General features: G+C 46.1%; 3 protein-coding genes across 4 annotated transcripts in view; 1 reads left to right on the top strand and 2 right to left on the bottom strand.

The window, feature by feature from the left end:
- LOC134530628 (DALR anticodon-binding domain-containing protein 3) overlaps positions 1–186 on the bottom strand; it is an 11,562-nt gene extending 11,376 nt beyond the window's left edge. The window contains exon 1 of the mRNA XM_063365633.1: positions 1–186. This exon is cut by the window's left edge and continues 174 nt beyond it. Coding sequence (XP_063221703.1) covers positions 1–129 — 129 coding nt within the window. The 5' untranslated portion in view covers positions 130–186.
- A 19,186-nt stretch (positions 187–19,372) lies between these two features.
- Positions 19,373–30,795, top strand: LOC134530627 (aprataxin and PNK-like factor). Its single transcript, XM_063365632.1, has 4 exons — positions 19,373–19,620; positions 23,731–24,206; positions 25,964–26,130; positions 27,163–30,795. The coding sequence occupies exons 1-4, from the start codon at positions 19,480–19,482 to the stop codon at positions 27,390–27,392; spliced, it is 1,014 nt and encodes a 337-aa protein (XP_063221702.1). The 5' UTR covers positions 19,373–19,479; the 3' UTR covers positions 27,393–30,795.
- Positions 30,796–31,701: 906 nt separating this feature from the next.
- Positions 31,702–53,408, bottom strand: LOC134530626 (BTB/POZ domain-containing protein KCTD3). 2 transcript variants are annotated; one of them, XM_063365630.1, is made up of 12 exons: positions 53,263–53,408; positions 52,854–53,164; positions 51,578–52,015; positions 51,334–51,427; positions 45,617–45,810; positions 45,299–45,502; positions 44,677–44,793; positions 38,320–38,459; positions 37,265–37,451; positions 34,138–34,234; positions 33,409–33,590; positions 31,702–32,746 (listed from the first exon to the last, which is right to left on the bottom strand). In XM_063365630.1, exons 1-12 carry the CDS (start codon positions 53,322–53,324, stop codon positions 32,544–32,546), a joined length of 2,229 nt encoding a protein of 742 aa, XP_063221700.1. In that variant the 5' UTR covers positions 53,325–53,408; the 3' UTR covers positions 31,702–32,543. The 2 variants fall into 2 exon arrangements, with proteins under 2 accessions (XP_063221700.1, XP_063221701.1); XM_063365631.1 differs by having other exon boundaries at positions 31,702–32,743.
- Between the last annotated feature and the right edge of the window lie 18,681 nt (positions 53,409–72,089).

The raw sequence follows: 72,089 nt of genomic DNA, 5'->3' as shown, positions 1-72,089 counted from the left end.
CACGTCAGGTGAACCAGTTCCTTTACGTAACTCATTTTGGACGGTATTTATAACTTCATTTAAAGGCAACTTAATAAGATCATACACTGCATCATTCACACACACTTGCAACAAATTGCTATTATCCATAACAAAACATTTCGTTCTAAAAAAACAATAACAGAAAAAAAAAGCAACAAGTGAAAGTGATACAGATAACCATATGAAGATAAGTAAACACCATAGAAACATTTTCAATAATTTAAAACAAAACCACGTGGTATAGATTTATATCGAAACACAAGCAGAGAAATGTTCATGTTTAAAAAAATTTTTGATGCAAAATGGTTTTAAACATTACCAATCAATGTTTTTCACAGGAACAGACTCGAATCAAAAAATAACAAATTTTTTCTTGGTCCGACTAGGCTGAGGACATGGCTTGCAGTATCCTTTTAAACAACAGCATGCATTAACGGGAAACCGGGATGGGGTAACGTGCGAAAGCCACAGCTTCGGCCAGTTCATCACTACCCTTTAAACAGACCAGGCACGTACCGCCCCGTGGGGCGTAAGTTTCCGAATACTTCTGCTTCAGGTCTGCAGATAGTCTGCACGGCTGGATTGAACTCAATGACAGTGTAACTTAAATCGATGGTCCAGGTAGACCTTGTTAAAAAACTTAATTGTGTTATGAACAATTGTTATTAATTTATTTATGTCTATAAGTAAGCAAAAAATGTTTTATATCAGTTTGGTTGTTAATCAAGTATAGCAAAAATACATATCCTAATCGACACTTTCATGAGTGACTATCAAACAGCTGTTGGTAATGTTCGTTTGTGGCAACACTGACGCCGCCGTCAGTGCTCCCTCTGAGAGCACAGGCCGTTATGTGTCCTCAACACCTGATCAGTGCCGTGCCTCGAACGCGCCCGTGCGTGCAACGTAGTGCAGTGCCCCGAACGGCGTGACGTCAGTCACAGCCTCCTACGTGTGCAAAGCGCCTGGCCGGGTGTAGCACTGCGCAACTAATAATCTGTTCATGCATTCGATAAAACAAACAAAAACTAATACTTGTAAAATAACTAGTAATTAATGTTAATTAAATAATCATTTGGTAAACCAATATCGTTCACAAAACTGGCCGGAATCATCTTCCCGCGCTCCACAGTTTCCCGCGGAATTTCCCCCCCCCTGCCGCCCGGCCAAGGTGGCCAGGGTGGTTAGTCAGTCGTCATCGAGGACTCGCCAGGGCCGGCAGCCCCGCGCACGGGAAGCACTCACCTTTCGCGCCAATTCATCATTAACTACAATAGGTAATTATAGTCAAACCATTTCAACAGCTTCCCGGTCGGCCCTAACCGGCGGTATGAGAGTTTGTACGGTCTTTAAATATAATGTGTGGCTCGCCATCGAGTCTTTCTTGTGCTACGTAAGTTAAATAGGCGACCCGCCGTGGCGCCTGCGCCTCACGCTATCCAAACCTCCCAAGGGGAATTAGTTCATCGCCCACGCGGGGCGGCACTGCGCTAAATGCGAGACTAAGTTTACGGACGATTCATCAACTGGGACGTGCGATGGTCACGGACGTGATATCCCGCCGGATTCCGCCGTGCCCGTACCCAGCATAACGTGGCCCTCGCCACCACGCGGAGTAGCCGCCATTGTGTGACCACCTGAGTGGGACACTTGAACTTGGTCCGAACCCGGGACTAGCCCTAGTGACTATAATAGTGTATTGTTTCTGTGTTTAGTAACTTTGTGTAACCCGCCGTAAGCGTACTTCATATCACGCCCCGCACAAACTTTCTCGTGCGCAGAACCAGGCTTGCCGCTCACCTGAGCATTCATCTCGCAACTCGCCGGGTAACCACCCCTCTTAATGTACTAGCCGACGGGTTACTGAGCGACCGTAACGAGTACCGCCAATTGAGGGTGGTGTAGGCTGAGCATAGGTCGACGATGAAGTGGCCAGTAGCGTGAGAGTGTCATATGTGACGTAGTGAAGTGTAATGTGTGCGACATAATAAATCTGTTAAACGTACGTGTGTGTTTTCTCTAATACGGCGTCCAGGGAGGCCATAACAGCCCGGGGAGCCCTTTGCCGACGCGTCCCTGCCTGCAGCCACGAGGCCAGGAACCCCGCCCTTGAGATCAAAATTAATCAAAACCTTTCTAATTAGCGTAAATTCAAAACAGGCAGCAGGGACGGCGTCAACACTAAACTGCACGGCACTACACTACATTCATTCGTACCACAAACCCAGTCGAGCACACTCCTCTGTGAAGCAGCAATGCGGCATAATGGCCTGTGCTTTTGTCAGACTACAGCTATACTATCTCACTGCCGTGGGGTGAAATCACGATCCAAAACCGCCAAGAGTTCTTAAACTCCACTCCCCACGACCATAGTAATTTAAAGCCCGTCTGCACCCAGCACTTTTCCCCACTTTTCCACAACCTTCATCCTGCAGGCCACTTTCACCCCTCCGGTTGCCAAGCAACTACCCCTCCAGAACTTCTACTAGAGTCGGAGATCATTAGAGAAGGTCGAATAGGCCGACAGTCGTTCACATTATGTGGGTACAAGATATCAAAGGAAGATAAAAAAAATCTTGATTGTGAATCACTATGAGTACCAGCTGGAAGCACTCGGAAACCCAAAAAATGTTTATGTGAGTCCCTTGCCAACATTTAAAGCTACTGCAAACACTGTGTCGTCGCCTGGCCGACTAGCCCCTGAATGATAGTATTTTGCCGGCTACTCAGTGTTAAGTAGAGAGAGGTTCGGGCCGCGTGGCCAAGGGACTTAGTCACCAGGATAATAGCAATTGACACTGCCGTCGTCCGCGGTCTCGTGTTCGAGTCCTGGCGCGAGTTCTAGCGGGATGGCTGGTCTGACTAACGTCTTATGTTCCGGGAGGGCGCCAGGCTAGCTCGGTGTCTAACCAATGAGGGTTCGTGGTTCGTTGCCCCAGCGTGGTCCGCTAGAACCGTCGGCGGTCTTGCCTGGGAATTTACGTTAAAGAAGAATGCGTGGGATTGCTGTAGTAGCGACGTGCCTTTATTCAAGGGATTGACGTCACACCATACAATTACTGAGTACAGACATGCCCCTGAGGGCTACTTGTCCGTTGCGGGGTGCAGGCCGGTACATGTTCAATGTTTCGTGGCACTGGTTTCTCGGGTAACAGTATGCAGGCCAAGTACACTTGATGCAAGAGAGGCGCGCACAGATGACGTGGCGCAAAGTTACGTTGACAAAGTACACTTAATGAAAATTAGGCGCGCACAAATGACGTGGCGCAAAGTTACGTTAACAAAGTACACTTAATGAAAATTAGGCGCGCACAGATGACGTGGCGCAAAGTTACATTGACAAAGTACACTTAATGAAAATTAGGCGCACACAAATGACGTGGCGCAAAGTTACGTTAACAAAGTACACTTAATGAAAATTAGGCGCGCACAAATGACGTGGCGCAAAGTTACGTTAACAAAGTACACTTAATGAAAATTAGGCGCGCACAATTGACGTGGCACACAGAGTTTGTGGGTGACTGGAGTCGGCCAGTCCCGTAAGCGATTGTTTCTACGCGGGTGCCGTGCCCACTGGGTGGTACACGCACCGCCACTAAACTTGGCGAAGTTTCCCTTGCGGGTTTGTGGTCCGCGCGAAGGCGCGTGGCCTTAAGAAAGTTCTGTGGTTTGCGGGAGACGGCCCGTGCCGTATGCTGAAGAACGACCCTGCGCACCAGGTGTGGTGCGGGGCGTCTTTACGTTTACGCGGTCGGATTAGGTCCTGAACCGTAAAAAACGGACCGGGCATGCATGGAGAGGTGAATAGAAAAAGGTTTGGTTTATGCTAAATGACTATATTTACCGGACGTTACTTGCGATGAAGACAATGGTTGTGGTCTCTCCGTGGGACGTAGGTCCGTCCCGGTCCGCGAGTCGAGTAGAACTGCGGAACTGGCATGGCGTCCGGTGGCGCGTCGGCCCCTGCCGCGCCAAGCTTGACCTCATTACGTTAAAAACTAAATGACTGCGTCTGGAAGAGACTTTAAGGTCGCAAAATTCGTAATTAATTGTTTGAGGGGGAATGGGTGTGGTTCGTCTCTAGTCCACTCGGATTTAGTGTGCTTTATAATAATAATGTCTGGTTTGGCCGTTCGGCTCGGTGGCTCGCTCGACTTGGGTGGGCCACGACCAGGGGTGCGTTCCGTTAGCGGGAGAGTATACTGGCGGGTGCAGGTCGGGCTTAGGGATGGTCGTCGGTCGGACGACGTCAAACGCCCCCCCCTTGAGAAGGCCGACCTTGCGCCGCTTATGGTCCCGCCACGTGGTAGCACCCCTAGCTCCGGCAGCCCTGTCCAGTTGCGGTTCGCGGCTCTGCAGCTGATAGGCCCCGCGTTCTGGAGCAGGTGTGCGCGCCCGTGGGTCGGCAGCTGGTAGGGTCGGCGGTCTTGACCTGCTGTGCACGCCACCCCGGCTGCCGCGGTGGTGGACCGGCCGGGGGCGGCGTCGTGGCGCCTGTGGTGGCCAGCGGCTGATAGGGTCAGCGCCCTGGATCTGATGTGCTCGCCACCCCGGCTGCTGCTGTGGCAGGCGGGCCGAGGGGCGGCGTCGTGGTGCCTGTGGGGGCAGCGGCTGATAGGGCCAGCGTCCTGGTCCCAGGTTGTCCCACGTCGATTGTCCGGGTGCTGGCCTGTTGACGTAGTCCCTCGGCACCTGGTACGGCGTGGATGGGTACAGCCTCCTCTCCCGTTCCGGTGTGCCGGGCGGGTTTGGAGTAGAGGCCTCCTCGTCCTCGTCGTCCAGTTCCGTCACCATGGGGTGGTGTCGGCGTGGTCTTCTGCGGTTGTGCCCTAAGCACCTCCCCGGACTCGTTCTCGGGGGGTGACAGTGGTTCCGAGTGTGGCTGCGGTGTCTCGCAGCGAGCGGCGGTGCGGTGGTGGCCAGGGTGCCGGCCGGCAGGGGCGGCGGCGACCAAGGTCAGGCGGTTCTCGGCAGGCGGGCAGTAAGCGCAGGCGGCGCTCGGCACGGCCCGGCTCAGCCTTGCCGACATGCGGGCGTTTCGCGGCCCGTCGTGCCAGACCGATGACAGGTGTCATCGGCCGAGTGGCGGTCACGTGCGGTGGTGGGGCGGTCGGGCGTCCAGGTGCCGTGGCGTCGACCTGCATTGCGTCAGGCAGATGCAGGGAGCTCAGGCGACCCGGTAGCCGCGGTGATGTCACGGTGTTGTGGCGCGGCGCCTGTGGCGACTTGAGCGCGCGTCGTCTCGGCGGCTGCTGTGGCAGGCTGACCGAGGGGTGGCGTCGTGGCGCCTGTGGCGGCTTGAGCGCGCGTCGCCTCGGCGGCTGCTGTGGCAGGCTGACCGAGGGGCGGCGTCGTGGCGCCTCTGGCGGCTTGAGCGCGCGTCGCCTCGGCTGCTGCTGTGGCAGGCTGACCGAGGGGCGGCGTCGTGGCGCCTGTGGCGGCTTGAGCGCGCGTCGCCTCGGCAGCTGCTGTGGCAGGCTGACCGAGGGGCGGCATCGTGGCGCCTCTGGCGGCTTGAGCGCGCGTCGCCTCGGCGGCTGCTGTGGCAGGCTGACCGAGGGGCGGCGTCGTGGCGCCTGTGGCGGCTTGAGCGCGCGTCGCCTCGGCTGCTGCTGTGGCAGGCTGACCGAGGGGCGGCATCGTGGCGCCTCTGGCGGCTTGAGCGCGCGTCGCCTCGGCGGCTGCTGTGGCAGGCTGACCGAGGGGCGGCGTCGTGGCGCCTGTGGCGGCTTGAGCGCGCGTCGCCTCGGCGGCTGCTGTGGCAGGCTGACCGAGGGGCGGCGTCGTGGCGCCTCTGGAGCACAGAGTGCGCGTCGCTTCGGCAGCTGCTGTGGCAGACTGTCCGAGGAGCGGCGTCGTGGCGCCTCTGGAGCACAGAGTGCGCGTCGCCTCGGCGGCTGCTGTGGCGGGCCGGCCGAGGGTTGGTGTCGTGGCACCTCTGGAGCACAGAGTGCGCGTCGCCTCGGCGGCTGCTGTGGCAGGCCGGCCGAGGGGTGGTGTCGTGGCGACTGAGCCTCGAAGCCAGGCAGGCACCGCGGGGCGAATCCAGGCGGCGGGGACTCGCACAGGCGTCTCGGCGTCGTGGCCCTGGGCGTTGCCTTGTCCAGCGTCCCTTTTGAGGCCGCGTACTCATGTGGCAGTGAGGACGGCTGCATGACGTTGAAGCTAGGCGGTGGCGACGGTGTGGCGCGACGTGTCGTTGTCGAGCCTGGTGGCGTCCCGGATGAGGCAGGTGTCGGAGACGATGCGGGTTGCGTCGGAATGGTCCTTCGCGGCACGGTGACGGTGGTCAGGTGCGGTGGCGAGGTCATCCCGGCGTCGTGAGATGTCTCCGACACGAGGCGGGTTCGGGACATCGTGACAGACTGCGGTGGGACGGTCGGCGTCATGCGTCGTTCGGTCGGCTTCGGCGGGTCAAGCGTCGTCACCGTCATGTTGAGTGGCGTCTGGTCTGCGAGGGGTGTTGAGGCTGGTGGCTTTGGGCCCGGGGGTGGAGGGAGCAGGATTGGCGGCGAGAGGTTGACGAGCGTCGGCGTCGGGACGGAAGGCGTCCTTGGTGAGGCGTAGTGCGTCGGCGTGAGTGGTGTCAGGTTGAAGGTCGTCGGCGTCGGGACGGTTGTACGTGACGGTGCGGATGCCGTCGGGGCGTGCGTTTGTGATATGTCATGCGTCTGCGTGAGTGGCGTCTCGATGTCGTGAATCGTCGCGGCGTATCGTAGGGGAGGAATTATTGGCGTTGCTTCCGGATACTGCACTTGGGTGGCTCGTTCTGCGGTACATCGCGCGCACGTGGACGTGAAGGACTCGCGCCTCAAAGTCCCTTCACGCTCGTTGGTGCAGTCACGATGCCATAGGCTGGCACACTCGTCGCAGTGGTAGCCCCTGCTACTTCCTCCGGGACACGACAGGTTTCCACACATCGTCATCCCTAATGTGCGATACTCTTGACAATAGCCACACTCGTACCCCGCGGCGATCCTGCCGTTTAAGTACCATCTCGGGTAGAGGTGGTAACACCCGCTGCATTCATCTGCATACATCTCTTGTTATCGTGCGTGTTCAGCTGTGTCGATTCGTGTTTTTCACTCGTGGCTCTGTGCGCGCTGTGCAAGTCTGCGCGCGGGGTCGCGCTCGCCGGCTGGGCAGGTGCCCGGACAGCCGCACAAAACAGAGGCCGAGAATGGCCGCGGCGCGGGCGGGGTTGCGGATGGGTGTGCGAGGCGATGGCCGAGAGCGCCCGGACAGCCGCACAAAGCGGACGGGTGGAGGATTGTAGCGGAGGGGGGGGGGGGAGGGTGTTCGGTCCTTCACGCGAAAGAGAAAGCGGGATGGTGCGGAAGTGGAGAGGGGTTGGGGGTGGCCGCTGGGCTGTGATGTTCGCCTGCGTCGCACGCTCTGCTGGAATGTCAGAGCTGGGGGTGGGGGTTGATGGATCCTTTGTCCGCCGCTCTTGGTGCGTCCAAGATGGCCGTTTTCTTGCCGTTTGCTCAATTTTCACGTTTTTTTGCTTAAAATATTGCCACACGCAGGGGCGCCATTTGCCGTCGTCCGCGGTCTCGTGTTCGAGTCCGGGCGCGAGTTCTAGCGGGATGGCTGGTCTGACTAACGTCTTATGTTCCGGGAGGGCGCCAGGCTAGCTCGGTGTCTAACCAATGAGGGTTCGTGGTTCGTTGCCCCAGCGTGGTCCGCTAGAACCGTCGGCGGTCTTGCCTGGGAATTTACGTTAAAGAAGAATGCGTGGGATTGCTGTAGTAGCGACGTGCCTTTATTCAAGGGATTGACGTCACACCATACAATTACTGAGTACAGACATGCCCCTGAGGGCTACTTGTCCGTTGCGGGGTGCAGGCCGGTACATGTTCAATGTTTCGTGGCACTGGTTTCTCGGGTAACAGTATGCAGGCCAAGTACACTTGATGCAAGAGAGGCGCGCACAGATGACGTGGCGCAAAGTTACGTTGACAAAGTACACTTAATGAAAATTAGGCGCGCACAAATGACGTGGCGCAAAGTTACGTTAACAAAGTACACTTAATGAAAATTAGGCGCGCACAGATGACGTGGCGCAAAGTTACGTTGACAAAGTACACTTAATGAAAATTAGGCGCACACAAATGACGTGGCGCAAAGTTACGTTAACAAAGTACACTTAATGAAAATTAGGCGCGCACAATTGACGTGGCACACAGAGTTTGTGGGTGACTGGAGTCGGCCAGTCCCGTAAGCGATTGTTTCTACGCGGGTGCCGTGCCCACTGGGTGGTACACGCACCGCCACTAAACTTGGCGAAGTTTCCCTTGCGGGTTTGTGGTCCGCGCGAAGGCGCGTGGCCTTAAGAAAGTTCTGTGGTTTGCGGGAGACGGCCCGTGCCGTATGCTGAAGAACGACCCTGCGCACCAGGTGTGGTGCGGGGCGTCTTTACGTTTACGCGGTCGGATTAGGTCCTGAACCGTAAAAAACGGACCGGGCATGCATGGAGAGGTGAATAGAAAAAGGTTTGGTTTATGCTAAATGACTATATTTACCGGACGTTACTTGCGATGAAGACAATGGTTGTGGTCTCTCCGTGGGACGTAGGTCCGTCCCGGTCCGCGAGTCGAGTAGAACTGCGGAACTGGCATGGCGTCCGGTGGCGCGTCGGCCCCTGCCGCGCCAAGCTTGACCTCATTACGTTAAAAACTAAATGACTGCGTCTGGAAGAGACTTTAAGGTCGCAAAATTCGTAATTAATTGTTTGAGGGGGAATGGGTGTGGTTCGTCTCTAGTCCACTCGGATTTAGTGTGCTTTATAATAATAATGTCTGGTTTGGCCGTTCGGCTCGGTGGCTCGCTCGACTTGGGTGGGCCACGACCAGGGGTGCGTTCCGTTAGCGGGAGAGTATACTGGCGGGTGCAGGTCGGGCTTAGGGATGGTCGTCGGTCGGACGACGTCAACACACTCAAAGACAGTTTCCAGGTTCTTTATATATGGTAAATCAAACCCTTTACAAGGGGCTGCCGCGTTCCCGCCTGTGACTGATTCTGTAGGGTGAAACCCGGTTCCGCGCACTGTTACTGTATGGGAAAAATATGTGACGTCCCGTTCGTGACGAGCAATACCCGCGTCGCTAAGACTTCAACTCTATATGACTCGCCCCCTAAGCTGAACGACTGACCAGACAACACGGTGCCCGGACAGGGGCCCGTAAATTACCGTGCAAACGATGGCGAAAATCCAGTCCGCAAACAGAACTCCGCGACTCGTAAACCACCAGAGAAAACACGCACGCGAGAGAAGTGACTGACTGCCCGCCACGACTAAATGACTCGGTGACACACTCGCCTAAATGACAACACGACTGAAAGGTAGGAATTACTTCCTCTCGGCAAGGCCTGAACTCCAGCGTGACACCGCGCCCGTTCTCACCGTCTTGGAGCGATGCCGCAGACACATCCGCTGTCTCCAGCGCCCAGCTGCCGACTGCCTCCCTCCCCGCCTCGCGCGACCCAGCGCCCGCGTCCCACCCCTCCTTGCGAGCCCGCGGAACACGCTGATTGGTCACAGTCGGAAGCCACGGCTTTGGCGCCCGGTGAACACGTGAGAACTTATTCTACATAACATTTCATACAATATAATAAACTATTTACAATAAAGAAAACACGACCCTTCAAATAATAAAATACACAAGTTACAATAAGTAATGTTAAAAAATATATACAACTATTCGTCCCGTCCGGTTATTAATTATTTACATTAATTTTCACTGGTGCGTGAACCTCTTCCCCCCCCCCCCCCCTCCTGCCGAGCCGCACAACACTGTCGTCGCACACGCAACACAGGGCAGGAGAAGGTGTTGGCGCGGCATAACGGGCTGTGAGAGCTGGGTCGACACCTGGGTCGACGTCAACTGTACCTCCTAACAGATAATTTCATGTGGCCTAACATTTGTGTATGTGTGCAGATATGTTGGGTCATAAAGAGGATGGGCAAATTTTGGCACTCGAAGAGAATTAATTTCAAGACCCATGGTTGGAGTTATGTCACAGTGTGCCATAATCCAACCTATGATTAAGGCCCGGGAGGTACCTTACGGGCGTTATGGGCGTCGTGGTGCTTCTGATGTCCGGGGGGCGCCAGGCTAGTGCGAAACTAGGCCATTGATGGTGGGTCGTGGGTACTCTGCCCCGCGTGCCCCGTCAGGTACGCAGCTTGAAACCTATCCTGAGTTTCGGCGCTCGGCCGTGTGTAGGACGGAAGGGTGCAGAATGACAGTAGACCACACACGTACTTTACGGTGGTACGCGTGGGTACCAGGTACACCCTACACGTACACAACGCGGTACAAAGTCGCTACACAAACCGTGCTAATGTGCTGTGTGGCATCTATGACGTATTACATTTACACTTTAAAACAAAACACAACACTACAAAAACCCTTGGATTTTACCGCGGCAGTCACGCAGAAACATGAATAATGTTTGCTGGAAAATGCCAGCACAGAGAGTTAACAAGTCTGGGAGGGCTCGACGATCGTGACCCTAAATTAACTGTAACATTTACGTGACGTTGGAGCCGGCAGGCGTATGCGCGGCGAATTAACTAAAAACACTGGCTGGAGGCGGCCAGTACCTTAAGTGGCGTGATCTGCGACGCGGTGCGGAATCACTAAAAAGATGGTCGCGATAGGCTCGGTTCCGCGGAGTACATGCCGAGTCGACGTGAGCAGCAGCGAATTAGAAGGTTATGTGATTACATTACTTACAGAAGGAGCAATTGGTGAGCACAAAGCTGAAGACTGCTCACGGACGAACACGTCTTGACCCGGCACGGAGTGGTTCGAGACTGCCGAACATGGCCACCTCGCAAGGGGGGGGGGGAAACTCCTTCTTCCCTTGTGAGATGGCGCCAAAAACTTATATTAATTGGTTGAATTATAACAAAAAACACATTCCAGGAGCTGACGTCGTACCGACCGAAGGCCATTAGCCCTACCTCAGCCCGCAGTACTAGCTCCGGCTGGCAGAACGCACCCCTCGCCAAGACTCCACCCAGATGAGACGAGCGGTGTAACCTTGGCGCATGGAGGGAGTGTCCCCCCCTCCACACGCCAACCCCTGAGACAGTTCTGATCAGCTCGCGACCCGGAGCGGACGTGCACGTACCATGGGGAGCCTTAAAGTTTTGTCTCTCTGATTCCTCACGACTGGTAACTATAGTCATCACCAAATACCTTTTTCAACGCAACTCACCACGCGACTCCGGGTCAGGTCTTTTTTCTATGGTGCAGGGATTAACTCGGCCGTCGCTACTTTCCAAGTAAAGCTACCGAGTCTAGAGGACACGCTGGGGCCGATCGACCCACTCACGGTTAGACGACAGAGCTAGCCTGTCGCCCTCCCGGAAAACACCCCAATTTTCATGTACAGCTCCTTAGACTCGCCGCGGGAATCGCACCCGAAACCCCGGCTGATGGCAAATGCCGCCCCTGCTCATGGAAAATAGTGCAAAATAAATCAGGAAGAAAAACACCCGTCAAGCAAAACCGGACAGAAAAAAAAAACAGGAAAAATCTCAAAACAGAATTCTTCAAGCCATTCCCAACTCGGACGACAAAGTGGGCATGAAACGGCCATTTTGCGGGCGAGAACAGATGAGGTTCAGACAGATGGCGCGTAAAGGCGAGAGGACATAGGTGCTTCTCCCCACCCTCCGCAGCCACCCGCTTCACGACCTTCGCGAGGGAGCGCGACGCCACAGCCCGACATCCCCTCCCCTCAGCAACAGTTTTTCACCTCCACTTTGTGCGGCTGTCCGGGCGCTCTCGGTCGTCGCTTTGCACGCCCATCCGCATCCCCTCCTCCGCTGTGTCCATCCTTGACCTCTGCTTTGTGCGGCTGTCCGGGCGCTCTCGGCTGCCTCTGCGCACGGCTATCCGCCCACCCCTCCTCCAACACGCCCGTTCGGTCCTCTGCTTTTTGGGGCAGTCCGGGCACACTTGGCCCCTACCTTCACACGGGTGTCCGCACCACCCCCTTTGTCCGAGCCACTGCACCAGCGTGTGCAACCAACCCGCCCTCCCAATCGCGATCTCCGCTTTGTGTGGCTGTCCGGGCACCCAGCCCGCAGACCCGCTAAGGTGCGCGCAGCACATCAACAATAACAACTGTACAAAGCACCAAGAGTCGCAACACAACTATGTTTCACCAAACGTCCAACAGGACATGCGCACACTGCAAGCAACCGAGAACCACCGACTTGCTGACAGGCCCACTGCCTTGGCAAAGAATGTGCCAATGCACAGCGCAAACCAATACCACGTCACCAACCAACCAAGCGAACCACGAACAGTGGAACATACACTGGGAGAAGATTTGGAAGGAAAAAGTAGAGACAGGGTATACAATACCACCACATCCCACAATGACAGTGCCAGTCACCGGGAACAAGCCAAACACATGTTTCGGCATGCCCCCACACCAAACCACAGCACAACCGATTGGGCACGACATTGCAACGCGACCCACCAACACGCTCATGGAGTCGGTGCGAACCGCCCTATACTCATCGAGGGTACCCGAATTCAGTGGTGCACCTCACAAGGACCCTCGCGCATACCTCCACCAGTGTGAAATACGACTCACGCGAAGCGGAACCTCAATCGACGAGTGGCCCGAGCAGACAAGCGAATAGCTGCGGGGAAGGGCCCTGACCTGGTGTCGCCTATCGAGCCGCTTCGATATGGAGTGGCAGGAGTTCACGGAGGCCTTCAGCCAATGGTTCGATGCAGGCGCGACGATGGTGCAATGCACTGCGCAATTCTATGGGAACTCACAGCGAGACTGCGAACCCTTTGAGAACTTCGTGGCACACAAGCTACAGCTCTTCAAGCGCATAGCACCACTCGCAGAGCCCACCAGAGCACTCCCCATCATCACCCTACTGTTGAGGGACGAGTTCCAGCCGTTCATGTGCGTTACCCACGTAAAAACCGTCATGGAATAGGTGCAACTCGCGGTGGCGATGGATCAAAATCTTCAGAGGATGTGGGGAAGGAGCGCACGTGGCCCCGAGCGAGAACGGAGCAGCCCACACAACCATTGACACCTGCTAGCAATCCAGGCACCACCACCCCAACCCCAACAGAGGGGCCCCAACCTCAGGGAGCAAGGAACGCTACGCACCGACGGCCTGACGCGGCCGGAAGCCAGCGCGAGTTATCAACCGCCGCAGTACCACTGGCACAGCGACTGTCCTAGGGGGAAAATGCCCGCGCACGTCACAACCCGCCTACCGACCACCCACTACCTCGCACGACCAAGAGCCGACGGGAAACGAGTAAGGGGGGACGCAAATGGAGCCTTCGGCCCTCAATACCGACAAGTGAACCAGGTGATGCCATGACCATGTAAAACCCACCCGCGACAAGGGCAGCACGACGTGAACCACACACCACGACACTCACGACAGGACGCGATGAACCCAGTGCCGCACCACGCTCAACCGCCGAGTGCATCCAGCGGTCTGACATATGCCACATGAGCGCTGGTGACAACCACGACGAGCCACGACAAGCGCCGCCCACCACAACACCTCGCTACCGAAGACCACCAGGTATGCCAACCCTGATAAAAACCAACCACGACACTCACGATAGGACCCGGCGACCCCAGCACCACACCATGCTTAACTGCCGAGCGCACCCACCGCGCCGACATACACCACGCCCAACAGCCTGGCCAGGGCGGACCAATCCAGTTACAAAAACCCCCCAGGATGTACAACTGGCCCAACCCAGCGACCACCTGCTCCGCGTGCCCGGCGAGGTGAATGGACGCCCGACCCTCGCCCTCATCGTCTCTAGGGCGAGCCAGGTGTTCATCCACCCCTCGCTGGTACCTCCCGGCACCTTCTGCCCACACCAGGGCGAGCTCCGGCTGGCAAACACTACCTACGCCGACCGGATGATGGGACACGTGGGAGCTAACTACACCAGTGACTGCTGTTGTTGTGGGGGACTTGGGGGAAGTACTTGTGTTAGGGCAACCCTGGCTGGCAGAACACGATGCTGTGTTGGAGATGGGGGCCAGCTAAAATCAATGTGGGGCGAACTGAGAGGTTCGCCGTGTATGTGGTCAGTCAAACACCTAGACCATCAGGCCCGACCGTAACCCTAGACGAACTCCACCACAATGTACCACCGGAGTTTCGTATTGTCATCAACAAAGTCCTGCACGAACGACGAGGCGTGTTCGCGACCGCCGAGCCCTTACGACGCACCACTGTAGCCGAGCACTTCATCCCGACCACCACCGACCAACCCATCTTTGAATCACCGCGGGGTTATGGGTACAAGGAGCAGAGGATCATACGGGAGAAGGTCAATGAAATGCTGCACAGTGGGGTGATCGAACCCTCCAACAGCCCTACAACACGTGTATCATTCTGGCCCCCAAAAGGGACGGTACCCTGCATTTTTGTACTGATTTTCGCTACCACTGGCGCAGCAACGCGCGTTTGAGGAGGTGATGAATGCGTTCATTTGCTGCCACACCCTTGCGCGTATTGACATAGAATGCCCACTCATCCTGCAGACAGCTGCCTAAGCCTTAGGGGTAGGCGCCGTCCTGTTTTAAGTTGACCACCTAGGAGACAAGCACGTAGTGGAGTACGCCAGTGCAAAGTTTGGGCCTGCTGAGCGTGGATACCACAGCAATGAGCAGGAGTGTTTGGTAGTGATCTGGGCAGTAAAAAAGTACAGGCCGCATCTCGAGGGCCGGACCTTTACTCTCCGTACTGACAACCGCTGCCTCACCTGGCTCCAGACAATGCAGGGCAGAAAAAAGAAACTCTTACAGTGGGCATTACTCCTCCAGTCCTTCGACTTCATGGTTGAGCACGTACCAGGGCGAGGAAACCACTTGCCAGACGCCCTGTCGCGGCAACCGAGCGACGAACACGAGGTCATCGATTTGAAGGAGTGGGAGGACATGCTGCCGCCAGGTCCCAACACCGAACACCTCTCGCCACTAAACAACTGTTTACGGATCACTACCGACGCCAACCAAATCAACACACCACCTGACACCTCAACTGATGTCGACCAACGGGTCATGACCGCTTAACGTCAATCAACCGAAATGACCCGATGACGACAACAAGCCTGAGACGAACTACATCCGATGTGGAGAGACCAGGATGGCCGGATCATGCACCGAGCACTTGGAGAGGATGGGTCGTGGAAGACCTAAATGCCTCCCGAGGCGCGCGAGGCCATCTTGAGGTTCTACCACGACCACAACCTGGCAGGACACCCTGGTACGGACCAGACACGACACGCAGTCTCCCAACACTACCATTGGCTCGGCGTGGCGCGGGATGTGAGGGAGTACATCCGGGAGTGCGAGGTCTGCCAGGTCCGCAAGGCTCGCCGACACGACGGGGAGCAGCAACAGCACCCACGACAACCGACCCATGCCTTCCAGACCATTGCACTCGACCTGATGGGGCCCTACCCCAGGTCGCCCAGAGGAAAGAGGTTCATACCCGTCGTGACGGATATGTTCACACGGTGGACAGAGGCATATTCGTGCAGCAATGCCAGGGCATCCACCATTATCTACCTCATGACGCAGGAGTTCCTTCCTCGGTGGTGCTACCCACAGTCGGCCTTGACCGATAAAGGCAGCCAGTTCATCAGCAAGCAATGGCAGGACTGGTGCGTACGGATGCATATCCAGCACCACACCACCCCTGCTTACCATCACAGAGCCAACCCCACCGAGCGCAGGAACCAGGACTTGAAGATCCAACTCCAACTCCGACTGACTGACAACCACTCGAAGTGGGACCAAAACCTCGCCGACGCCCTGTTCTGCATCCGCTGTCGTGTGAACACAGCCACTGGCCACACGCCCGCCGAGATGGTGCAAGGAAGTAACCTGCACCTCCCAGGCGAATGGGCCACCCACGGGACGCCGCACGACGGAGAAGGGACAGAGGAACGCGACCAGCGCAGGACAGACATGTATGAAGATGCACGACGATGACAAACGACCTTCTCGCAGAAGATCACCCCAATACCACGCGGGAGCCACCCCTAGTCCCAGCGGGAGAGCAAGTCTATGCCCGTTTCCACCTGCTGTCGGCAGCCCTCCGCAACTACTGAGCCGGATTAGCACCCGGCAGAAGCGGGCCTTACAAAATCCAGAGACGCGTGGGCAGGACCGCCTATCTGGTCAGATTCGGGGGGCGGCGCATTCGGAATATCCACCGCGACGATCTACAACTGGCCACGACACCGGGTGAGCTGATGCCGGAAGAACCCGACCACGACGAGACAAACGACGACATGCATGACGACGAACAACCGGTAGCAGATGTGCCCGAACCGGCTACCGGAGTGCATGACCACGACATCCGAACCAGGACACCAGAAGAGGCCCTCGACGACCTGGAAACACCAGGTGATGCACAAGATCCCACGTACGAGACGACAGCGTCACACCAACCGGGACATATGATCAGCCACGGACAGGTGACCATCACCGACATCTCACTGAGCGACCCAATGGGTCTATTGGGAGACACCGCCACTGTCGCCGACGAACCAGATGACGTGGTACTCGGCGCCGCCGGACAACAACTACAACTCTGTGCGGGTGGGCCAGTGATCGCCTACGCATCAGAGGAGGAGGCAGCAACCCTACCTGAGAGCGCAACACCCGTCGTGGAGGAACCCGACGACGAGGCAGGAGAAACCTAGGGTATACCCGAATGAAGGAGGCAAACTTACTCTAGCAGGCCATCCAACAACCATGACGCGAGCAACCTCTGTACAACCCCGACGGTAGACCACAACACCACCACCATGACCACCACTCGGACGCCTCACAACCCACCAGGAGCGGTCGACGAATGGCCCACACACCAAGTGACGAGACCCGCCAGGGACAGGCGGTCCCCGGGGTACCTGGCCGAGTACGACCACGGGAGGGCCCAGAGGGGCCAGGACGGCCCCGCAACCCCGAGGGCACGATGGAGGAAACTCGACCACCGGTGGACAGGCACTACCACCTGCGACCTCCCAGAGCCCCAACTGCCTGGACATGCTGTGAAAACTAGGCCACCACACCACACTACCACATGACCACAACTCTGCACATCACCACCTCATCACGCCTCCACGCGGCCCCACCAACCGCAGTCACCAGGTCCAGAGCGCCCTCCCCACCAGCCGCAGCCACCCCAGGCGCCAGGATGGGGAGTCAAAGACATGCTAGGGGTGCAAACCGCCGCAGAGCCTGATCACGTGCAAGGCCGGGCTTCTTCAGGGGGGTGGGGGCGCTTGACGTCGTACCAACCGAAGGCCATTAGCCTGGCCTCAGTCTCCACCTAGATGAGATGAGCGGCGTAACCTTGGTGCATGGAGGGATTGTCCCCCCCCCCTCCGCACGCCAACCCTGTGGCAGTTCTGATCAGCTCGCGGCCCGGAGCGGACGTGCGCCTACCGTGGGGAGCCTTCAAGTTTTGTCTCTCTGATTCCTCACGACTGGTAACTATAGTCATCACCATATACCTTTTTCAACGCAACTCCCCACGCGACTCCAGGTCAGGTTTTTTTTTCTACGGTGCAGGGATTAACCCGTCCGTCACTACTTTTCAAGTCAAGCCACCGAGACTAGAGGACACGCTGGGGCCGATCGACCCACTCACGGTTAGATGACACAGCTAGCCTGTCGCCCTCCCGGAAAACACCCCAATTTTCACGTACAGCTCCTTAGACTCGCCGCGGGAATCGCACTTGAAACCCTGGCTGATGGCAGAGCTAAATAAAATCTAGCACCTGGTATTTGGGTGCTTAAGGCTTAACAGCTGTTTTGTATTATTTAATGATTTGAAATGTCGCACCAAGTCTGCGACTGTTAATATAGTGACAAATTGTGTCAATGTAAATTGTTCAGGTTGGATTTCTCCTAACCTGACTTGATCAGGTTCACGGGCACTGTAATTAAGGCCAGTGGCCGCAGCGATTGGTAATGAGGTTCGTTGCCCACTCCGTGCGTGCGGTTCTCGCACTGATTACCTACGGTGCACTTGCTTAATGCTTATGAATAATTACTATTGTTCTAGTGTCTCATTCATTGATTATTTTATGAAATCGAGTCCCAGGGGTCTCGTGTCCTGAAGTTTATTTGAGGTTATTGAGGTCACACCCGGGGCGCTTGTTTGACTCATTCCGGCTGGGCTAGGGTGCGCTCCGAAATTGGAATCCGGTACTTGCGGTGCATTGCACAGGCCCAAAGGCCATAGTCGGTACGACGTAAAGTGAAGATGGAAAATAAGTCGATGGCCACCACGATATTACTTGAAGCTGGAATTACATAGCTAAATTTTCTGCCACTCTTAGTAGCAATTAAGTGTGGGTGGTGGCACGACACAGAGCCACAGCATTGCAAGGAAAGCTATTGATGCAAATATTCGAGAGCCAGCCATACGATGACCCGAGACTATTCCTTAATTTATTTGAGGAATATGTAACTTCTTAACAGCAGTCTGCTGAGAGAGTGACCTGAACATTCATGCGAGAGGTTGCAAGATATCACCCATGTGTGGTGGGTGATTTGGCGAAGACTAATGATACAGTGGCCTGGGTTTTTTATTCCGACTGGAGGCAAGTTTTTTTAACTGCGACGAGGATTGGGAGTGACACACACAGCTTTATGGGAAAAGCCAATGAGACAATGGGAATTTAGAATTGTTTACTGCGCATAAAATACTTGCTATTCTGTCAGATTTTGTCTCGATAACTTGAGAAAGCATTCTTGCAAGACTTCATGTTGGGCATAAGGGATGAACTTCAGCCATTCATCCACCAGTATGGGAGTTCTCTGAAAATTGATTATGTGTGCTAAACCACGACCATGAAGAGACTACAAGGACGGCTAACATCGAAAGTTAATTGCCAATGAGCCTTGGCGACATGAAGCACCACCCCCAGGAGCTAATTTACACCATTCTGTCCACTTCTCGATTTCACATTGAAAAACCCAGCAAACTAGAAGGATCTATGGATGCAAAAACTATTTTAGTGCAGGTGCTACTTCAAGGAATCGCCGAAAGAAAAAATAAACTTTCTCTGTAAATGCAACCTTAATGCAGAAGCAGACATTTGAGAAAATTATATTTTTTGTTTATCTTCCACCTAACTAAAATTGAATCAAAATTTCAATATAAAATTTTAACCATTATAAAGATCTTTTAAAAATCAATAAATTCATGGCGGCGTTTTTCTTTTTTGATCGTTTCAATTTGCTTAATATTTATTGAACTTTTTTTCTTACTTCCCTAAACTTTTATATTATGTCATGTTAGTCCTCAAATATAATGTAGTCCATGATAATTGGTTCCCGCCTTCGGAGGATGTTCCTTGGTGGTGATGTGTTGTTTATTTTATTTTTTTTGTAATAATTAAATACTAAATGAACACCAAATTGAATGCAGAAAGTAATTATTTACCCAAGGTGACAAGAGTATTACCAGATTGGATGACGAAACTAAATACCGTTTCACCTCCAAAAAATAAAACCATTGAACATGAAAGCACTGCCCAGAATGGCAACGTAAGTTTTGGAAATTAGCGGGTTTAGCGGAAGTTGTTTACCACATTAAAATTAATAAAAAAAAAGGTTAACTATAAATGTTTATCGTATTCTGTAAACGGCAAAGTAATTTACCATTTCGATATTTGATTTGGTTAGTTTACCAACTTTTATAATACTGTGAAATAGTTATATATGTTGGTAAGGTATGTAAGTATATTGTTTGTACACGTGCAATTGGGCTTTCGTTAGGTGGCTAGGAGTTCTCCCCTTCTAACTTATTATCCCAATTCCTGAAGCCGCCTCCTGAAGTCCTCTCTCACAGATAGTAGTTTTCTCCCAAGCACATTCTAACCTTCCTCCTTCCTCACCAGGAGTACTTGCTTCCCTCTTTCCGTTCATCTCCACTCCCTCTGGATATTCCACTTATAATATTAACTCTCTCATTTCAACCTATCTCATAGCTTTCCCCAGTCCCCAATTTCACCTGTCTTCTATTTTCCTCCTTTGCAGAGTATCCCACTGTAGCTCATCATCTCTGATGATATATACATCTCCCCCTTTCCACCTTCCTATTTCCTCCACAACCTCATCACCCATCTCGCCTCCCTGCATTGTTCACTTTCCAGCTGTTTAATTTTCTTTAACAGGCCGGGTCCCAAATTGCTGCAGCATATTCCAACATCTGCCTCACCATCGTGGAATACACCTTTTCTTTTACTTTCCTTCCTGTTCCTTTTGGTATCTAACTTATCAATCCCAGCCCCCCGTAAATATGTAGAGTAGTGGTATATGCGGAAAAAAAAATGCTAAAAATCCGAAAATACTTTTATTCTATGCTCTTTCACTTCCTCATTTCAAATCAACTGGCGGAGATAAGAAATTCCAAATACTTTAGGAGATATCGAATTTTTAAATTTCATCACAACTATAGCAGTGCGTTCATGTGGCTTTCACAATTGTTTCTTGTTTACGAGCATCTATTTTTTTATTGAATAATGATGTCACATGATTGTTCGTGATAGGCCAGAATTCAAATTAACCAATACGTTATTATTTACTTCATTTATTGTTTAAAACGGTATTTAATTACTGCCTCCTACTTAGGCGAGTTTTTAACGTTTCTAATTTTAAAGTCTTATTTTTTATTGTTGCGCAGGTAATAAGTAAAAAAAAAAATTTACGTGAGTTGTTTCTGTTCATCCTTTGTCCCGGTTTGTTAGGTCAGGTCAGTTACATTATAAATACTTTAAAACTAAAGAACCATTGAAATAATTACATATTATTTCTAATGTACGCTTAGTTTCAAAGTATTTATAATGTAACTGACCTGACCTAATCGACCATTTTCATTAATTAGGCATTCACAAACACACGGCAAAATAAAATATGGCGACGGTCGAATGATAAACACAGGAATTGTATGCAAAATAAGAACGGTGATATCTCCTAAAGTATTTGGAATTTCTTATCTCCGCCGCTTTTAATGAAAAGAGGAAGTTGAAGAGCATCTAATAAAGGTATTTTCGGACTTTTAACATTTTTTTTTCGCAAATACCGCTCGACTACATATGATGAAATTTAAAAATTCGATATTTTCTAAAGTATTTGGAATTTATTACCTCCGCCACTTTTAATGAAAAGAGGAAGTTGAAGAGCGTCTAATAAAGGTATTTTCTGATTTTTAACATTTTTTTTTGCAAATACCGCTCATCTACATATTTACCAATTTTTTAATTTTGAACATGTAGAGTAGCGGTATTTGCGAAAAATTTTTTTTAAATATTTTAAATTACTTTTATTATATGCTCTTTCACTTCCTCTTTTCATTAAAACCGGCGGAGATAAGAAATTCCAAATACTTTAGGAGATATCTAATTTTTTAATTTTGCAATACAACACCTATACAACCATTCGACCGAAGCCATTTTTGTTATTTTTCCGTGTGTTCGTGAATGTGTAATAAATAAAATGGTCGATTAGGTCAGGTCAGTTACATTATTAATACTTTCAAACTAAGCGGACAAAAAAAATATTGTGAATTAATTTTAATGGCTGTTTAGTTTTAAAATATTTATAATGTAACTGACCTGACCAAACAAACCGGGACAAAGGATGAACAGTACGAACTAAAATGGTCGATTAGGTCAGGTCAATTACATTATGAATACTTTCAAACTAAGCGTACATTAAAAATAATATAATTAATTTCAATGATTCTTTAGTTTTAAATTATTTATAATGTAACTGACCTGACCTAACAAACCCGGACAAATGATGAACATTAACAACTCACGTAAAAATTTTTTGTTACTTATTACTTGCGCAACAATATCGAAATAAAAAATAATACTTTAAAATTAGAAACGTAAAAAACTCACCTAAGTTGGAGGCGGGTACATTTCCTTTGCCATTAGAAGGAAATTATGTAGTCGTTCACCTACGTCGCGATACCTCCGACGGAACATGAATTCCGCAAGGTACCCGACGTAGTGGTCAACTCGTCGACCATATCGAGGTACATTCTGCCTCACTTCCCACCAAAGTCTCTCTATTATTTGGGTGTTCGCCCCTGTGTCAGAATCAACGAAGTTCATACTATGATTTACCTTCAGGTGAAGATAATCATGCTGAGAAAGACAATTATAAGCACGCCAACAGTCGCTTATAATTGTTGTTCCAGGCGAAATGTACTTCTTGATCATGCGCAGGAGCGTTCTGCTAGTACGATCTTTGACAGGAATGAGAAAAATATTATCACTATTTCTCCCAATACTGCCAAAAACCCACTGACCTTGAATGACTCGCCCCCTATTATTCTTACGTTTACCAATTTTATCAATTTCGACAACTTTCCCCGGCCCACCCAATTTCCCTACATTTACTTCCTAACTCCACTTAATTAAAACTTGCCTACAAAAGGACGTCCAATCTACGGCGGTTTTCAAGCTGACATTACAATTGAACTGAATAAATACTGTATTAGGGTGATGAACTGTAAAAAAAAAAAATAAGTTATATTCAAAATAGTTACAATCGAAAGATTACTTTTGGAGAACCACGTGCCGTTCCTGAAAGATTTTTTGAAACAACAAGGTACCCTTTTAACTTTTTTATTGGCACGAGTTATTGTTGTCCGGTGACATTGAAAAAATTCGTTGTCCTCGGGCAACTCAATTACCGTCCCACATTGGTCGCACTTTACCTCACAACTCAAAACTCCATGATCAACTAAATATTCAAACAACAATTTCCAATCATCACACAAATGCACAAAATCGAATACATTCAAGGAACACCCGCCACATAGCTGACTATTCCCAGAAACACAGGCCATTTCAAAGACAGAATGTAACAATAATGATAGACGATTCCCCAGAACGACTACAACATCTAATGATCAAATGGCAGAAGTTAACCGTTGTAATTAAACATCGTATTGAACAATAAATGAATAAATAATCACGTATTGGTTCATTTGAATACTGGCCAATCAGGAAACTGTCACGTGACAAAATTGTCCAATAAGAAACATAATAGATACTCGTAAACAAGAAACAATGGTGATCGCCGCATTAATACACAGGTATTGTGATGAAAATTAAAAAATTTGATATCTCCTAAAGTATTTGGAATTTCTTACCTCCGCCGGTTGATTTGAAAAGAGGACGTGAAAGAGCATAGAATAAAAGTATTTTCGGATTTTTAGCATTTTTTTTCGCATATACCGCGACTCTACATATTTACCCAGCCCCCTCCTCCCCTTCTTTATTACCCATTGCACCTTTACCCAACCCAGGTCGCCATGATGGGCCTGTTCATAAGAGGATTGCATGTCCGGTTTCATTGTATGTAGTGCTGTGTCAAGGCTAAAAAATTTGTGTTATATTTAATATATGTTTAATGTTCTTTTAGACAAGTGGGGACCCTTCTGCCAGTCTGTCCGTTTTGTTGCAGAATGCCACTTTTGAACTCTTGGAAATTTCTTAGAAAAGTCTTTGTCTCTGACAAGGAAAATTTGTAGAGAATGTTAAATAAATAATTTTTTAAAATGATTATGTCTAATTATTTGTTTTGTCATATACTTGCTTAAATGTAAAGTAGATTGGTATTTTATTTTATTGTTCATAGCACGTTAAGAGCCCCAGTTGTAAGGAGACAGTCCCTACACGAGGAACCTGCTTGGCCTTGACTAAAGAGCAGGATGTAGAAGAAGAGAGCTTGCACCGAGCCACGGTCAGCAATGGAACTGCTGGTCAACCGAAGGCACATCAGTTGAGTGAAGATGAGGCGGAAGTGGTGCAGGAAGAGGAAGAACTGATGCAGGACAAAGAAGTGGTACAGGAGGAGGAAGTGTTAAAGGAGGAGGAGGAGGAGGAAGTGGTGCAGGAGGAGCAGTTGGGAGGAAAACAGCTGCGTGAAGGTGAGGATGATGTAGTGGGAGGAACAGCTGAAGAGAAAAGCCCAGAGGAAGCAGGCTGCGCTGGCGAGGGTGAAGTAGCTACTTCGGGGGAGCCACCAGCCGCCTCATCCCAAAGCAGCAACGAGAGCTGTGTTCAGAAGATAACGTGGAGAGTGCTGTGTAATTACGGAGCAAAGTGTTACAGGTGATGCTTGTCTCAGTAAGCTGTTATGGCAGGTTTCTTGATTAGTGTAAAATTAGTTCTTTAATAAGATATCTATTTTTCAGGGTAGTTCAGAGAGTGGGAAATATTATCTGACTAGTAGTTACAATTAAATTATTTACCATAATAAAATTTATGAAGAGTCCTTTAGCTTCTGTGGGAAAACTAACTGGAAGATTATAGTTTCAAATTAAAGAATCACTTTTAGTATACGTATGTATGAAGTAATTTTTGTAATATTTATAATATCCCTTGAGCCACAGAAAATAATTCAGTCATGATCCTGAATAGAAACATAAATTACGATATTGTGCGCGACTCCATAGTATAATTTTAGATGGTCCTGGGTGAGAAATGTATATCAGATGACATGTTACTTTTATGTCAGAATCATTTGCTAGTAACTTAGGAATGGATCAATTTCATTGTATTGAAGTAACGTGTTTTAAAAATACTTGTTTGCATTATTGGTAAATATGTAGTTGGGCGGTATTTGCGGAAAAAAATGTTAAAAATCCGAAAATACCTTTATTTTATGCTCTTCAACTTCCTCTTTTCATTAAAAGTGGCGGAGATAAGAAATTCCAAATACTTTAGGAGATATCTAAATTTTAAATTTCATCATATGTAGTTGAGCGGTATTTGCGAAAAAAAATGTTAAAAATCCGAAAATACCTTTATTGTATGCTCTTCAAATTCCTCTTTTCATTAAAAGTGGCGGAGATAAGAAATTCCAAATACTTTAGGAGATATCAAATTTTTTAATTTTGCATTACAAGACCTGTGGAACCATTCGAGCGACGCCATTTTTGTTATTTTGCCGTGTGTTCGTGAATACGTGAATCGTCAATGTGTGATTAATAAAATGGTTGATCAGGTCAGTTACATTATTAATACTTTCAAACTAAGCCGACATTAAAAATAATGTGAATTAATTTTAATTATTCTTTAGTTTTAAATTATTTATAATGTAACTGACCTTACCTAACAAACCCGTAACAAAGGATGCACAGTAACAACTCACGTAAATTTTTTTTGTTACTTATTACTTGCGCAACAATATCAAAATAACAAATAAGACTTTAAAATTAGAAACGTTAAAAACTCACCTAAGTTGGAGGCGGTAATTAAACACCCTTTTAAACAATAAATGAACTAAATAATCACATATTGGTTCGTTTGAATTCTGGCCTATCACGAACAATCACGTGACATCATTATCCAGTAAAAAAAGTAGATACTCGTATGTAAACAAGAAACAATGTTAATCGCCACATCAATGCACTGGTATTGTGATGAAATTTTAAAATTCGATATCTCCTAAAGTATTTGGAATTTCTTATCTCCGCCGCTTTTAATGAAAAGAGGAAGTTGAAGAGCATATAATAAAGGTATTTTCGGATTTTTAACACTTTTTTTCGCAAATACCGCTCAACTCCATATGAGGAAATTTTAAAATTTGATATCTCCTAAAGTATTTGGAATTTCTTACCTCCGCCGCTTTTAATGAAAAGAGGAAGTTGAAGAGCATACAATAAAGGTATTATCGGATTTTTAACATTTTTTTTCGCAAATGCCGCCCAACTACATATTTACCGCATTATTATACTGAGCAAAGCACAAGGTTGTCCACTGTTCTGTAATGAGCGAGACTGGAGATTAAAAACAAATTATGAAAAGGCAGTGTTTTGTAATGAAATGGTACTCAAGCTGAGTGTACGACATGGTTGTGTGCACAGGAAGAATCCAGACCACAAGAAGGTGTACTGCCATCCCTGGGATGCAGACTACGACACAGTGTTCAACAACCTGGCCGTGTGCCCATACGGAGCGGGCTGCTACCGCAAGAACAAGGCTCACTGGCAGACACACTCCCATCCACCGACCACACCTCCCGCGCGCACAGGTACCAGCGGCTGCTACCTGCAAGCTTCTGACAGCTGAAGTAGGGTGGTCCATCCCTTTTGGCAGTTTGGTTTTATTTTATAACCTGCATTAGAAACTACATAGTACCTAATTTAAAGAATTGCACTCTATATGTTCTATTTTATCACACAAAACCTATATGTCCATTTTTTATTTGAATTATAAAAATTTTTCCTTGAAGCAAGCCTTACAGCTGGTAGCATTAATAGAGATAATGATATCATCTGAGCACAACAAAAAAGTGTAATGAAAAAATAGTATGTAAACGTTCAGAGCGTATAAAGTAGTTGGACCTGAATTGCTATTTGCCGTTTTTTTCATACCATTTTTGTTACGATGGCGAACCAACTGTGGGAACCTTCATTGTATATGTACTTCATTAGCTATCACAGTACTTGCTGAAAGCACCAATAGCAGTAGAGCAAGATGGCATGTTTTCATTATAACATACTTGCACACTCGCATCACTGTATGCCTGGGTACTTACACATTTTTACACATGTTACATACATTTCTGTGTTCTACCAATTTCTCGTATCTCATTTCTTATCTGTGTGGTGGCCATGCATACATTTTTTTGCATATAACTCCACAGTTAAGGACTGCTGTTTCGTTCATTCTCAGATACAAGGTAATCTAGGACTTGAAAGCCATGTTGAAGGGGTAGGAAGGGGATGGAGTGGGGGAGGGAAAGGAAAGGTTTGGATTCTGGAACTTATCGACTAGCAGTTTTATAAACAAAAACTTGCGGACAAGAAAGTAACATAACATGTGACAAGTAGCAGCTTTAACCTGTCTAGACTTCCATTAAAATTCTAGTCTTTGACCAGTTGGAATTTTCAGTATGTTTGACTGAATATTTTTTCTAAATTATTCTTCTAATCTCGAATCTATACAATTGTTATGTGTTGTTATATATGTATGTGTATATATACACAATGCTTAGATTATTTTCTTGGTTCATAGTTATTATTTTTATTAAAAATATTTATTTATTACTTTGAATTTGTAGCTAAAAGAAAACAGAAGAAGAAACCAGCCCAAACAACTGGAGTCAGTGACTTGGAAGATGATTCCGACTCTGTGGATTCATTCCTGAATGATGCAAGCTCAGACGACTATCAGCCAACAGACACGGACAGCGAATCAGATGTCACAAGTGATGGTGGCGAAAAGGTTGATGAGCCAGATGCAAAAAGAATGAAGAAGGAAGCAAAGAAGTTCTTGAGGAAGAAAAAATAGTACATAATTACTTTCAAAACTGCAGGCTTCTTTAGAAGTCCTCAAAATTTTTAAATACGATTTTTTAAAGAATGATTTGGTATGTATAATTAACTAATTATCCATATTGGTGGAAATTACCACACTAATTACTGCAAAGTGATGTGCAATGTAGGTATTTTTTAAATGAATTTATTATGTTGTAAATATGAATATGTATCCAAAGTTTAAATAGTTTTATTATAAAAATAATGTGCCTTGTGCAAAGTTATTATGTACAGTAGAACCCTGATTTAACGAAGTGCTACGGTTACCGAAAATATTTACTCTAAATCGATGTTTCGTTAAATCCGATTTACCGATTTTCAATGACCCCCGCACTCATAATCGCGTCCCTACGTTTCCATATCGTAGACAGGGTCGACGCTGATATCTTGTGCTGCCGTGCTATCTCAGACTTTGTCAACTTTCCATCTTCAACGTTTTTGATCTCGCTCGTACGGCCCCCGGTTCGTACGTACACCTCGGTCGTACATACAGATTTTCAGAAACCGTGAAAAATGAGGCATAAAATAAAATGTTTAAAAATATAAAAAGTGTAAGAAATACGTTAAAGTTTATTAAAATACAGTCGCAACCTGCAGCGTTTATAACAAATACGAGCTACATACACTTGCGTCACAGTAAAAAACAAATGGCCGCAAATTGATGGAAATTTACCGTCAATAGCGCGCCGTACGCGGAGAAAGGTCATTGTACTCGTTCAGCTGCTGTTACGGCGCGGCGTAGCCGCCTGCTGGCTCTCTTTGTTCGCTGAGCTGTGCAGCACTTATAAAAAACGTATTCCAAAAACTAAACACCGGGCACAAAGCTCTTACTGAGAATAATAGAGCTGTAGCAAACTGTATGTATTCGGTACTGAGTAACGGGTGCGCCATCTAGTACCAAGTAACGAAACGTTACACACTGCTGCATCTCGTTACTCGCATTTTTCGTATGTTTTACGTATGCGCGCGCATATTTGATGAATTTGCGTTTCAAAGAACAATGTTTGTCTACACACACAATTCCTTTAATAAACAAAGTTTGAGATTGGAACAGAAACAACGTAATGAAGTATTGTTTAAAAATTAGAAATATGTATGTTTTTGTTTTTACTATCGCGTAATTTCACGTTTTTTTGTTCTTATCTTAAAAGAGATACCTAATGTAAAAAAGCTGCTCTAATGAGATTTAATTGTTTTTGGTTAACAAAAACTGTTAATTATCAAATATTGTTAATTGTTTATATTCTATTTATTATTATTTACGCGACGTCCTACTGTTTGTGTACGCAATACGACTCGATTCGTTGCTGCAACATAACATAGCATGTTATGCTGTATCAGAAGTAACGAGTAACGTAACGTGATACGATAGTAACGAGTACTAATTGTTATAGTAATGAATACATACGGGTACACTTTTTTTTTCGTTCCTTTTACACCTCTATAGAATAATGATAATGGCGTATTGGTGCGACGTGGTCACAAGTTGAAAAAACCTGGAGGATGGGAAAGGGAATATTTGGAAACGTGTGATTATTGCCTAGCACTGTTAATATGCGGGCGTGATTGGACGATAACGTGGTGAGTCAAGCTAGGGATAGAGAAGGGGGAGGGGGATGCGGACAAAGAAACCCTTCATGACGTCATGTGTCGCGGAAAGTCTATCTGTCCAGGCGCGCGCAATGACACGCACCTACGTAATTCAGTTACAGCGCCCGGAGTTTTTAAGCAATTTGAACAATTTTTTTTTTAATTTTTTCGTATTTGGACAGATGATGCAAAGGCACATATTAATATATACAGTAGAACCCTGTTATAACGAATCTGAAGGGAGTAGTTTATATGTTCACTATAGAGGGGAAACTTTATATCTGGGAAAACTTTTATATTGGTAATAATTACTCAAAAGCAAAATCTTAACTACACATAGGCCTAAGCCAAGAAAAGAACGAATGAAAATACTCAAAGCAACAGTTTTATGAGCAAATGCAGATATTATTTTTAATGAACTACACATGTACAAACTTTCTATTACCTAATGGTTCTTGTGGACATCGGCGTATTATCCTTTTTTCAGGCATTTAATACTCTGTGACGTTTTCGCAGCTTGAGAAAGAAGATTGTTCAGCTTGTTTAACATTGTACTTAATGTGGATGTTGCAATTCCCAGTTTCTTTGCTATTAACACGTGCGGGACAGTGGGGTTGGAGTCTACCTTTTCAATAATGTCCAGTTTATCTCGCACAGATAATGCCTTACGTTTTTTACCACGTTTTTCACCCATTTTATGTATGTATTTTTTTATGAAGCACCATTGCAGCTTAATAACACGAAATTCTTTTTACTGTCAAAAGTAAATAAACTAAAAATAACGAGTCTGACGTATCATTTAGTATCGCAGTTTCTAAAGCTGGAACGAAATTTTCTCACTTTCTATGGAGTCCACAGAGTTCTATCTAGTGGTAGTCTTATGAACTATGCTCGATCAAAATGTCGGAAAAGTGAACGATAAAAATGAGACGTAAAAATATTGAATTTGCTGCTAGAATGTACCTACGTATTTGTGTGGCGGTAATTTATGATTAATTTTGATAACATATTAAATTTACACGCGTTCGCCCATTCTTTAACTATGCAGGGAAAACTATTTATTTTCACGAAACTGATCACCATTTTTGGCTACACGCAGCCTACCGAGGCCACTCGAATACGACTTGTTTATAATATGAACAGTGGACATTCGAGTAGCGTATTGCGGAGAAAAACTTCAATATGATCCAGAATAGACATTTTGTGAAAAAAACTTGTAATTATATGAAAATATTTGAGATAAATGTGCATTATGTCGGCAAAATTTGTTCGTGGTACACGGGAAAACGTATCAACATTCACAAAAGTTGTGCGCTATATCCAATAAATTAATACATAACCTCACATTATTTTGCCGGGACTGAGACGGAAATTCACAATAAACGGGAATTCATTGTAGGCGGGTTCACTATAAACGGGTTCTACTGTAGTACCTCCATTCTATTACTGACACCACAGAGTGTATTTTTTAATAATATTCCTTTACAATTTACTTTCATTTTTTGGAAATCTATATTATTATTTTAATAAATTGGTGTTTTTTTGATGGTTCCTGAAAACCTTTATGTTAAATCGCTGTTTTCGTTAAATCCGTGTTCGCAAAATCGGGGTTCTCCTGTACCTAATGAGAAATCAAATAAGTCTTGCTGTAGAACTGTGTGGGAACTTGCGGACTTGCAATATCTCCTAATAAATTAGGAGAAAGATTTGAAGTTGATTTGTAATATTTGTGTATGCCAGGCAATTTGAAGATAATTATGATGAAGTAAAAATGGGAATGATCTGTTTTGAAGATATTTCTTTTGTCATGTGACATATTTCCACGTCTTCACCCCCTATTCCTCATCCCTGCCTCCAACTACTGTGGCGTGGACATTAGAAGTTGACGGGTTGCATTAAAACAAAGGAAGTTTAGACGCACTTGCCTCAATGTTACCACATTGCCTTGGTCCAAACCTATCAAGTGGTCACGCGACTCTGCTGCCGCAGTTACTCAGGCCTTTGGCGTGGGGACCGGGTTTACTTATCTTAGCGATAGTGTGTTAGGGAGAACAACTGTCATGTTGATAAGATGGAAACAAACTTTATAAGTGAACTAAAATAATCCAAGCACACTTTGTTTTAATCTGTAGTTTGAACTTACAATGTTTATGAATTAAAACTTTTATATTATGAAATGGTCATTAGTATTTTTCTGAATTCTAGAAGGAAGCATTTTAAGAATTACATGAGATTCTACAACAGAAATAAAACTTAATATGCATCATCTGTGCCTACCTTTCCTGACCTGCTTTTTTTATAAGCATTTATTGGTGTTACAATTACATAAATTCATAAGGACTAAGTGTACTAGCTGTAAATAGCAAATGTACATATATACACCTATTAAAAAAAAAACTATTACTGAAATTCCTCTATTCCAATGTTACTCCATTTTAGTTTTTTTAATATACTATATTTTTTGTTTACCCATATGTACTTCATTATTCAGCTTCTGGTGTATTATTAGTGCGAGGTAAATATACATTGGGGTGAAGCAGCCGAAGTAAACTGCACCTAAATGGTATTCAATATTCACAATAGAAGTTTTAATTATGTTACACAGGTCCATGTATACTGTAATGTTTTCTGATAATTCTACACACAATATGTAAAAAAGTAGGTAAGAATGGGTATGCAAGTAAACATACAAATTTTAGAGAAAAACCAACTATAAAAATTTTTTATTGGTGCATATTACAAAAGATGGATTTAAAAAAAAAAATACCTCACCATTGTTTGTGCACAAATATTTATGAAAACATTGCTAGAGCCTCCTAGTACAGCCTCCCAGAATAATGTGAAGCAAAATAGCTATTTTCCCTGCATTAGAAACCAGCCATACAACTATTCAGTGGTGGATACAGTAATTTATTTTGGGAGGGGATTCAAAAGATTTCGGTCAAAAACAAGGGGTTTGGTCAGTGACATCATACTCAACATACTTTCACTGACTTGGTGGTTTGTGGTTCCTGGTGTGATAACAGGTCACCTTGCATCATCCAAATTAACATATTGCCTTCACTGACAGCTCGCATATTTTTTAACTTCATGGGGGCTATATATGTAATCCCACTATAACCCCCAACTGCCACGGCAACTATACATGTGAGAGAGATAGCACACAAAAGGCCAGAAATAAACTAATTAAATGAATTCGACTAACAAGTTACTGTGGACATTTTCGCACCACGACTTACGAATGGGCTAGGTTGGTACCTACTTCTTGAATAGTATGTACATGCACTCGTATTCAACACTCATTGGCTGGCTTCTAAACACAACTTGACCACGTTCTGAACACTTGTACCCAAGTAAGTGTAAATCAGCAAGTGGTGTATTTCATCTGCTACGCATGCTCACCTCTACATGCTGTAGTGTCACCTCTTCCAGACAATGTTCTTGCACACACCCACACACATGTAACTTAGGTATAGTTGAGATCACTTCTACCATCCATGCACCTCTTGATAGATGACATGAATGCAGGAAACGCTCAGCACTGCGGGCTGGGGGCGGAGGCGTCCTGGGACTGGTTGAGGAACGCCACGTTGGAGGCCTTGATGCGGGCGACGGCGGCGGCGGCCGTGGAGGGGCAGGGGGAGATGCAGGGAGTGGAGGAGTAGCTGTTGCTCAGGTCGCACTGGTCCAGCAGTCGCAGCAGCTCTCCCGGCGTGGGACCTCCGCTCGCATGCACTGCTGGAACACGCACACGAGGTCGCTGCGTGGTTCACAGACGGGATACGCCTTAGTCTCAACAGCTTGGACACTACGGAACCTTCTGTTTACATTTATTTAACACGAGTGAAAAAAGATGTTCTAATTCACGAGCAGTGAACGTATTTGCTCGCACAAGCTCAGCCTTTGCAAAATGTCCACACTCTTGTTTGTAAGGGCCTAAGTAAGATTTTTTTTATAAAAAAAATTTCTAAAGACTGCAATGAACACAACGGATACTTCTTTCTCTGTAAGCAAATCTTCGACCTTGACACGGAACAAGAGAAAAGGCAGTGGGTGCCAGGAGGAGATGCTGGAATGTGCCTCTCCTCCTGCAGTCACACAGGGGAGAAAAGAAAGATGTGCTGCTTTCTGTAAACCCCCAACCCTCCCTACCTGTTTTTGTGGATCCACCCCTACCTGTTTTTGTGGATCCACCCCTACCTGAGAGAAAAAAACACGGGCTCGGACAGGAGTATGTCAAGTGACGAGGTACAGGTGCAGCATGATCGCTGGGCAGGCATCGTCATAGAACTGTCTTACCGGTTAACGACCGTCGTCCCATGCTTGCAGCAAACACACAATATAATATCACCATGGCAAGTTCCAAGTGAGTACTGTTGTGCACAGCATGTTTCGCTCACCTGGCTCTCCCTTGGCGACGAGGTCGAGGGCGGTGGTCAGGTCCCACAGCTGGATGGCCCCGTTGCTGTGGCCCGTGAAGATGAACCTGCGGGGGCGCGAGCCCATGCGACTGGAGCCCTCGCACTCGTGCACGCAGAAGGACGTGACGGTGGTGCCGTCCACCGCCTTGATCACGCACACCCTGCACACCACCAGCAGGACTCTCAGACTGCGAGTTAGAGCACGTACCAGGGGTTGCCAGATTAAAAATACGTATTTAAAATTACATCTGGAAAACCTTCCATCTTGGATGTTGTTTTCATGTTGTGTTCATGCTGTGAATTGTGATAGATAGTAAAGGCACCTGCCAATTTATCTATTCTGTGGTCTGTGAGGAGTTATCAACTTATCAGTATCACTTTCGCATGCATACCTACTGTAGTGTCATACAATATGTATAAGACGTGGCCTGCACACCAGGGGTTGGCCACCTCTGGTACAGACTAAGCTCACAACATATTCCCAAAGAAACTCCTGCAGTGGATGATGTAAAAAAACCAAAAAAAAAAAAAAAAAAAAAAAAAATATGCCCCCCCCCCCCCCTCCTTCCCCAAAACCAGTACCAAAACTTAATACGTTAAAAAAGTCTTTAGTCACTAAATACACAATTTTATATTCAATGAAATGCCAGCAATAGAAAAAAAAATTCCTTTTTTATTGTAGAGAGTAATAAATTGCCAAACTCTCACCTCCTTCCGTTTGATGCCAGTCTAACAAACAGTTGGTCTGTCTCTGGGACGACTTTCTGGACGAATACTTGCTCATCATCCTGCTCCCCAAATGGACCTAGGAAACATTTGACTTATTACGTTATTACATTACCACCAATCATTCATTTTTGGTATGTCTGCTTTCAGTTAGTAAAGAATAATACAGGGACAGGTAAAGTTTCCATCTGTTTAGTAGTAATAGTTATAAACTTATAATTAAGGGCCAGAAAAATTAGCATCTTGCTTTAAATTCAGTTTTAGGTATGTTAATTTACACTTTAGATGCTATTTTATACTAACTTCCAACATACAGTATTATGCAAATTAATGTGAAAATGACCAAAAAATTATTATTTTGTATTTGGCAACACTGTTATGTCAATTCTGACAGTTGTTTTGATGGAATATCATAACCCTATGATTGCCATTACTTACCACTAAAAACCTATACAGTTATAATATTTTTTTAGGTTATTACTGAGAGCTTTTGATATTTTGCAAAAAATTCGATAATTTATAGGTTTTTACGATTGTTTGGCATCATAGATATTACTCAAAGGAAAAGACAAAAGATCATCATGCTTCGTAAGTATACATCAATGACACAGAAGCATTTCAATGGAATGTGGTGTGAGTTTGGGTGTTGTAAATAAACTATTAAAGCAGAAGAGAGAGACTGAATGTGTTGAAGTGCAGCGAAAAGAAAAATTTGGCAGAAAAAGGAAGACCACTCCTCGAGAAGATGCCAGCCTTCTGCGTAACAGCCAATTACAACCAAGAAAAACAAGCTACGACCTTTAACAAGATCTTGAACGAATTGGGGTTAAAATCCATTACTCTACAGTATGAAGATGGAAAAAAAGGTCATGAGGCCACAGAAAAAAACAACTCTTGACTGCCACTGTGATGAAAAACAGACTGAATTGGGCCAAAAAATATGACAATTGGACCGAAAATGACTGGAGGAAGGTGCTGTTCTCAGATGTGTCACAGCAGGGCCAGCGATCAAAATTTGTTCGTAAGGGGGTGGATAAAAATCTTACTGCAGCCCATATTGTACAATCAGTCTAACATCCAGTTAAGATGTTCTGGGGCTGTTATTCATACTTGGGACCTGGCACTTTTATTCCAGATGAAGGAATAATGAATAGTGAAAAATATAAAGTAATGCTACATCAATGTTTGTTTCAGGAGCTGGAGAAAATTAAAGCCAACGGAAATGCTATTTTTCAACAAGACTCAGCTCCATGCAGTACTTCTAAGAAAATGGTGAAATATTTCAAAGACAAGAAGATTATCATTTTAGACTGGCCTGGAAATTCGCTAGATCTCAATCCCATTGAGAATTTGTGGGCTATCTGCAAGGCCAGATTACAAAAGATGGACTGTATGATGAAAATCAAGATGGTGGAAGCGGTAGTTCCAGTATGGTTTCCAGAGGAGGCAATCAAGAATAATTGTAAAACTTTAGTTGACTGCATGCCGAACGGAGTTCAAGCCGTGATTAAAGCAAAGGGAGGACATATTCCTTATTAAATAACAGTATTTAAGCCTTGTTTATAGTTCTAAGATTATTTTTAATTTCGAATAAACAATATATACGAAAAAAATCACTGTGTTCGCACAATACTGTAAACATTATTTTAATTTTCTAAATAAATTCTTTTTTCAACTAAATGAGTTTTAAAAATTGCAAAAATATACTTTATCAAATGCCACATAACTGCTACATACATTTTTACAGCTTTCAAAATTGTACATAAAGGTATTAAGAAAACATTTTTTCTTCTCTTTTTTACAAAACTGAACAAGCAGGTTATTTGTAGGTATTTGTTTATATGAATGAAGAAAATAAAATTTTAAATAGTTGAATTTAAATTTCACAATGATAGATGCTAATTTATTATAAATAAAAGTAAATTTTAAAGGAGGGGGAGAGGGAAACGAATTTTTTGAACCCCTAATTGTGTAATTTATGTGCACAACTTGCATGACAGTGCATAATGACAACATTACCCTCATATATGCACTGTGACATACCAGGACAAATTCCAGGGAGAAACACATAGTGTCTATAATAGCCCTTTCCTTCACAAATTTAGTGAACTATTAAAAATACTATACAGCAAATTAACGCCCACTTAACTTTTAGATTGTTTTGTTTGGTTTTTATCACTAAAGTTTTAAATCTAAAAGTAAATAAATTTGTTGCAATATTGCTTTGGCTTGAATCAGTTTAACGAACATGAATTTTTGGTTTTATTTTGAAAGGGAAGAGCACAAGCCCCTTAATACATCCTGCAGCCTTTGACAAAATCTTACCACACAGCCAAAAAGAGTGCTGCACCTAATAAATGTGAAATAGAACAAAGAGATATAATATTAGTATAATAAAAGCCAGAGCGGCTCAGTTTGACAGTCACGGCCATGTAACAGTGAACACAGAAACTTAGAAATACCCACTACCACATAAATAACGTAATAACGTTCCCAGTAATTTATTAGAATAAGCTGGAACGAAACCAATTCATCTGAGTAGAATCTTGTTCATGAACACCACAGTAATTGGCAGAGAATCAAGACTGTACACTCTCTCAGTCAATTAAAAAATTGGCAAGCAAAAATGTTACGGAATATTAAAACTCATGTTCAAGTCCCACAAAATAAACAACTGCTCAAAAAATGCAGTCCAACTAAACCTAAGATTCAAGGAAAATTATCCAGAAAAAAGACCTTTCAGTACAACAAAAGTGTGATGTGATTAAGAATGAACTTGACACAAACTAAATGTAAAAATAATATTCAATTATGCACTTCCTCTCTGTTCCTTCGGATCAAGACCTGTAGCTCTAAGCAGATTTAAGGCTCGTACAAGCAACTATTAGTACACAACCACCTTACTTGAAGCATGATCGCTCACACCAATCTGACTCCCTGCTTGGTGGGATGAGCGATGTCCCAACCACTGGGCACCATCTCCGACCAAGCCCACAAGGGCAGCATCAGCAGACACATTAGGGCGAGGAGAGGAAACAAGAGGAATCACTGGGCAAGGTAGGGGGAAGGCAAGTGGAGAAAGGAAGGTCCACCCGGTCAACACTCTCACCGCAGTCATTGCCCGCGGCATAGCTGATGTAGGGTTCGACTTCATCCAGGGAGACTATCTTGAAGGAGGCCACCGGTGTGGAGCCCGGCTGGGTGGAGATCATGCCCCGGAACCTAGTCACGCTCCACGTGCGCACGTGGTTGTACTCGCTGCACACTGACACCAGGAACTTCTCTGACAATGTCACCTGCAACAAAAACCCCTGAGCTTCCAATCTGTACGTCCAGCGTGAGGCTTGTATGGCCTTGCCTTGTTGTGAACTGATGGCTGATTTTTCTGCCCCAAAGGCTGAGGTGTGGTTCCCAGTCTGCATGGGAAGACAACTGGAACAATTGTACTGCAGAGCAAGGTTCCCACTCCATTGCTCTAGTAGACGATTGCCCTCAGTTTGCTTTGTCTAATTGATCTTGTAAAATAATAAATGACATCACTATATTAAACTACCGGTACTTATCAGAACACCACGTAACATGTCAAACTTTTCCTGGTCACAATACACAGTCTACACTGATATCATCTTCATCAATGCCATGGCCCGTGACCAACACCACCAGTCTGAAGTTTAAAATCACTAAGCACATATTTCTACAAACTTGAAACCAATACTTAATACTATATTGATTGTGACCAGGTAAATGACTATCAACATTTGATTGTGCTTCAAGTCATTAAATCAATACCCATTTATACATTGTTTCTGTTACATTTAATTTATATATATATAAATAAATAAATAAATAAATATATATATATATATACACATACACACACACACACACACACACAGACAGATATTAAGACATCAAAGGAATTACACACTAGTATTAAAAATTATTACTTGGTTTCATAACACATATTGTCAATTTCCCAGCATTTTTCCAGGTTTTAAAGACACCTTTTAAATTCCCTGAGCTTTCCTGTTTTCCAGTGGTTGGCCACTTCCTCATGTAGTACGGAAGAAAACATAACACTGTGATCTTTAACTCAATTATCAAACCACTTTGCTCAGTCTGACAGAAGTGTGCTAGTAATGATTCCATAGACAGTGTCATTACCTTTGTTACGGGACTCTGGTGAACTGTGAAAGTCTGAAACAGCTGTGGTCCATGGCCAACTGTCTCTGGGTGCTGAACTATGACCCTCACTGTCCCGGAGCTTGTACCATACGCTATCTCAATCCAGTTACCACACAGGCCTGAAACATAGACCAGTGATGCCAACATCAACACAGAATTGTATGGTTGTGAAATAACGAGGATGATGCCTAGGAGACTATCTTCATTTGAGTTTCTTGATTTCAGAAATATCTTTGAGCGTTAAATAACAACAAATCTTTTACACTCTTGTGCTGAAACATGACTGTCCTACGCACAGGAAGTGTTTTGTTTTATTTAAATAAGATTTTTAATTATTATTATTATTATTCATTGACATTTTATGTTTTGTTCTATGGTTATGTATTTGGACGTATCTGCAACTACCATTCTCTATGGTGTAATCTGAGTGACGCCGAAGCTCAATTAGCAAGACCCCTCTAGGGAACAATGGACTTAAAAACGGCAAATTGAACTTTTTATTCAATAATTGCATAACAGAATTTTCATTGTTGGAAAATCCTATTGTTACGATTTACCGCGGGTTCATAAGGATAGCCCAATTAATAGATTTTATTTCGCACACACAGTTTTATTTATTACCACTACTTGTCACTTACAAATAATCTTCTAAATTGGCAGATAATTAATTACACGTAAAAAAGGTCAATTCCCCAGGCACTCGTTTCACACACCTCGCTGGACCGCACTTCCGGCGCAACTCTCGCCGCAGCACCCCTCGTGGGTCTCCGCCGCGGGACTCCGTCGCCACACTCCGCCGCCGTCACACCCTTCGCCGAGATCCCACACGACGACTCACTCGCAACTTCGCCCGGGACTCCGCCGCGCCCGCGACTCTATCGCCCGGAACCTCCCGACTCCACTGAACTCACTCACTCCCTGCCCTGGAACCTTCGTCCAGGGACTTCGCCACTCTGCCGCACCCGCGGCACTATCACCCGGAAACTCCGCCGCGGGAGAACTCCCCACTGAACTCCTCCTCACTGACTCTCTCTCTGACTGACTCGAAGGTCGGCCCAACCTCCTTAAATAGCCCTTGGGTTCCCATCCAGAACAATCGGGCATGTCTCCGAGATATCGCGCGACCTTCGCCGTCGAAATGCCCAGAAACGCATCGTGAGTCCTCGAAGGACGCGGTGGCTGCTCTAAGAACGCCTATAAAGGCGTCTGAGTCATTTTATTCCGCAGTGCGGCCTCTTTTAAGTAACCCGATCTGAGGCAGGTGCGCGCTGCGACGGTCAGGATGTAGCGAGATAGTATGACACGAGATACCAGGGAGAGGATGCGGGTGGAAGGGGCGCAGACAGGCCGAACGAGTGCGGCGATGCCATGCACTGCAGCCAAGCGCGATCGTAACACTATTTTAAATTTAAGGCATTTTGATGTATTAATTTGTTTTGTTAATTGTCTGTGAGTGATTTTGAACGTGTAATTAAGTCAACAATCTTAGTGTTTCAGCCAATCAGCGGCGGTGTTACTTAAGATAAGCGTCACTACTGAATTAACGGTACAGAGTCTTGAAATAACGGCGAGGATGGCTACGTAGCCCGGGTTTAAATCCCCTCAAAAATCAACGAAGATAAATAGCTGGGTAGATCATCCTACAACCAGGATGTTTAAAACGTCGTATAAAACTATAGTACATGTTGTTTAATTAGGGCACGTCATAACTGACGTGTATTTAGGAGTGATTTACCGTGAGTAAACAGCCGACTCATGATGCTATACTAATTTAACTGTTTTCTACCTACAAACATCGTAATATTGCCGACGGACTTTTAAATATTGCATTTTATTGCCGGACACGTTAAAGAACCTATTGAGACAAACATTTTATTAAAAACAATTACGCATCTTGTTTCTACACTTGATTTTGTTCAAACACCCAGAGGTGAACTGAGACAGATGTCTCAAGATGCTTTACCGCAATTATTTATTGAGTTCAGCCGCGGAATATAAAAATCAACTTTAATCACGAACACTACAAATAAACATTATTTTCTCACGCTAATTTTCGATTATAAATTGAGATTTCAACAGACATAATTATTTTGAAACTATATGAACTTTTGTTTTCCTTCTATCATGTGTGCAACCTAGATCCAGCAATTTCAGAAAATATGAATGGCATACCACTGGAACAACCAGAAATTAAATTATATTTTTATTTGATTAAAGAATATTTGTGTTAATCATATGTTTCCATGTTGTCATTTTACAGTGTATGTGTATGTGTCCTTTATGATTTCAATTTGTCTGTTGTTTAGTCTCATGCCTTGTGAAGATTTTTAAAGAGTGAGAATATTTAATCTTTCTCTTATGTACCACATTACATTAGCCTTGACCTATTAAGGAATTTAAGTTGTGCATAAGGGTGGCGCCCATAAATCAATTTAAAAAAATAATTAAAGAATATACTTATTTTACAGAGCCATAAATAGCCAAAGAGAATTATTCATTATTTAAACTCTAATAACTAAATAACACCATTCCTATATATCCTATATATATAGACAATATACACTCTGATTGTGTACAGCAAGTGATATGCAAGTTTACCTCGCCTATTTGTCAGATCCTATTACAGAAATATTGTCAGTATGACAACCTTTCCTAAAATTTCTTTTGATACCATCATAATAATGTTGTCACATTCATACTATATGTACTATGGAGAAAGAATTATTCATTACAATAAAAAAAAACCTCTTCAACAGAATGTAAACATTTAGAAGAAAAAATCATCTTCAGATGTATGTTTACTTACACAACATGTAATTTAAATTTAACTGTTTTAATTTTTCCAAGTACATATTAGGTATTGGTTGTCATATGTATGTATAATGGATCTTGCAAGGGTTAGTATCAATGAGCTACACTCTATCCACACAACTTTAGCCTGAAGAATGTTAATTTTGAACTGGACATTTTCATTAGAAGGGTCATATATTTAGGTGTATTTCATATATAAATTATTTATGATTTTATAAACGACTGAATTAAAAACTTTAGTCTCCCCCCCCCCCCCCCCCAAATTTTTTTTTTTGTAAAGATTGCCCATTTTATTAACTAGGTTGTGTGAAAGTCATGTTTTTAGAAAGTAGCCAACAAGAACAGTAAAGTCCTGGATACTGTTTTTAGCTTGATAGTTTGATACCTGTGACAATTTCATAGAAAAATAATTGTAATTGTTCATTTTGCATCCAAAATTTATGAACAACTAATTTAATATAATAATACTCAAACAAAGTATTGAAATCACGTACAGTAAAAATAAGTAAATAACACAACAAAAATACCAAGCAGTGTTAGTCACAGATTTATTATTGAGAAAACAAACATTGTAAATTTTTTGGGATCAAGTCTACTTGTTTTCTTGTCAACAAGAAGTCCATCTGAGTGGAGCAGATGTTCAATTCAACAGTAGCTGGTGAAATACTCAGGACTTCTTGCTGACTGGCATAGGCAAGGAAATCACTTTGATTCTTCCTGTGTAACAAAAGTATCGGAGCTTTAGACTGATACTCAACACATACTCTTAATCTGCCAAAGTACTGATGGTATCTGAGTACCAAAGAATTGACAGTCCACCTCTAATATGGACTGCTATGCACTAGATAGCAGCAATAATATTTAATGGTTATGTTTATATTCTTAGCTTCTGATAGAAAGTCACACTTAAGATCTGAGTTAAGACACAATGACGGTTGGATTGTGTCCGTTTGAAAAAAATAGAACACTTATATGGCCAAAAAGCACACATTCCATTTCAGTGGCAAAACTTTATCCTGTGACATTTCCACCTAAGATTACAACCTACAGTCAAACCTCTCTGAAACGACCCCTCACAGTTCCCAGGAATAGGGTCGTAATAGATGTTTTCCGAAATTTTCAGTTCATTTCAACCCCCCCCCCCCCCCCTTCCCAAACCGCTACTCGCTAAGAAACCAGCCGTACAACGGCAGGATGCTGTCACTCACAACGCTAGACTGCTTTGCTTTAAACCCACTTCAACCTTCATGACAAGTCCCTCCCCCTACAGGCTACCTCTAAAGAAAATGTCAAAAGACAGTTTATTTTTACTGGTTAGTTTACATGTACGTATTCTGCTTGCCGTAGTTAATACACTAGAACCCCGATGTCACGAACCCCGGATTTAAAGAAGCAGTGATTTAACGAATACATTCTCGGGAACCGTCAAAAATTGGACATTTTGACCAAAATGTGAAAATCACAACAAAAAAAACGAAATGATAGATCATTAAAATCTGTTAATTTTAACACACAGCGTATTTTTGTGTCGGCTTTAATACTTCCAATAATGTTCATGTAAGAATAACAGAAAAATAATGGGGCATTTCCTTTAACAATATGGCAGCAGTAGGTTCTGCAACGCGAGTGGGCGCACATGAAGCTCGCCCGGCTGGCTGGCGGCAGCGGCTTCATGACGCATAGCTCACCCCTCCCTCCCCTCTAGTTAACATTCTTCAAGGCTAGCTTCTCCCTCCCAGACACACAAACCATCTAGTGTCCTCCCTTATAACACCCCAACTTCGCTCCCCTTTGAAAAACCTTCAGTGAGAAAATGCTCATTTCACCCTCCCTTCTCCCGTAAAATTGGGCTATTATGAATGGTGTATTAAAGCGGTGAGGGAGGGGTCAAAATATGTCACTTTTCACACCAAGTTCGAGTTTAGTCATCTCTGGCAAGGAATTTACAAGCTTTCAAACTTAAATATACATAGAATCCCGCTGATGCGATACCTCACGGTTTCCGCAAAAACGGACTTATAAACGGAATGGTCGCAATAGAGAATTCGGGCCAATTTTTACCCTCCACCCTCCCCCCTACATAAAAAATCACCTTTGTTCGTATAGATTTCATATTCAAATAGTCTGTGTAAATGACAACATTTTAAATTCATATTACAGTATTTAAATAGCACGATGTCTCCCGAAAAAAAACGATACCCTAGAAAGCAATATTGGAGCTCCCATTGCAGAGAAAAAAAAACTTCAACACAGTGCAGCGTGTCCATTTTCGCCATTTTTGTATAGATAAAACAGACAGTTTAGTGTTGAAATGATAACTTTTTATTAAAGGTTTATTATGTCTCTTGCTGGCTGTATTAGTGTGGCGTTTGAAAGGTTGCGTCCCGTGACAACGGGTGGTCTGGCGGCGCTTATCGCTCTGGTCCCTCCGGCTGACGTGCAGGAATGCGAGATGTAGGGTAAGCGCGTGTGTGTGAGAGAGAGAAAGAGAGAGTGTGAAAAGGGGGAGGGGGGACTGGCGACCAGCAGCATCGTTAGCTAGCGAGAGTGTGACGGTAAAGGTCGACCTTGACCACTTCCGCTTCCTGAAGGGCTCGCTCTCTTTTATCTGTGTCTCCCCCACCCAAAAATTTATTGACTGGCAGGTCTCGCCCTCTTCACCTTCTTTATCTTAGATCTCACGCACACTTGAAGCACCTAATATGTCTTACCGGTATTGGCTAGCGTGGACAGTCTAGAGAGGTGGTATCTATTTTTAGCCGTCATTTGAATGCCTGCCTGCTTACAGTACAGCACTCGCCAAGATAAATGTGAACACACAGCGCCCAACACAGTGTAACAGACTTGTTTTTCAGCCGATTTTACTCAAATTTTTGACTTTCTCTGCTGAAATTTTTCACGGTTCCTCAAAAATTGGTTGTATAAATGGAATGGACGCATCAGAGGGGGGTCGCATCGGCGGGATTCTACTGTAAATGTATTTTAATAGCAAGGGTCCTATGAAAAGGAATATACCGAATAAAATCAAGCTGCTGTCACCAAACAAAGCATAAAACGGCCAAATGCGTGGTCGCTTCGTTATTGCTCGCGCGAAAGGTGAGACGTGGAATGTTAGAATAAAGATAAATGCGGAGGAGACAGACGGCAGCCAGTGTGTTTCCTGCGTGGGGAATAAGTGGCGTAGCTTTTTTTTTTTTTATGCTGGGTGAAGCGACCTTTTTCTATCAACCCATGGGAAAAGATAATTGCTTGAGCTGTCAAAATAAACATCGCTGCGGCAGTTAAAACAAGTCGGCACTCGGCAAGAGAAACGCAGTAACACACTACTCACCACAAGAAACTTATTTTCTGTCCGATTTTCTTCGGATTTTCGGCAATTTTTTCACGGTTCCTCGAAATCGGGTTGTAATAGAGAGGTGGTCACAATAAATGGAGTCGCAACAAAAAGGTTTTACTGTAGATGTTACGGGCAGTCCAGCCCCTACTATAAAGCTACTTGCTACAACTGATGAATGTGAAACCTACTGGTTTTTGGAGTGAGGTACACAGAGATGGCCGTGATGGGATCGTTGGAAGGATCGCGGTACAGCTCTGTCACCAGAAGGTCGTTATCCTTCATGCGTAAGGGAAACTTCTGCATATCTGCAAACAAAATAGTCAAACTGGATTAACAGGCTCAAACACAAACATTTTCATTTGTACTGCTAGTGTTCCCAACAGCATTTTGGTTTTAGTATTTCATCTAAAGTATTGTCTACATATGTATGATGTACGGGACAAACAAGGGAATAACAAATTTACGTAGGTATAGCATAAATAAACAGCATGAATTACAAGAAGCAGATTGTAGGCATGTTGTAATCAATGAGAATTTATTGCATTGTGTCAAATGAGGTTAAAAAGGAACCCAAATAAAATGGTGAATAATGTAAAAAGCATTCATGTAAAATTGGGGTTCTACTGTATTTGAAATAGATTTTAATTGGAATATTTTTACTAGTTCCCTGAATTTCCTACTAAAGCCAATGCTAAAAATTGAGTATAGTTCAAATACCTAAATTATACTAGTACGGTTCAAAATAAAACGCTGAGAACGTCTGCTAAACGATGATAAATTCTGAATACAAGAAGAAAGACTGCTGCTCACCGATGTAGTATATGGAGCCGTTGTTGCACCCAAGAAGCAGGAAGGAGCCAGCCGTGTCGAACGACGCGATAGGGACCACGTCCTGTATCTGCCAGTGCTGGGTCATGGCGTGCCACACCCCGATCTTCCCAGTGGGCGACAGGGCGACCAGCTGGCTGCCGATGAAGAACAGATACTCCACCCTCACGTGAAGGTTAAACGTACCTGCACACAAGCAGCATCGCAAAACACTCTCAATGCCAAACATTTTACTGTATTTGATCAGGGCACAGACTAATATTATTTATGTAAATACAAAACCTATGTTACGTTACTCACCGACATTAGTTCGTGCTCCATCCTCCGAGACGCCCCACAGCCGCACGGAAGATCCGTATGATATAGCAACCATCTTGGAAGACAGTTCCCCTCCACCCCCTTGACCCATTTTTGCATTGATTGCAATTCTCTCAATGCAACTCTCAATGTGTGGACTTGTAAACACGTGCTGCCACCCACTTGAATCTTTCAACCTGCACATACGTACAAAAACTATAATGTTATTCACATTTAATCATTTTTGTTTCACTTAGATGCTATTATTTTTAAATATAAACCCTTATGATGCCAGACCTTACAAGTACACGTTCCTCAGTATGGCGATAAGTCGAGACCAAGGAAAAGTACAACTTATAAGTAAAATCATAAATATTACCTACTTGATTCTATTTCCTATCAATCATGATCTCGAGTCAATAACAAAATGAAATAATATTAGTTTTAATTTAACTACGTTTTAATTTTTTGTTAAGTTTTGAATCAGTAAAAGCAATCACAATAGAATTACAATATAAATATTTTGGTTAAAACAAATTAATGCTCCAACTAAAAATAAACCTAACTTGTTACGGTGAGTATTTAAGTTCGTACACGCAAGTAATACAAGTTCACAATACTCCACTTGAATGTAGAACTCTTGCAGTCTGCTTATAGACATCTGATAATAGTCTTGTAGAAAGCTCTCTGCTTCGACTTGCCACACACTACGGGTAAGAATGATACTCCGATGCGGTCTCTCTGCTTCTGCTTTAACTGTAGTTATCAAACGTAGTGTTTTCTGGTAATATCAGATGTAGTTAGTTTATGACCATCTACTTGAAGGCTGACAATAGTAGTACCAGCCCTTATGTCACCATTGTAGGAGATACTAATATTATTTATTATATTTTTGTAGTACTGTTGAGCTTCTTCTATGATTAGTCATTCCTATTTTAATGATTTAAATACAAACATATACACAGTTCATTTCAAAGCACTCAAATATCAGAACTTGGCTGCTATTTCCAAAGTCTATTACAAATTATTCAATTTCTTCTTATTTCAGAGAAATTCTTATGACTTTCGATTCAAGTTTTCTACAGTAAATTATAAACTCCCGAAAAACGATGTAGCAGCTGTTATGTCATATATCCAAAGCTTAGCAGTGCTCAAAATTTCTGGAAGATTTTTACAATCAGCAGTGCACAATGGTTTATTTATAAAACAAAATTTGGAATTGTCTCTACTCTATGCTTTAGATATATTAGATTTATTTTTTGAAAAATTTAATTATATTTTCTATAGCTAATTATATAAAAGAAAATTGTTATTTGGCCTTAATACAATCTCCAGGAAAATTAAAAAAAAATTATTACCGTAAACTGGGGTTACTGATAGGATTTTTCTTTTCCTTGCATAAATTTTATGAAAAAATTAGTTAACAATAACAAAATAAGTAATTTATATTTAAATTATGTACACATAGACAATGTGATGCAGTTGTGCAAGATTTAAAAACAATTAAATTGTTCTAAAAAAAATAATTATAGGGTAGGTATCAACTTTACCCCAGCTGTTGGGGTCACTTTGATACCCCTTCTAAAAATGCAAAGAACTAATTCTAAAGACAGTATGTGTCAATCTCACCCCATAGTTCACTTTGCCAAGCATTTTTCATACTACGAGAGGTTCAGTGTTTTAGTTCATGGATTGACTTTAATACCTTGGTAAGACTGGCTCTTGACACAACTGTTTATACAAATAAATTATATTGCATTTGTTATATACATACATACTTTTAGATAGTTTCAGTTCCAATGAATAAATGCTAACAACCACACGTGAACCATGTCATTTCTTTTGGCTTGATAACAGACACAAGCAAAACCTATTCTAACCTTACCTAGTGGCCACATAACCAACTTTCATACAAACATTTCACTGACCTACTTATAGCTGACTTACTGGTATTTAAATAAATACAAAATCAAACAGACATTTTACATTTCAGCTATACCCAAAACTAATAAATTCGTGGTATGCGCAACAACAAACACATTGCCAAAGTCACAATAATTCCACTGTACGAGATAAGTTTAGTTTTCATTAACATAAACTTTGCTCTGGAAAACATACTTAACTCTATCCCCACTTTGATTAACTTCAGGGTCGGATAAAATTGCCAATATATCATTCAAATGAACAAAAAATTAACATTTTCTACAGATTTAAAAATGCATTTGCCTTTGTTGCATTTTACATGCATTCTTGTATGACTGCAATATATTGAAAAATAACACTTTTTCTTTCCACAGATAGTACTTTTACAACTAACACAACTTTCTTCTGGCTCGTCAACATCACTGTCTTGCACACAGGGTTATAAAATATCCTATATTTATTATATCAAAATATTGGACATTTATGATATATATCAGATAGGTATATATCAGATAGGTATATATCAAGTTTGATATATATCAATTTTGTATGAAAGCCATATTATTATTTTATTGTATTATTTATGAATACTATTTGTATATGTGTTACATAAACATACTAAAATTATAAAAAAAAAATGTTTTAAATGTTTTTTTTTATTTAGGTACTTAAAATCAGACAAATGAAACCAAAACATAAAATCTTCTTTTAGATAAAGCAAAATCAACTAAAAAACATAAGATTTTCTTTTAAATCAGACAAAATCAACTTAAAAACATTAAACCTTTTTTTATAAATTCTAATCAGTTAATGGTCATACCTACACTTAGGTAACAAAACAATAAACATTATAAATAATAACTCAAATAAGTCTTTTAGTTATCAAATCAGTCATCAGTCATTCGTAATAAACTGTTGATTATCAAATAATTAATAAAATAATCAAAAAATGGTGTATTCATAATTGTGCTTAGTTTGACTGCAAGGAAGATAAAGGTAGGTCATCTTGCGATTCTGAATCTGGACTGGATAGGACATCAACGACATTTTGAATCATATCATCCGCTACATCACCAGGTTGAGTAATATCATCATCATTAGTAGGATCTAATATCCAATCTAAGTTCCTTTTCTTTATATAAAAGGGCCGGCTTTTTCAACACATCATAGCCTGGCTCTTTGATAACGTTTTCTGTTTAAACGTTTAAAGGCATAACCTAAAAATTCATTATTTAATAAACAGTTATATTCTATAAATACAAAAGTTATTTAATGCTTCTTAAATACTCAATAATGAAGTAAAATCGTTTCTGCACTGTCAATTACTTTCTTTGTAAAAAATCATAGAATAATCAATAAACACAAAAATTAACTTACTCTTTCGTAACAAAATTTTTCTGACACGACTGACGGACTGACGCTTTAAATGCCGGCAGAAGTGTTGCCATTTATGGATTAGAACTTATCATTAGGGAGTATGTTTTAACTCTACTCCCACGCCATCTACATTTGGGAAGTAGAAACGCTAAAAATTACCTACTTAATAATATTAATTTTTTAAACCATTTTTGTATTGCAATATATTATAACAAAAACATTTGATATATATATTGGATATATATCTTGATATATATCCATTGATATATATCCTCGAACCCTGATTGCACATATCTACCACCATATCTTCATTGTCACTCTCACTGGGCATTTCACTAGGACAGCATATACTTTTTCCTGGCACTACATTAATTTTATTTCTTCTGCGGCATACACATTTGTCTGCATAGCCATACCTGTGTACATGAAGAAATTCTGTTAACGAATCGTTTATTGTAACATTAACTTCTGCATTGTCTTTGTTGTTTCCTGGCAGTCTGTTTAAAAATTTCTCTGATACCGACTGGTACTGTACCAGTATCTTCAAATCACTAATGAGATTTCTTCACACTGCACCTCCGTTTTGGAAGTCACTGTGTCCATTTTTTCAAGAGTCGATGTTAAAAGAGAAGGGATAACCAATCTTGGAACAACTTGCTGCCTTGGGGTTCTCATTTCCCAAATTGTCAAGATAGATCTCCCAGCAGTTTTCAAGGGTCGGAAAAACCAGACATCAAGGGGTTGACAAATATGTGTTGAGTTTGGTGGAAGAAACACAAATGCCACATTCTCTTCAGCACATGTTGACAGAACTTCATAAGTAAAGTGAGAAGCCAAATTGTCCCCAATCAATACTATTTCGGCCTTTGAGTCTTTTAGCATGTGGGACAAAGACCAAATGAAACCAGTCATTGAAGCACTGAGCTGCCATCCAGCCATGACTTGTTCCGTTGTAACGGGTTCCTCTGCAACAAAGATCACAGCAGTACACAACATACGGTGGCAGAAATGTTCCAGATGCTGAACCACAAATCATGATGGTAGTTGATGATTTGCTATGGTTCATGATTTTTTCAGGATATTTAACACTTCTGTGGTAAAGTAACAATTTCTTCCCTGGGTCGTCTGTCAAATTACTTTCATCATAATTGAATATGTGTGTAGGTGGCACATTTTCAGCGGTGTTTGTCAATTTTTAAAAGTAATCTTCCACAGTTTCTCTAGAAAGATTTGCTCTTGCTTGAAAAATGTTTAGTGAAATCCTTTGTGAAAGTTGGTTCCTGTGGTGTTTCACGAAACCTCTGATCCAATTGAGGCCTAGTATATTGTTCTTAAATTTTGTTATGGTCACTCCTTTTTTATACAAATAGCTTTTAGTGAACATCTGGATATCCATCATTGATGAGAGGAAACCCCAGTCCCCACATCTCTGGACAGCCGCTACAATACACTTTTCTTCCACTTCTGAAAGTACAGTTTGTCCTCCTGGCTTGTAAATGTGTTTACCATGGAACCTGTTGTACAGTGTGCCATATGGTATTTTATGCTGTTGTGTAGCTTTCTTGATGGACAAGTTTCCATTTGCTATGTTCTGAACAGCTTCTTCTACAGTTTCATCACTGTAACTTTTATAGCTGCGGGAACCTGCCTTTATCTTATAGGTGCGCGACATTGTTGGTAGTCAATTTATAATCTCAAAGTTTGTAACAAATTGACCAAAATTATCAAATATTTACATTGGTTAATATGTTTTGCATAGAAGCTTTGTTTACATCATGCCTTGCCTTTGTCCAAATTTTGCAGCTAGGCTTTCTGGTTGCACCTAAGTTTTGTTACAAAACATTACCTACAATAATTAGCACCACAGATTTACTTTAAGCAATTTATTACAATTTTTGCATGTAACTATCTTTAGCTGCAAAAATTGGACAATGTTGTGAAAAAGCTTTACCTACACAAAAGACTTCCTCTGTAAAATATTTCTAACGTACTTACAACATATCAAAGTCACCCCATTGAAGTTAAATACTTAACTTCAATTGATTTAGTTTAAAACAAATGGCTGTTATAGCATGTAGCTAAATAAGTTCAAAATATTTATAACCAACTTATATATATATATTAAATTTAAATCAGTTACCTTGGAACATTAAAGTTTTAAGGTCAAATCATTGTTCACAACATAATGTCTAATGAACTTCTTTGATTTAGCTAAGACACACACACTGCTCAAAAGCAACAGCCATCTTGCAGATCTTAAAGTATCAGAAGTACCAACAACACCTTCTAAATTTTTCAGTTGCTTTAGAATATTCACTACACCTGTTACAAAGTAGTTGTGTACAATTATTAGTCACCCCAACTGACGGTATGTACTTTTATTATGAGTGAAATACATACATTTATAGTTGAATACTAACCTGTAACATGCAACAAAGTGTGCATATGCTACAGCAATCCAGTTGTGGTGTGCCTTTACTATTTGCACTCGCAAAGGATCTGCCCAACTGGAACCTACAATAAACAGTTTTAACAAATATTAATAACCATGTTACAATTTCAAAAATAATAATAGATTGCTAACTAACCATTTATGTTGGTATAGTATGAGTACTCTGAGAACGTTATACATGCATATAATAGAAGTGTAAGATATTCTCTCGCCTTGATGTGCCCCAAACACCAGTCCCACATCGTTGCGGAAGAGCTTGTTGAGGTCGGCAGAGGAGTTGCGGGTGTGGCGCAGGTCGAGAGACGCGGCCCGCGAGTGCCCCACGCCCGCCCGCCCCGCCACGGCGCGGATGTCAGAGGAGCTGCGCGACGCAGCGCCGGAGCAGCCCCCTGGGGCCACCCGCAGGTCCAGGGAGGAGTTCCGAGAGTGACTGGTCCCGGCGCGCTGCGTCCCCAGCACGTGCGGGCTGGGCAGCGGGCAAGGGACCGGCATCGCGGGCGCCGCCTGGGCCGGGGCCACTGCGGGGGCAGCCGCCTGGTCTGCCGGCACGCGCACGATCGAGCCGGGACGAGCAGAGTGGACTGCGCTGGAGTTCTCGCCGGCGGCGGGAGTAGACGAGCACGCTGCTCCCGGGTCTTGCAGCGGTATGCCTGCACAACCACTTGACACTACATTCGCAATCAGACGACCGGGTTCTTACATCTATATGTACGTGCACAGTACCACACCGATACAATATCTATATAATGTATCCAAGTTGATCCCTTGATCCTGATGTACATGATGCTTGCTAATTTAATTCAGTACATAAAATGATCCTGGACATACCAAATACTTGTGATAAAACAATGAATAATATTCACAAGTTGAATACAAAAGAAAAAAAATTACACAAGACCTGACATAATTTGTTTGTATTGTGATATTTTTGTTCGGCCAAGATCTTTCAAGTACTAAATTAAAACATCAAGCATTATGTAGTGCAGATCAATCTATACAGCATCATACATCAGGATACAGGAATAAACTTGGAGATTTGATAAGAAATAACTACCAAAAGGATCAGTAAAAGTTCATATAATATCAGTTAAACCTCAACAATTTGTGATATCACCCTTATTATACAAAATGTTAGCTTGCGAAAGTATATTGAAGACTGGTTAAGTGGATATTATAAAGTCCTGTAGCAAGAATCTTCCTTTATCTTGCCCTCATCAGCTGTTGAAGAACTTAAAAACAACTATCACTAGTTTTCTAGTACCACATACAAACAAGTTAACATAATTGTGGGTGATCAAGTCAGTAGAGGATCCAAAGACTCATGGAGGCGAAGGAAGAGGTAGAGGCCTTTCTTCAGTAACTAATGATCTGCCAGTCCCTGTCATAACTCCAAAAAGTCATTTTACCAAAAGTAAATTGTTGCTCCTCAATCCTTCCCTGTAATTATATCTACTTCAGAAAAGTTATGAAGATGGTTCTAGCACTTACAAGGTGGCGGAAGATATCCGTAGAATAAAACATCTCCACATGAAGATTGAGCCAGGTCTTCACACAACATTAATCTCTTTACAAGTGGTGTGATCCCATAGTATTCCGCTTCATGACGAAAAGCTCTTATGTCTACTGATAAATCAATGTCCCGTGTCCTTAAATAGTTTAAAATAGTAGCAAATAACTTGGGGTCTCTGTCAATGAAAATTGCCCCCATTTCATCTTTCAGGCTGGAGATTCTGCCACTGAGCAAAGCTGTAAAAAACGAATCGGGGACCCACATAAGCGTCTGTCTGGACGTTGAAAACCTGCAAACATACAAAAAAGACAATTTGTAGTATCTTGGTATGCAAACAGATGTTACGATACAATTCAGTATTTACTTTTATGTCCTTAATATTAATACCGTGTTCCTCCAACATTCAGGTGAACAATATCACCAATGTGATTCTGATGAAAAGCTGCCATTCTTTTCAGACTTTATTTCCAACACAATAATTTACATCACTAACCTATCACCACACAAAATTTCACGTACTACTGTTACTATGTGATTTGTTTATTTGAATGAAAAATAACGCCAGGACTGCAAACATTTCAAAAATAAATATTTTTCAAATATTTCAAAAGTACCTTTTAACCTAAAAAATATTCTTACACTCGAACACTAACAATTATAAAAGACATACAATTTTCCAAAAATTAAATAAAAAATTTATACGACTATCTACTTGTACTTTAATATCTTAATATATATAAAACTTATTTATACCTAATAAATAAAGGATACAATTAACAAAGTTTGTATTGCTGATCAATGATTTAAAAATGCATTTTTAACGATTTCAGTGCGCCAGTATTTCTTTTGAAGCTGGATGTCGTACTGCCTTGATCCTTGGCCCTAGGTGGGTCATTTTTTTTGGACTGTAACGCATCCACGCTGAAGTCAGTCCCATACAGCCGAAGTGTTTAAGGGTCCAAGAAAAAAAAATGAATGGTGATGTGAATTAATGTGTGCCACGTAAAACCTATACACATATGTTAATAAAATTATAAAATGCCAATGCTACTTCCCTCCTCTGGTCGAGAAAGGGAAGCGGGAGGAGGCTTGCACCTAAGCGCGCAGAAGTCTTATGAGGCACGGCAATCAGTGCCCCAGCAATTATAGGGGTGTAGCAAAGCGGCAGTGGCGGATCCAGGATTTTGGTTTGGGAGGGGCTTGACCCAGCTGAGGCTAGGCTTTATCAAGGCAAACACTAAAACAATAGTGGACCCAGATGATTTTGGAGGGGGCTTGAGCCCATCAGCCCTCTCTCTGGATCCGCTACTGCAAAGTGGGGATGCAGCAGTAAACCAGCGACGTACTGGAGAAAACCTGTTGCCCGGAGTTAATCGCAAATAGAACTCGCCCGAGGCCCGGAAGGAGTCAGATAGTGATGATGGGAAGTCTGGCCTACAGCCACTGGGCTGCAGCGACTGTAAGCAGTGTTGACTGGCTCTAAGGCCGTGGGTGTGGGAGGTTCACACAACTTGATTTGCCATAGTGTACCGAGAACAACAGAGAGACCATATGCTGGCTAGCCTGCTTATAGGGCCACGCACGGGCTGCATCGGTACACATGGCAGTGGTTCCGATACACAGGGCCACACTTCAAGCCTTGCTCACATCGGGTCACCTGCTGTGATTCGTTCGCCAGCTGCCGTGCTTCCCGCAGAAACCCCCTACAGTATCCCAGCTTGCTCCCGGCGGCCACCATGTCAAGCGTGCCACCTTGCGGCAGCGCCGGGCCACTAACGACCACAGTCCACCTGACAGTCGCGGCGCGAATCCTCACGTCCCACACACCCGCCAGGGAGCACACCACGATCCGCCTCGCATTCGTAGTCCGGCAGTTCTCTTTTGCGTCGTCCATTCTTTCTTCAACAACTAACAACACCCTAAAAATGGTGTGAGGCCAGAGCGATACCATACACCTCCTGACTACGCCGCGGAAGTAAATATGGTCGATTGTGGACTGTATGGATAACTTCCCCCCCCCACCCAATTTTAAGTTAATATAAGTGTGTTTGGAAGGAGTCCAGGTTAGGGGAGGATCTAATTGTGTCTCAGACTGAAAGTCTATAACTTTTTCCATACAGGGTTTGACGTCGTCCAACCGAAGGCCACCCTAAAGCCCGACCTGCAACCGCCAGTATTCAACCCCGCTAACGGAATGCGCCCCTAACCATGGCCCACCCGAGTCAGGCGAGCCACCAGCAACCAAGGTAGAACCCGGCCCCCTAATAAACAGACCGACATTACAGCCGACCACGTTGCAAAAACACACACATAATATTAACAATATTACGTATAAATTAAAAGTTGATTAACAAAAGTGCGACGTAGGAGTGCCCGGGCATTCACGTGTGTAAATACATCGATACGTGTGTGAGTGTCCCCCTGGCGGCCTTCTGCCTAGACTAGTTAATTAACCATGTGACATAATTATTAACCCCTTGTGTTCGTTATTAATATTAACCCCCACCAGAGCAGTCCAGCAAGAGACGAACAGTCGCTGGTGTGACGTATAATTTAAAGGACATAATTCGTAAACATACTAACTCCAATTTGTAGAAGGGACGAGTGATGTTAATTTAGCCTTAATAATTAATGTAGGAATTTAGCGCCCTTAAAATCTCTTATTAACGTGTCACATTAGAAACTAACGTAATGAGGTCAACCCTGGCGCGAGGGCCACCGAGCCTCGGCCGGGCGCAAAGACATCACACCAGTACAGCGCGACTCGTGGACCGGGGCGGACGCACGTCCCACGGAGAGACATCATCCATTGTCTGCATTGAACTCACTTCTGGTAATTATAGTCACTTCCTCGAAACCTCTTTTTTACTAATCTCTCCGTGCGTACCCGGTCCAATTTTCGGTCCAGGAATTAATCCGGCCGCATAACTTTTAAAACCCCTGCACCACACTTGGTCTACGGGGTAGTTTCAGCATACGGCATGGGCCGCCTCCCGAAGAACAGAACTTTAATTAAAACCAGTCGCTCCGGCGCTGACACCACCCTGTAAGGGAACTTGAGCGAATTTAGCTGCGGTCCGCGCTCCACTACAGTGGACGCGAACACCGCCTCGAGACATTGATTGATTGGCCGCCTCCAATCGCCCTCACCCCTCTTTTGAGTAACCAGGATCAGAACCGCCTAGTGCCACGCTAATACGAAATATTTAGTAACTGTGCGACGCCATGAATCTAGAACGTTTTCTTTTGTAAACTTGTGCGATGCGCCACCGCGTAACATTCAATCAACTTGTGCAACGCACCTTCGCGTAACATTTTTTGTGAATTTGTGCCACATCTTATTACGTAACTTTCAAACTAACTTTGTGTAATTGTGTAACTTCTGTATTTTGTGACGTCACCCTCTGTACGACGTGGCGTGTAATCAACGGTATTACACCAAGCCCACAGTCGCATGAATAAACGACACACGTCATTTGTTGCATCACTCCAGCGTCTGATTAATTAACCATACGACTCTCAACCACCGCCAAGTAGGGAATTCCTCATAACCCACGCAACACCGCCGATGGTCCTAGTGGGCCACGCAGGGCAATCGACCCCACGACCCACCTATCGACAACAAACAGAGCTAGTCTGGCGCCCACCCCGAAACATTACATCCACAACACCCATTCCTGCTAGGAGCCGCACCGGGACTCGAGCCCGAGACCCCGGACGACGGCAGGTTTTAACCATGCAGAACAAGGGCGCGTTTATCTATGTGCTATTTGGGGTTTATTGGCCATTCATAGCTACGATTGGTGCCATGGCTGTCGCCTCTTAAGTTACCCAGCTTAAAGCATGGGCTGGGTCATGTAGGGATCAATTAGTCACGTATTAATGAAAGAAAGAGAGCTACTGGACAAGAGGGAAAAAGGTTCAGGTAAGAAGACCTGGGTGGGACAGAAAGATTGAACCATGCAGGGATTGGGTGCTTGGGCCTTGCCGCCCGCAATAATTATGTTGGACATACTGACGTCGTACTGACCATGGCCTTTAAGCCCATGCTCCGCACCGCCAGTACCATATCCCGTTTTCGGAGCGCGCCCCTTGCCCAGCCCGATTGAGTCAGGCGAGCGCCTCGGGTGTGACCCCAATAGACATAATGAAAGTTAAAGGTACGGAACCCCGGAGACTCGAACCCATAATTCAATTAAAAGAAAATCAATTAGTACGAAATTACTAATTAGCCGACATGTAATAAGTGCGTCGTAGACACTCCGGGCGAGTACACCACGCACGGAGCAGACAACTAACCTCATTAACAGTCACTGCGGCCACTGGCCTTAATTAAAATGCCCGTGACTATGATCAAGTCAGAATAGGAGAAATCCCTCTAAAACAATTCGCAGTGGGACAACATGTTAGTAAATTTACAGTCGCCAACTTGATGTCACAATTTAAATAATTGAATACATTAAAACCATTGTTAAGCCTTAAGAACCCAATTACCAGGTGCTACATTTTAATTGGGCACCTGGAACATGTTTTAACTGGTAATAGAGTAAATTCAATTAATATAAGTTTTTTGACGCCGACTCACAAAGAAGAGAAAGTTTCTCTTCCTTGCGAGGCGGCCATGTTCGGCAGTCTCCAACCACTCCGCGCCGGGAACAGACGTGTGTCTGTGGGCAGCATCCAAGTTTTCTTTCTTTGATTATTTTATTCTGTACTAAATCTTTAAATTTAAAACCTCTTATTAATTCATCGCTGCCCACGTCGACTCGGCGCATATTTTACGGAACCGGGCCTATCCCGACCGTCTTCATCGTGATACCGCGCTGCGGATTGTATCACTCACGTAAGTGTTTCACCAAACTTAGGAGCCCGCTCATCGACCCCCCCCCCCCCCTGCACCTGTTAACTTTCGGCGCTGGCTGTCTCCAGCGAGCATCGACCCACGTCCTGCGAGACTGCCGCGGTAACCATTGTCACGTAGTGTTGTGTTTAGTGTTGGTGAGAATTTTTGTAGCGGGACTGAACCGCGGAGCGGACTTGTAGAGTGTACCGTGTACCCACATGGCCCCCGGGTGAAACTCCCAAATTAAATGTATTCTCGCCAACTCGTATATCATTTTCCGTAATTCCCCGTCCTCCACACGGCCGAGCGGCCTTCACAGTCAAGGTAGAACCATTCAGGTTACATTCAAGCCGTGTACCTGGCGGGGCACGCGGGGGCAGAGTACCCACGACCCCACACCAACGGCCTAGCAGCCCGCTAGCCTGGCGCCCCTCCGGACAACAAGAGCATCGCGACGCCCGTAGCGCCCGTCAGGTACCCCCCGGACCTTTCACAGAGGTCAGGTGACGGCAATACATGTGTTGTATTTACCATGGCGCATGCGGCCTGAGGGGAGAGCGACTTCACTCGTCAGCCCAGCAAAAGTGCTATCGGCGGTCGGCAGACGAGCCAATAAACCGGCTCGAACTGCGTATGCATGGGGTTTCAGGTAGCCTTGCGATGCTCTATCTTCATTTTCCTTCTTAGAGTTAACAGCGATACCTTTCGGGCCAGGGTGGGGGTAAGTCTTCTGGACCAATTAGATGATGTCTTCCTCGGGTCGGTTAACCATGCCACCAAAGGCTATACCATTGGCCTCACAGTGGCCCAGGTGGAGTGACCCACCGTCTTCTTTCAGAGTTCCGATACTGTTCAGTTCTGCTGTAAGTGCAGCATTCCGCAGGTCCGCCCGTTCCAGCCCGAAGTTCAACTACACTTCGCATCCAGGACACTTCGAGCTCCCCTACGGTGCATTCGCTGACGAAACTGCTCTCAGCTGTGCGCCGATCTTCATCCAGGCTGCCTTTCATGCCGTTAGCTGTAATAACGACTCCACAAGGCCGGCCAGTTGTCCGCGGATTGCTATTGGTTATTCAGTCACTCCAGCGAGATTGCAACTCTCTTGCTGGAATTGCAGTATCCGCCACTCGCGGGACGCGATAAGTTACAGATGGCACTGCTAAGTCTTCCCGAGCTAGCCCTAATATCACCCGCGCACTGCTAGCCTTCGGTAACCCAAAAGGTTTCAGGGTACATCCCGGCCAACAGCCCACAGGAGATATTCATAGGTACATCCTGAGGGTCGACAGCCGACCAGCATGTAGAACTCTCCCGGAGTTTCAACTATACACTCAGTTGCTGTCGGTATGGAAAACATTCTCCAGCGAAAGCAGCAAATATTAAACTCCATATTTTGTGTTTTATTTATTTCATATTTTTTTGTTAAATGAACGCACTCTAATGCATCGTAATGTTTTTTTTTATCTCCATGGACGCCTGGCATAGCACCATTGTACATAACTTTATAGTGTTCCAGTGTCTTTAAATTGCCTACAACTCTCAAATGCTTTAATGCTTGTGACATGTGTATATTTTAATTTTCTCCTTAAGTTTAATATAATTTTCCAAGTTTTCCGAGTGTAAGGATGCTTCACATTAGCGCCTGCCTTCCCGGGTAACTGTTTCCCTTATAAACAAATCCAAACAATGTTTACAAAATTTGTTTTAACTTTTAATTTTTTTAAATTTTTACTTACTTTTGCAAAGCGGTGCCACCTGAAATGGCCACTCTCAGTTTTAGCCTGGACTAAGCAATTCCAGCGAGTTTTTCCTGCCATGCTTAGCTATTTCTAAGTCAAACTCAGGACCAGCACAAAAGCAGACCTCCCTGTAGCACAGTTATTAGAGTTGCATATACGGACCTTAACAGCACTTCTCCATTGACCCCCTCCGGGCCATCGGGCACGATATCATAACTGTTGAGCAACAGGTTTTCTCCAGTGCATCGCTGGTTTACTGCTCCTCCATCCCATCTAGCGGCTGGCCCGTTATGGCCTGACCTGCGCGCCTCACAATGCCATGTCGGCGCGGTGGAATTAGCTTACCTGGGGCACATGGTGAGTGCGGACGGATGCCGTCCCCTGCCAGCCCAGCTCGACCTGATCGAGGCCAAAACTCCCCCATGTACCCGGAAGCAGCTGCAGCAGTTGGTGGGGTTGCTGAACTGGCTCAGAAGCTTCATCCTAAACTTCGCCGTCGTCACTGCCCCCATGACCGAACTTCTGTCGCCCAAGTTTCGATTCCGGTGGATCCCCGAGGCCGACCGCGCCCTGAACGCTGTCAAGCGCCTGTTCCGGGAGTGCTACACCCTTGCCTGCCTACAACCCGCTGAACACATTTACCTACAGACCGACGCCAGCCAGGAGGGCATGGGTGCGGTCCTGTACCAGCTGGGTCCCGACGGGGAGTGGCGCGTCGTAGAGTATGCCAGTGCCAAATTCGCGCCGGCGGCGCGCCGCTACCACGTAAACGAGCAGGAGTGCCATGGGGCGCTACCGGCATCACCTTGAGGGCAGGCCGTTCACGCTTAGGATGGACAGCCAGTGCCTTAAGTGGCTGGACTCAGCACAGGGGCGGAAATCAAAATTCACCTGGTTGGCACTCATTCTACAGACCTTCGATTTCCATGTGGAGCACGTGCCGGGTCAGGAAAACCAGCTGGCAGAGGAGCTGTCGCGCCACCCCGACCCGGGCACCGTGTTCGAGGACGAGGGAACGTGGGACGACCTGTTACCGCCACTAGGGAACTCTCCTGAGCAGCGTGAGGGGGGAATACCGCCACCCTGTACGCGACTCATCCCACCACGATACCAGGAAGGGCCGTACCAGACAACTTGGCAGGCCTCGTCCAGGCCGTGCATCGCGCGCACGGGCAGACGCGGCAGTGCGTGCTGATGTAGCCACATGCGCGGCGGGACTCCGCTCCTTTCAGCGGTGCCTGGACGGCGAGTTACAGACCCATGCCCCAGGGGATATGGAGAGTTGGAGGACGCATGTACGCGCCGCCGCCCGGCCGACCGTAATGCGCTTCTTTCACGATCACGACTTGGCAGGGCACCCAGGGGTGGAACAGACGCAGGAGGCACTCTGCCACGCCTTCCACTGGCCAAGGGTGGCCCACGATGTTCGGGAGTACATAAGGGGGTGCCAGCTGTTCCAACAGTGCAAGGCCCGGCGGGCTGACGGGGTCGAACAGTAACAGCCCACCGACCTCACGAACCCTTCCACACCTTGGCCCTGGACGTGATGGGCCATTACCCGCCGACGCCGAGGGGGAAACGCTTCCTCGTGGTCGTCACCGACCTCTCACACAATGGGTGGAGGCGTTTCCTGTGTCCAACGTCCGGGCCAAGATGAACACCAACTTGCTGGAGGGGGAGGTCTACCCGCGCTATGGCTTCCCTAGGGTACTCCTGACGGACAACGGGAGCCAGTTCATGGGAAGGCAGTGGCGAGCGGACTGCCGACACTGGGGCAACACACATCATACCACACCCACGTACCATCCCCGTGCCAACCCCACGGAGAGGAGAAACCAGGAAATAAAAGCACAACTAAGTCTGCGCTTGGGGGACGACCATACCAAGTGGGACGTCCACCTACCCAAGAACCTGTTTTGTCTGCGGCTGCGCGTAAACGCCATCACCGGCCACTTTCCCGCAGAGCTCGTGCAGGGGCCAAACTTGCCCCCCCCCCCCCCCCCCGGGAGAGTGCCGTGTGGCAAACACAGCCACGGATGACTGGTGGGGGAATGAGCTACGACCTCAGATTGAGGCCATGCGAGAACAGGCGAGGGAAAAGCAGGCCCACTTCCTCATGAACAAGACGCCTTCCTCCCCACACACACCAGTCCCCCTCACACCCGGGCAGTGGGTGTACGTGTGGCAGCACCACCTCTCGGCAGGGTCAAAGAATTTCTGCGCCGGGCTGGCCCCCAAGTGGTCACCGCCGCAGCAGATCCTGTGGAAGACGGGGCCGTCCACATTAGCCGTGCACACTCCGAGTGGGCGCCCGGCCAAGGTGCACAGGGACGACCTACGACTAGTCATTACGACCCTGAACCAACCACCTGACAATGACCGCATACTGTGTGGGGACGCAGACAGTGACTAGGGGCCCCCGACACCGAATGGCAATATAACACCCGGGCAGGAGCCGCCCCCCGACACACCCACCAGCGAAGCAGAAAAAGGGCACTCGGACGACTCCACCCCTCCTAGCCCTGCAAGTACCACCGCCCTCCCAGCCAGTCTAGACGCCAACCCCGATGACACCCTACCCAAGGGGGCGGGGGAAGCGATCTTTTCCCAACCCGGTCCCATTACCAATCCTCCTGATGCCGACAAGGCGCAGCCCATCATCGACCACCCAGACGACGAGGCCCCAGAACCCGAGTCCGACGAGCCCTGGTGGCCACTGGACTTGGACCTAAGTACGTCCACTTTCCGAATAGTCGTAGAGGAGCCAGAGGCAGCGACAGGGGGGGGGGAGAAGGCGCGAGAAGGTATCCCCGTCGGAAGCGGCGGCTGGTGCAGCGCACGTGCTGCACGGGAGAAACGTCAGCGGCGTAAGAAGGGGTGGGGGAACCGCCAACCCTCAGGTCATGCCATCCGGGACAGCGAGGAAGCCCGGGAACCGGACGCACATGCTGACGCCGGGGCGACCCCACCACGTAGGGACCACCGAGCACCCACACACCTGAGTGACTACGTCATCGCGACCAACCAGAACACTGGGGGGTCGAGCGGTGACAGGGAGACCAGAGCCCCGGATAGTAGCCGCCCACTGGAAACAGAGCCCCAGAGTACCTGCCCCACCCCACCTCAGGGACTACTTCTTGGGGACGATCACATCAACCGCCAGTAACATACGAGCTGGGTCATCCGCCGCGCACATGGGAGGGAACCACCCCAGGCGATCGACACCACCCGAAACACAGTATAGGACACCACCCGGGAAGCCCCTGTTCTTGTGGGCGAAACACACCGAGACCCAGTACACCACCCACAGCCTAATCCTGCCCGCGTGTGAACCAGTGCGACATCCGAGTGCGACGACGCAGTGCGTGTAAGGATGTTGTGGCACAGAGTGGCCTCGTTCTGGGGGGGGGGGGGGCATCGGACGCCACCGTCGGTGCTCCCTCTGAGAGCACAGGCCGCTATGTGTCCTCAACACCTGAGCCAGTGCTAGTGCGACGAACACGCCCGCGCGTGTTTCATAGTGCAGCGCCCCGAACGGCGTGATGTGAGTCACGGCCACCTAAATGCTCGAAGCGCCCGGCCGGGTGTGGCGATGCACAACAGGTATTCAGTGCACATGCAAATGATTTAACAAACAGAAACTAACAATTCTAACAAGCATATAAATTGTCTTTAATTAATTAATGATATTGTAAATTAATTCCGTTCACAAAACTGGCCGGCATCGCCATCCCGCGCTCCGTCGTTTTCCCGCGCGTCTTCCTACCCTCCCTGGCCTGGTTTCCAGGGAGAGTCGTCAGTAGCCATCCAGCACTCGCCAGGGCCGGCAGCCCCGCACACGGGGAGCATCCAACTTTGGCGCCCCTGTATCATCTCCGCCTGCGTGAGGCCGGTTGCCGCGTTGGTGCACCGTCGGACGCAGAACAATGCGTCGGCTACATGCAGGTACCATCGAGTGTGGTCCTCCCCCAGTCAGATGCGCAGTTGGGCCTTCAGTTCCTGGTTACGTCGCTCTGTCGGGTTGGCCCTGGGATGGTAGGCGGGCGTTGTGTGGTGTTCAATCTGGTTCTCGGTGCACCAGGTCTTTCAGTGACGACCCAGGAACTGACTGCCATTATCCGTCAGGATGGACTGGGGGTAGCCCCAGCGCGGGAGGAACTCCCTCAGTAGGATGTTGGTGATCGTGGGGGTCCTTACGTTACCACAAGGGTATGCTTCTGTCCACCATGTGAATAAGTCCGTTATTACCAGTAGGAAACATTTTCCGCGCGGGGTGCGGGGGTAAGGGCCCATTACGTCCAGCGCTATGGTCTGGAAGGCGGTGGAGGGGTCCCTTGGCCGCTGTTGCTCCTCTCCGTCCTGTCTCCTGGCTTTTCGTACTTGGCAGACTTCGCATTCCCGGACATACTCCCGCACATCGTGGGTGATGCCAGGCCAGTGGTAGTGTTGACCTATCGCCCATCGCGTCTGGTCTGTTCCCGGGTGCCCGGCGAGGTCATGGTCATGGAAAAACCTCAAGGTCGCCTCCCGTGCCTCGGGTGGGACGTAGGTTTTCCAGTCGCGGTTTCCCCCGGGTGTCCGGGTCATCACCACCCCATGTTGTACGCACCACGCCTCGTGTTCCCCGGCGGTGGCCTGTCGTCGACGTCGGTCGGCGTCTTGCAATGTTCCTTGTGCTTGGCGCACCCGGCGGTGGACGTCGGCGACGGTGTTGGGTGGTTCTTCGTCCCCTGGGATGCCGGAGGTGATGCGGGCACATGTCGAGTCCGAGTGTGCCGGTCTCCCGTATGGCCCGGGTGGTAGCATCCCCTCCCAGTCGTCTTTGTCAGTGATCTCGATGTGCGGGTCGGGTTTCCGCGATAGCAGGTCGGGAAGTTGGTTTTCGGTGCCCGGGACGTGTTCCACATCAAAGTCGAACGACTGGAGGAAGAGCGCCCACCAAATCAGCTTTCCTTTCCTCCCCTTCATCGTATGCAACCACGTGAGACACTGGTTGTCGGTCCTCAGTGTGAATTTCTTCCCTTCGAGGTGGGGACGGTATTTCTTTATAGCCCAGACCACGGCCAGGCACTCTTGCTCCTTGCTATGGTACTGGCGTTCAGCCGGGCCGAACTTGGCGCTGGCGTAGTCCACGACTTCTCTGTGGCCATCCTGGCTCATGTGGTATAGTACTGCCCCCACCCCGAGAGCGCTCGCGTCCATTTGCAGGTAAAGATGGCGTTCAGAGTCCACGCGCGTGAGCGTGTGGCACCTGGTGAACGCGGCTTTGACCTCCTCGAAAGCGTGTTGGGCTGAGTCATTCCATCGGTAGCTAAACTGGGGTGACAGGAGGTCTGTCAGTGGGGCTATTGTCTGGGAGAACTCGGGAACGTAGCCCTGTAGCCAGTTAACGAGGCCGATGAAGCGTTGCAGCTGTTTTCTGGTCGGTGGGGCTTCCGCTTCAGCGATCTTTTCTAAGTGGCCAGGTTGGGGGCGGTTACCCTCCACATTCGCCAGGTGCCCGAGGAATTCGACCTCTTGTGTCCCTATGTGGCATTTATGATGTACTGCGGTCAGCTGGTGTGTCTAAGCGTTCCAAGACAAGCGCCAAGTGTCTGACATGGTCCTCCCACGTCTCCGAGAACACTATAACATCGTCCAGGTATGCGAGTGCGAATTGGCCGACGTTCCCCTCCAGAACCCTGGTCATCATACCCTGGAAGGTTGCTGGCGCGCACTTCAGCCCGAACGGCATTGCCCTGAACTGGAACGTTCGCCCGTCTGGGATCGTGAAAGCGGTCTTCACCCTATCCTCCAGCCGTATCGGCACCTGCCAGTAGCCCGCCTTCAAGTCGAGGGTGCTGAAGAACCTGGCTCGTCCTAGCCCGGCTACCGCGGCGTCGACACTAATCTGTGGTGGGGGGGAGCCGATGGTGATCTTATTCAGAGGGCGAAAATCTACGCAAAAACGCAGGGAGCCGTCCTTCTTCGGTGTCAACACTACGCAGGCGTTGTAGTGGCTATTTGAGGGTTCGATGACCCGTCCCTTAGCATCTCCGACACTTGCTCTCTAATGGCGCACTGTTCGCGGAAGCCATAGGGTCTCGGGGATTCGTAGACGGGATCGTTGTGAGTGGTCGGGATGTGATGTTCCATTACCGTGGTGCGTCTGAGAGGGTCGGCTATAGCGAACACGTCCTGCCTCTCCGCTAGTACTCGGTTCACAGCTGTGTGGTACCCCGGGGGGACGTTGTGCCGCAGCTGGTCTAGGGTTACACACTCCGCGGGGGCCTTGGGGGCATAACCCAATGCGTACACAGTGATGCGCTCTTGAGTACCGATGTAAACCCGGTTGGGCTTCATTTCGATTACCACGCTCTGCTCTGCTAGCCACGGTTGCCCTAGCACGAGTTCCTCGTGTTGGTCCTTGACGACCAGGGCATTTACGGTGGTCGACAGGTCCCGAAGGCTTACCCGTAGTTCCGCCTGGCCCACCGTCACCGCTGGTTGGGTGCTGGTTGCCAATCGTAGCTCCATCCGGTGTGGTCGCAGCATGCCGGGCGGTACGAGGTGTGGTGCCACAAAGACGTGGCTCGCTCCCATATCCACCAGGGCAGCTGCCGAACGTCCGTTGACTTCGACAGGAATGCGGATTAGGCTATCCCGGTGATGGGACAATTGGTTGAGGACCGGTGGTGGGTCTCCCCCGTCACGCGTGTCTCGTCTCGCGGTCGTCGGAGGCGCGAATCCTAGTGTCCCGCCCCCGGGGTTCCGTTTCCCGAAGCGTTCGCCGGCCCCGGTTGTTGGCGGTGTTGTAGGGGGCAGCTGGCGTGTCCCAGTGGCAGTTGGTCATCCCCTCGTCCTGTCGCATTGTCGCGATGCTCCGGCACGGCCGGCGTGTGGGACGGCGGAACGTCTTCGATGGCGCGTCGCTGTATGTGTGGTGGGTCTCTGAATGCCTCCGGCGTGTTTGTGATGGGTAGACCGTGACTAGGCATCGGGTTGCTGCACCCTCGGTCGCCACTCGGTGGGTTGCGGCGCCAAAGGCCCTGTAGGTTGTGTTCGGTGTCCACGGCCTGTCGAACATAACTTTCCACGGAGTCGTGTCGAGTGCACCGGAAGAAGGGCTGTAACTCGTTCCTTAGCAGTGACGTCACTGTGGTCAGTGCGGCAGTTGGTCTTATGTGTGGTGACACTCTCCTGAACAATTGCATTTTTGGGCCACACACTGTTCAACGGGCTCGTTGTCGCGTTGGTGCTCGCCGTAGAACCTGGACGTGCATTGAACCAGCGCCTGATCGGTGTCAAAGCGGTTCGTGAGGGTCGCCGCGAACTCTTCCCATGGCATGCCGAACTGCCCCCATAACTCCCACCATCGGCGGGCTGCGCCTCTCAGCTGTTCGCTGGTGCGCCCTGACCACTCGTCGGTTGGCGTCCCGGACCTGGTTAGTCGCGCCTCACAGTGCCGCAGAAATGTGCTCGGGTCTTCGTGTACAGCCCCGCTGAACTCGGGGAGGACCAATTTACCCGGGTTCCATATCGGGTGGGGGAACGCCCCTCCTCTTGGGTAGGTAGGTGGTGTCGGTCCTCGGGTCTGGGTCTGATCTTGTGCTGCTTGCGCGCATGTCTGGCACGTGGTTGTCTTTGTATCGACGAGCGTGGTGCTGATTGCGGGTTCCGTTTCAGTGGGTGTTAAGGTGGTGTCGGTGTGTGGCCACTGACATGGGGGATGCCCGTAGGCCACTTCCGGTTTTGGTTCGTGTTGTAGTTTCGCCCACGTGTAGTGTTGGGTCTTGTTGGCCAGCTGGCCGTCGTCACGATGCGCGTGGCATTGGCATGTACGGTACCATGGTAATGCACCAGTCAACAGGTCCATTTTCCTAGGAATATGGCATTGTGCGCACACGTCACTAGCTGGTTGTGGCTGCATGGTGTTGTCGTGCATGGCTTTCCGCGTTAACGTCTGCAGTTCCCCTGTGTCGACAAGCGTGGTCGAGCCCTGTACGCGCGGTGTCGCGCTGCAGTGTCGGGTGGAGGGGTGGGGGGGAGGGTGACTCCTTTGTTCGCCCAGCCCTCGCGCGCTCGTCTGTCTGGCTCCTAATGACTTCCACTTCACAAACTGGCTGCCTTGTGCTCGTTTCTTCCCTGACCGTGAAAATTTGATTTTTCTTTTTAAAAATATTTGCTAAAATGTTCCGTTTTCTGCCCCATGCCGAGGGCGCCAAATGCCGTCACCCTCGGTCTTGGCCTCGAGACCTGGGCGGGGCCTAGTGGGAAGTGGTGGTGTGTGGGTATGTTCTGGTGGGCGCCAGGCTAGCACAGTCGCTAACCAATGGTTTTGGGCGTGGATACTTTCTGCCCCGGCGTGGCCCACTAGGCCTTCGGCTGTGATTGAATTTAAGAGGGGGGTTTTCGTAGAGCTAGTTATCCAGTACTGACCTGCCCCAGCCAGAGACCATAGGTGATGGAGGGTTTTAAGGTGGGGTTGAAAACCCCCGAGGTGTAGTGGGTTCAGGTAGAGATGGGCCGATGGTTCACGAACCACTCAAATGAAACGGTTCGTGTCCAAGAACACTCAGGAACTAGTTCTCAGAAAAAGAACCGTGGTTCACCAGCTCAGCAATCGCGGACAGTGGGAAGAACACTGAAGGAGAGGTTCGCTAGTTGTTCTTTGTTCCTTCTCCTCCACAACTCTCGGCTATCGCGTCCGGCGCGGACTCGTGGTTCTTGGTTCATCCTTCTTTCTTCTTGTCATCGCTGGACGCTGATTCGCTCCCCACGATTCTTTGCCCCCCCCCCCCCCCCCTACAACCCGGAGGTCGCCAGGATACTATTTCACTGTTTTTAGCTATCTCTCTCTCTCTCTCTGTTTCCCCCAGATATCTGCTTACACTTCTCTCGACTCTCGCTCGTGATTTATACCGATTAATCAACTCGAGCGATAACTGTGACCAACTTCACAGAAGAGCGTGGAGATAAATAACTCTAGTGTCGTTAGTATTATTTCTTCAGCGTGTTTCTGTGCATTGTGTTACAGATCAAAGTAATGTATAATTAATACGCTTTCCTCTGGTTAAGTACATACTTATACATTAATATAATTTTTATAAAATTTACTGTTATGGTAATTTGTTTCAATTAATGAATATTGCCAAAATGATTTTTGCAAATGCGAATTTCAGTTATAATGTTAATTAATTTTAACACTGCAGAATTGATATCAACAATTTTTTTCAGAGTTTCATTTTAAATTTAAATGGTTCTAATATATATTTTTTTAATTACTGTGCTTACGATATGTTGTAAGCCTTTGGTTTTTTTTTAACGTTTCTGAAACCGTTCCTCAATCTTTCGCTTATGAAATAGTTAACTTTTTCTCCATGCTGTTGAAAGCAATATTTTTTGCATAAAATTAAAATTAATTTTACTAAGTCGAACCATAACGACAGTCATTTCAATTTTCAAACAACAGCCGAAATCGATGAGTCAGTATAGTACAGAGGAATATGAGAAAAGAAAGACTTGAGCGTTGAGCATGAGAAAGAACCGACTCGGTGAGGCGAGTGCTGAAGCCGAATATCAAGAGAAAACGAACGATTCCTTCGAGTTGTACGAGACTTTTTTTAATGAACCACTGAACCATTTAACAGAACTGGTTCACTTTGAAGAACGAATTGGTTCCGAACCACTCACTGGAATGAACCGTACTGCCCATCCCTAGGTTCAGGTGCTACCGAAGAGTTCCTGCTTGTCCTGCTGGTGGGAATGGGAATGTCGTCTGCTTGCCCTCTTACTGAATATGAGCGAAGAAGTAATGGTGAGGGGGGGGGGAAACCAGGAGCCTAGAGTGTAATCCCGAAGGCTGCTCCAGAGGGAGAAGTAGAAGAGGAGAGAGAGGGTGTGGAGAGGTGTGTGTAGGGGGGTGGGGGAAGGTAGAGGGGGGAAGAGTAGACAACACCAATTCAATATTACTGCTGTATTTCCCCAGATCTTCTGGGGTAGGGGTAGGGGTAAGAATCCAGCCAGGCTAACATTGCTGGAGTAATATATCCCCCAGCCTGGTACAATAGTCAGTGGCATACAGTGGCAAAATACAGTTACCCATAAGATCTCGGCACATTTCCCTAATTTAGCAAATACTTTACAACATTACTACGTTACACATGAATGCTAATTGGTGCCACAGTTTAATAGAGGCCAAGACACACCATTGTTTAGTCTGTATGTGTATAAATTATAGTTGCCATTTATGGGCGCTGGCTGAACTATCATTCCATAGAAGCACCAGGTCGGAGACATGTACAATGTCTTTCAGACAAGGGTCTGTTCCGGAAAGAGGTGGGTTTACTGGCGGGCGGTTGCAAGTCGGGCTTGATTCGGCCTCCGTCCGGACGACGTCAACATCACACCCGATCGCTGCCACACTGCCCGATGGAGGGACATAGAAAGAATTATCTGACATGGCTTTTTAGAATGGAAAGAAAAAAAATTGGAAAAAATGGTTTTTAAACACTTCACACATCCATAAATTTACTTTGAAGATATGGTTTCATAATTCCTACTAGTTTGTGAAAAATTTAATATCTTATATTACAATACATGTGCTTTTACGTTGCCACCGTCATTCATTGTTTACCTGCGATAAATAGAAATATATGTTTTCCATTACTAGAGATGTTCCTGAAGTACTCTGAAAGGGAATGTTTCTTAATTCCTTATGGATTGTGAAAAAATAACATTTTCAGCTTACATTACAATACCTATGTATTCACACAATCGCAGATGTTTACCTGAGTGGGTCATTTTTTTTTTTGGAAATCTTAAGTCAATGTAGGTGTTGTAATAATGAAATTTGTTTAAATAATGACTGTATTGTAATTGTAAAGGATTTTTTAATGCTTATATTTCATGTTTGTTTTATTGCATTGCATTTAAAGTCTGTACTATTTTGAATCACGTTGTAACAAACAAGTCTAATGGTAGCCAAAAAATTTGAATTGAATTGTTAACGTAGTTTATTTTCTGTGAGTACGTGCTGTGTACTGAAGTAGCTTACACATTGAATTTTGCAGTCTTTTCAGGAAATTCTTTCATTACAGCCGTCATATATTCTGTGTTTTATATGGCTGGTGTTTCATGTATCCAAGTTCATCCCTGGATCCTGAAGGCTTGATCCTGTGGTATGATGCTTGCTGTTTTAATTCAGAACGTCGAAGAATCCTGATGGCATGATCCAGTTGGCTTGATCGTATGCTTGCTGTTTTGATTCAGTACATTGAATGATCCTGTTGGCTTGATCCTGTGGTACCTACATGATGCTCTCTGTTTTAGTTTAGTACACTGAAAGATCCTGATGGCATAATATGTTGGCTTGATCCTGTGGTACATAATACTTGCTGTTTTAGTTCAGTACATCGAAAGATCCCAATGGCATAATATTGTTACGAACTAGAGCAAGGCCGGGACACGTGCAGGTGCAGAGCTGGCTGGCGACTGCCACAACATGATATGAGCCGCGCGCGCCTGGAAGATAACAAGGATTGTCGCTTTCCCCCCTCCTTCCCACCACTCCCCGTGCGACGCCCTGCCTTTGACACGTAACTGACACCAGACAGCTGGGAGTTACGCGAGCCGCCGACACGTGTTTCGAGAGATTTCTACCGTTGTGTCGGCGTGGACTGACGCGACTGGCCCCGGCCGCTCTCGTGAGTTCTGGAATTGCGCCGGGGCCTATATATATGCCCGAGGACGTCAGGGTGGAGAGTCAGTTCGGAGTGTTCAGTCGGGAGTTCTCCCGCGGCGGAGTTTCCGGGCGATAGTGCCGCGGGTGCGGCAGAGTGGCGAAGTCCTTGGACGAAGGTTCGAGGGCAGGGAGTGAGTGAGTTCAGTGGAGTCGGGAGGTTTCCCACGGCGGAGTTTCCGGGCGATAGAGTCGCGGGCGCGGCGGAGTCCCGAGCGAGGCATCGAGTGGATCCCCGGCGAGGGCAACCGTTGGCGGCGGCGGAGTGTGGCGATGGAGTCTCACGGCGAAGGCCCACGAGGGGTGCTGCGGCGAGAGTTGGGCCAGAGGTGCAGCCCAGCGAGGTGTGTGGAACGAGTGACTGGGGAATAGACCTCTCTTTAAGTGTAATTAATGATTTGCCATTTTAGAAGATTTTTGTAAGTGACATGAGTAGTGGCAATAAATAAAACTGTGTGTGATAAAAATCGTTAATTGAGCTATCCTTTACAAACCCGCGGTAAATCGTAACAATATGTTGGCTTGATCCTATGGTACATATTGCTTGCTGTTTTAATTCAGTACAATGAATGATCCTGTTGGCTTGATCCTGTGGTACATGATGCTCTCTGTTTTAGTTTAGTACACTGAAAGATCCTGATGGAATAATATGTTGGTTTGATCCTGTGGTACATGATGCTTGCTGTTTTAGTTCAGTATGTCGGAAGATCCTGCACATGAAAGCATTATGATTGTAGGTTGAAACAAAAATCCTTTTATAAGACTTATGATCATAATTAATTATTACATAACAACGGGCATTTATTGTTTTGCACCAAATGAGGTGAAAACGGAACCAAAATAAAATGGTATAAATAATGGGGGAAATGTTCTAAGCGGTAATGTAAAATTGGGGTTCTACTATATTTAAGTT

Source organism: Bacillus rossius, chromosome 3, assembly GCF_032445375.1.
Source record: "Bacillus rossius redtenbacheri isolate Brsri chromosome 3, Brsri_v3, whole genome shotgun sequence".
NCBI lineage: Eukaryota > Metazoa > Arthropoda > Insecta > Phasmatodea > Bacillidae > Bacillus > Bacillus rossius.
Note: the sequence above shows the minus strand (reverse complement) of the source record. Positions and strands in the feature narration are given on the sequence as shown.

Bases quoted from the DNA above. Each gene is read 5' to 3' on its own strand.
- LOC134530627 (XM_063365632.1), top strand. From the start codon at position 19,480: ATGAACACCAAATTGAATGCAGAAAGTAATTATTTACCCAAGGTGACA. The intron at 19,621-23,730 runs GTAAGTTTTGGA...TATTGTTCATAG, and splicing joins GCACTGCCCAGAATGGCAAC to CACGTTAAGAGCCCCAGTTG. The intron at 26,131-27,162 runs GTACCAGCGGCT...TTGAATTTGTAG, and splicing joins CACACCTCCCGCGCGCACAG to CTAAAAGAAAACAGAAGAAG.
- LOC134530626 (XM_063365630.1), bottom strand. From the start codon at position 53,324: ATGGCAGCTTTTCATCAGAATCACATTGGTGATATTGTTCACCTGAAT. The intron at 53,165-53,262 runs GTATTAATATTA...GTATGTTTGCAG, and splicing joins CTGAATGTTGGAGGAACACG to GTTTTCAACGTCCAGACAGA. The intron at 33,591-34,137 runs GTGAGAGTTTGG...GGTGGTGTGCAG, and splicing joins CTGGCATCAAACGGAAGGAG to GGTGTGCGTGATCAAGGCGG.